General features: G+C 49.2%; 1 protein-coding gene across 3 annotated transcripts; it reads left to right on the top strand.

The window, feature by feature from the left end:
- The first annotated feature begins 30475 nt into the window (after positions 1-30475).
- Positions 30476-65234, top strand: LOC138799473 (pulmonary surfactant-associated protein D-like). Of its 3 annotated transcripts, XM_069980703.1 has the most exons (9): positions 30477-30678; positions 31848-31884; positions 45741-45930; positions 47990-48106; positions 50400-50561; positions 59112-59264; positions 59355-59507; positions 61454-61534; positions 64741-65234. In XM_069980703.1, exons 2-9 carry the CDS (start codon positions 31870-31872, stop codon positions 65115-65117), a joined length of 1248 nt encoding a protein of 415 aa, XP_069836804.1. In that variant the 5' UTR covers positions 30477-30678; positions 31848-31869; the 3' UTR covers positions 65118-65234. The 3 variants fall into 3 exon arrangements, with proteins under 3 accessions (XP_069836805.1, XP_069836804.1, XP_069836803.1); XM_069980702.1 differs by lacking the exon at positions 31848-31884; XM_069980704.1 differs by lacking the exons at positions 31848-31884; positions 61454-61534 and having other exon boundaries at positions 30476-30678.
- Positions 65235-70409: the final 5175 nt, after the last annotated feature.

Here is a 70409-nt window from a genome sequence, read left to right as displayed (position 1 = left end):
AGCCCGAACCCGGAAGCAGAGTTCCGGGTTCAGGCTGGTGGATCTATGGCAGGGGTGGGGAACTCTGTTCCGCGAGCCGCATCAGGCCCCCAACATCTCCTGATGCGGCCCCGTGCACATCGCTCTCCTGTATCTAGCGGCCACTAGACACAGGAGAGTGCTGTGCCTGAAAGCTCCTCTCTGGCGGGTCGCGCGATGATGTCATTTCATCGCACGACGCCTGGCGGAGAAGACTTGCACTGCAGGAGATAACAGAGGACCGGCCAGCTTTGTAGCGAGGAAAGGTGAGTGAGGAACAGGAGAGGGGGGTTAACTAGAGCTACCAGGACACCACTGGGGGGGGGAGAGAACTACAGCTACCAACACACCAATGGGGGTTGACTACAATGCTAGGGGCATTGGGGGCACAGTACTTTTCCTTGCCCCAGTTGCTGCTAAACCACACATAGCACTTTTGCACACAGTATAACATTAAGTGTGGGCACAGCAGAAGACATTATTACTATATGGGGGCAGAGCAGGAGACATTATTACTATATGGGGCACAGCAGGAGACATTATTACTATATCAAGGCACAGCAGGGGGACATTATTTTTATATGGAGGGCACAGAAGGGGGCATTATAACTATACGGGGGCACAGCAGGGGACATTATTACTATATAGAGGGCACAGCAGGAGGCATTATTACTATATGGAGGCATAGCAGGGGACAGTATTACTATATGAAGGGCACAGCAGCAGGGAACATTATTACTATATGGGGGCACAGCAGGGGGCATTATTACTATATGGAGGCACAGCAGGGGGCAGTATTACTATATGGAGGGGACAGAAGCAGGGGACTTTCTAACTATTTGGGGACACAGCAGGGAATCCTACATAGAGGGGCAACCCACATTCCTATTCACTTTACTTTACTATTCACACCCAAAAGTGGAATTACTACTGTTTGGGACCTTATGGGTTGGAATAAGGGAAGGAAGTTGCTGGAAAAGTGCAGAGTCTGTTTGTCTGGCAGGTTCTAAAGAGATGAATTGTAGCTGAAAGAAATCATCATGGTGATCTGGACCGGATAGAGAGTAAAAGGGAAAGTGACGCCTCAGATCAAAGAAGACGTCACCTGTGAGTCACTGAATGAGGTTTCTTTTGTATTTTTTAGAACATTATTCAGTAGGGGTGCCCTGGGGTAAAATAAAAGGTTAGCCATAATACTCACACTGCTTCTCCCTAGTAAAATCCCCCACATTAACTGATCAATGTCTTTTTACATGTTCAAAAATCATTGGCCACTGGCCATGCATCGCTGCGTTTAATAGTGATGTGCGACCGATGGCTGATCAAGCCTTATAATAGGCTCTGTTAACGAGCACCTATCTAGCAGAACGGCGCTGCTTACCCAGGATATCAGACTATGTAATATGGCCCTAACACAGTAGGTAAGAACACAGAGAAAGTGCTAAGTTCTCACATTACGTTATTAACACAAACACAATGTGAGAACACTGAGCCCTCCCCTCTCCTGTCTCTAGGGCCTGGCATCTTCCTCTGCACTGCAGCCTCTTGTGACCATCACATGCACAACAGAGGAGGCTGCTGAGCCACACAGCCAGGAATGAGGAGGGGTCTGTGCTAAGTCGCCTACAGTAAGCGGGCATCTGTATAGATCACAGTATAGCGTGTTTTTTCTGTGTTTTTTTTTTGGGGGGGGGGGGGGGATGGTGCCCCCCCCCCACCTACAGATGTGTGTGTGGGGCCATTATGTCACATGATTCATCTTAATATAACAATTTTAAGGATCCAACACTCTCCACATGATGGAATAATATGGTCAACTGTGCCCTTGTCCCCTCTAGTGTATTATATCCCTGTACCCTCTAGTGTACTGTGCCAGTTTCCTTCTCATGTACTGTGCCGCTGTCCTCTATAATTAATGTGCAGTGTCATTCTCTAATCAATGTTTCCCAATTTTGGTCTCCCCAGCTGTGCCAGAACTACAGTTCCTATTATGAACTGTCAGCAGGGCATGGATTGGGTTGTAGTTAAGCAGCCTGGAGAGACACAGGCTGTAAAACTGCAACCCCCATCATGAACTTCAGCAGTTCAGTAAAGCCAATGGCCTCATTTACATTTCCGAAAAAAGTATCCGCAATTTTTGGCAAAAATAGATCGCATTTAGTTTTTTTTTTTTATTCTAAATTTTTATTCCTTTTTCCAAAAAATAAAAACAGATAGTACAACAAGAACCTTGAAGGCGTGTAACATAGGTTGTCTAAAATAGTGTAACAGCAGAAGGGAACACAGAGGTACACGCTCATAAATGACAGAACAAAAACAATCCCCAGCTCCTCTGAACCTGATAATTAAGGTGCCAACCAAGGCAGGGAGTGAGCTAACGCTTAACCGGAAATCAAGAGGGGGTGGGGGGAGGGAAAAAAGGAAAACACAGAAAGAGAGGGAGAGAGAAAAAAGGGGGAGGGTGGGTTAAAGTGGTAACAAAATCCACTTACCAGGCTGCAAGGCATGGAGGGGCCGGTTGCTCTGGTGAAGAGCTCAATATGCAACTTGCCACGTAAAACAGTCAACTCTGCACCTGTAGCTAGAGGGAGGGTCCTTTTATGTTGCCTATCCAGGTCTGCGATATGTGAGACCAGTGATAATATCTTGGCAGAGCGCTCCTTCCTAAGAGATGCTAATTTAATGAGTGTGCCCCTAATATAGCAATGGAAAGTGGAAAAGTAACTGGACAGTTCTGCTTTGAGTTCGGGGAGTACTGTGAGATCTCTCAGTAAGGTTCGTTCAGGCGCCAGCACCAGGATCTAGGTTGCGGGGGAGCGAAGGTCAGGGAGAGGGAAATCGGGGCGTAGTCCAAAAAAGAAATAGGGTCTATGGACACAGCAACCACTTAATCCCGATGGGTATGAGAGAAGCATGTAATTGTAAAAAGTAAAGATTATGATGGTCAGGGCCGCTTTAACCTAGGTGCATATGCAGTGTCCCAGAACATGCAGACTACTACTCCTATTATGGCCATTTCTTTTGCTGTGTCAATGCCTGTTCTGGTAAGTGTTTGCACTGCAACTGCTGCTGGTTTTCCCCTAGTATTCTCTAGTAATGTGTATTCTCATGTATTCCTGTGTATTATTACAGTGTACAGTGGTATGCAAGGCTGTTGATCACGTGACCTGTAACCATGGTTCCTCCAATGGCCGACTAGCTCTGGCCAGGAGCAACCATGTGATCTCCCACTTCCTGCTGACAAGAGAGTTCAGCCCCTGCTTTCAAGCAAGGAGGATGTGTTGTTCTGTCCTCTCCCTCAGAAGAGTGACTGATTCTGCTGCTGTATTCAAGTCTTCGGCTGTATCTGCCTGCTCAAGTGACCGGATTCTTCTCTCTCATCTGGGTGTCATTCCATTATCTCTCCTCATCGCTGCAAGGATTCACAGCAAGTATTCTTCTCCAGTAAACTACCCAGCAACGCTATTTCTCTCCTACTCCCATCATCCGGCACGTATTCTCACAGCCTATGCAGCACCACTCCTGCTTTATTTGTCAAAGCCTGCTATATACCCGGTTGCATCCGGACAGAACTGTTGCTACTAGTTACCTCATCTATAATAAAACCGCTGTTACTGAACCCTGGCATTGGTGTCCACTAACTGGTGCCCTGACTAGGTGCAGCGAAGAATCGCATGCCCATCATCACCCGCAGATTCCACAGACCGGCCCTACAGCTGTGCCGCCCGCAGGCCTATACCGTGACAAGTATAACCCCTGCAGCTGCCCCGGTCATTGCCCGCTCATAACACCAGCACTGCGGAAGTGGCCCCCAGGGGCCAGGGCATCGCACATATGGTGCACGTGCACCGGGCCCCCTAGTTCAGATCACGTGACAGGGGCTCCCCGCTGAGGAGAGCAGTGAAGGGTAGGGAGCTGAAGACACAAGTGTCGGCGCTCTGTGACACCTGTGGCAGTGCGGGGCTGGTGGTGGTCGGGAAGGAGGAGGACTGTAGCTGTTTCCTGTGAGACAGAGTGACCGGATCTTACAGGAAGCAGCTACAGGCTGCACTCCATGCTCTGCTGGCCCTGTCTGCGGGGGAGCCCAGGAGGCAGTGCGACTTCACAAGCATCCAGCCTCTCCCCAGGCAGAGTGTGTGGAGGCTGGGGAGCAGTGGCGGATTAAATGTACCCTGGACCCCGGGCTGTCCACCCAACCTGCCCCCCCCCAGTCAATTCGCCCACATTATAATCTGCTACTGCCCCCCCCCCCCCACTGTCCCGAATAAACACTGCCTGCCTCCCCTCCCTGCTGGCCCCAATAAACATAATGTTTGGTCCCTTGCTGCTACCCCCAGTAAGCATTGCCCACCCCACCTCCACTGCCCCCAATTAACATATTGCCACCTCACCTGGTCCCCTGATGTTGCCCCAAGGTCAGAGCAGCACAGAGGATGTTAGGAGAGGAGGGTGCTGATCTTATAGGAGAGGTCACAGCAGCACAGAGGATGTCAGGAGAGGAGGGTGCTGATCCTATAGGAGAGGTCCGAGCAGCACAGAGGATGTCAGGAGAAGAGGGTGCTGATCTATAGGAGAGGTCCGAGCAGCACAGAGGATGTCAGGAGAGGAGGGTGCTGGTCTTATAGGGGAGGTCGCAGTGCCCAGCAGCACAGAGGATGTCAGGAGAGGAGGGTGCTGATCTATAGGGGAGGTCCCAGCAGCACAGAGGATGTCAGGAGAGGAGGGTGCTAATCCTATAGGAGATGTTCCCCCTTTATAGATGGTCTCCCTCTTTCCCCCTCTATAGATTGTCCCCCTCTTTCCCCCTCTATAGATTGTCCCCCTCTTTCCCCCCTTATAGATGGTCCCCCTCCTTCCCCCTTTATAAATGGACCCCTCTTTCCCCCTTTATACATGGTCCCCTTCTTTCCCCCTCTATAGATGGTCCCCCTCTTTTCCCCTCTATAGATGGTCCCCCTCTTTCCCCCTTTATAGATGGTCCCCCTCTTTCCCCCTCCATAGATGGTCCCCCTCTTCCCCCCTTATAGATGGTCCCCCTCTTTCCCCCTCCATAGATGGTCCCCATCTCCCCCTCCCTTATAGATGGTCCCCCTCTCCCCCCCTCCCTTATTGATGGTCCCCCTCTCTCCCCTCCCTTATAGATGGTCCCCCTCTCCCTCCTCCCTTTATAGACGATCCCCCTCTTCCCCCCCTTTATACATGATCCCCCTCCACCCCCTCCCTTTATTGATGGTCCCTCTCTCCCCCCCTCCCTTATAGATGGTCCCCCTCTCCCCCCTCCCTTATAGATGGTCCCCCTCCCCCCCTCCCTTTATACATGGTCCCCCTCTCCTCCCTCCATTTATAGATGGCCCCCCTCTCCCCCCCTTATAGGTGGCCCCCCTCTCCCCCCCTTATAGATGGCCCCCCTCTCCCCCCCTTATAGATGGTCCCTCTCTTCCCCCCCTTATAGATGGTCCCCCTCTCCCCCCTCCCTTATAGATGGTCCCCCTCTCCCCCCTCCCTTTATAGATGGTCCCCCCTCTCCCCCCTCCCTTATAGATGGTCCCCCTCTCCCTCCTCCCTTTATAGACGATCCCCCTCTTCCCCCCCTTTATACATGATCCCCCTCCACCCCCTCCCTTTATTGATGGTCCCTCTCTCCCCCCTCCCTTATAGATGGTCCCCCTCTCCCCCCCTCCCTTATAGATGGTCCCCCTCCCCCCCCTCCCTTTATACATGGTCCCCCTCTCCTCCCTCCATTTATAGATGGTCCCCCCTCTCCCCCCCTTATAGGTGGCCCCCCTCTCCCCCCCTTATAGATGGCCCCCCTCTCCCCCCCTTATAGATGGTCCCTCTCTTCCCCCCCCTTATAGATGGTCCCCCTCTCCCCCTCCCTTATAGATGGTCCCCCTCTCCCCCCTCCCTTTATAGATGGTCCCCCCTCTCCCCCCTCCCTTATAGATGGTCCCCCTCTCCCCCTCCCTTTATAGATGGTCTCCCTCTTTCCCCCCTTTATAGATGATGATCCTCCTCTCCCCCCTCCCTTATAGATGGTCCCCCTACCTTTATAGATGGTCCCCCTCTTTCCCCCCTTTATAGCTGGTCCCCCTCTCCCCCCTCCCTTATAGATGGTCCCCCTCCCTTTATAGATGGTCCCCCTCTTTCCCCCCTTTATAGATGGTCCCCCTCTTTCCCCCCTTTATAGATGGTCCCCCTCTCCCCCCTCCCTTATAGATGGTCCCCTCTTTCCCCCTCCATAGATGGTCCCCATCTCCCCCCTCCCTTATTGATGGTCCCCCTCTCTCCCCTCCCTTATAGATGGTCCCCCTCTCCCCCCTCCCTTTATAGATGATCCCCCTCTTTCCCCCCTTTATAGATGATCCCCCTCTACCCCCTCCCTTTATAGAGGGTCTCCCTCCCCCCCCTTATAGATGGTCCCCCTCTCCCCCCCTCCCTTCATAGATGGTCCCCCCTCTCCCCCCTCCCTTATAGATGGTCCCCCCTCTCCCCCCCTCCCTTATAGATGGTCCCCCTCTCCCCCCCTCCCTTATAGATGGTCCCCCTCTCCCCCCTCCCTTATAGATGGTCCCCCTCTCCCCCCTCCCTTTATAGATGGTCCCCCTCTTTCCCCCCTTTATAGATGATCCTCCTCTCCCCTCTCCCTTATAGATGTTCCCCCTCCCTTTATAGATGGTCCCCCTCTTTCCCCCCTTTATAGCTGGTCCCCCTCTCCCCCCCTCCCTTATAGAACGTCCTCCTCCCTTTATAGATGGTCCCCTTCTCCCCCCTCCCTTATAGATGGTCCCCCTTTTTCCCCCTCCATAGATGGTCCCCATCTCCCCCTCCCTTATAGATGGTCCCCCTCTCCCCCCTCCCTTATTGATGGTCCCCCTCTCCCCCCCTCCCTTATAGATGATCCCCCTCTTTCCCCCCTTTATAGATGATCCCCCTCTACCCCCTCCCTTTATAGATGGTCCCCCTCTCCCCCCCTCCCTTATAGATGGTCCCCCTCTCCCCCCTTTATAGATGGTCCCCCCCTCCCTTATAGATGGTCCCCCTCTCCCCCCGTCCCTTTATAGATGGTCCCCCCTCTCCCTCCTCCCTTATAGATGGCCCCCCTCTCCCCCCTCCCTTTATAGATGGTCCCCCTCTTTCCCCCCTTTATAGATGATCCTCCTCTCCCCCCTCCCTTATAGATGGTCCCCCTCTCCCCCCTTTATAGATGGTCCCCCTCTCCCCCCTCCCTTATAGATGGTCCCCCTCTCCCCCGTCCCTTTATAGATGGTCCCCCCTCTCCCCCCTCCCTTCTAGATGGTCCCCCTCTCCCCCCTCCCTTTATAGATGGTCCCCCTCTTTCCCCCCTTTATAGATGATCCTCCTCTCCCCCCTCCCTTATAGATGGTCCCCCTCTCCCCCCTTTATAGATGGTCCCCCTCTCCCCCCTCCCTTATAGATGGTCCCCCTCTCCCCCCTCCCTTTATAGATGGTCCCCCCTCTCCCTCCTCCCTTATAGATGGTCCCCCTCTCCCCCCTCCCTTTATAGATGGTCCCCCTCTTTCCCCCCTTTATAGATGATCCTCCTCTCCCCCCTCCCTTATAGATGGTCCCCCTCCCTTTATAGATGGTCCCCCTCTTTCCCCCCTTTATAGATGATCCTCCTCTCCCTCCTCCCTTATAGATGGTCCCCCTCCCTTTGTAGATGGTCCCCCTCCCTTTATAGATGGTCCCCCTCTTTCCCCCCTTTATAGATGGTCCCCCTCTCCCCCCTCCCTTATAGATGGTCCCCCTCTCCCCTCTCCCTTATAGATGGTCCCCCTCTCCCCCCTCCCCTTATAGATGGTCCCCCTCTCCCCCCCTCCCTTATAGATGGTCCCCCTCTCCCCCTCCCTTTATAGATGGTCCCCCCTCTCCCCCCCTCCCTTATAGATGGTTCCCCTCTCCCCCCTCCCTTATAGATGGTCCCCCTCTTTCCCCCCTTTATAGATGATCCTCCTCTCCCCCCTCCCTTATAGATGGTCCCCCTCTTTCCCCCCTTTATAGATGGTCCCCCTCTCCCCCCTCCCTTATAGATGGTCCCCCTCTTTCCCCCTCCATAGATGGTCCCCATCTCCCCCCTCCCTTATAGATGGTCCCCCTCTCCCCCCCTCCCCTACTGATGGTCCCCCTCTCTCCCCTCCCTTATAGATGGTCCCCCTCTCTCCCTTCCCTTATAGATGGTCCCCCTCTCCCCCCTCCCTTTATAGATGGTCCCCCTCTCCCCCCTCCCTTTATAGATGGTCCCCCTCTCCCCCCCTTATAGATGGTCCCCCTTCCACCCCCTTATAGATGGTCCCCCTCTCCCCCCCTTATAGATGGTCCCCCTCTCCCCCCCCCTTAAAAATGGTCGCCCTCTCCCCCCTCCCTTATAGATGGTCCCCGTCTCCCTCCTCCCTTTATAGATGGTCCCCCCTCTCCCCCTCCCTTTTAGATGGTCCCCCCCTCCCTTATAGATGGTCCCCCTCCCCCCCCCTCCCTTTATAGATGGTCCCCCTCTTTCCCCCCTTTATAGATGGTCCCCCTCTTTCCCCCCTTTATAGATGATCCTCCTCTCCCCCCTCCCTTATAGATGGTCCCCCTCCCTTTATAGATGGTCCCCCTCTTTCCCCCCTTTATAGCTGGTCCCCCTCTCCCCCCCTCCCTTATAGATGGTCCCCCTCCCTTTATAGATGGTCCCCCTCTTTCCCCCCTTTATAGATGATCCCCCTCTTTCCCCCCTTTATAGATGGTCCCCCTCTCCCCCCCTCCCTTATAGATGGTCCCCCTCCCTTTATAGATGGTCCCCCTCTTTCCCCCCTTTATAGATGGTCCCCCTCTCCCCCCCTCCCTTATAGATGGTCCCCCTCTCCCCCCTCCCTTATAGATGGTCCCCCTCCCTTTATAGATGGTCCCGCTCTTTCCCCCCTTTATAGATGCCCCCCCCACGTTAGCAAATAACACAAAAATAACAAAATACAACTCACCTACCCTGCGTTCCCCCGTCGATCCTCTCTCCTTCTGCAGTCTCCGGCTGATGCGCGGCTGCCGGGGGTGTCCCGTCCTCTCCCCGGCAGCGCGCGCATCACACAGCTCCTAGTGCCGCCTGGGGCCTGACTTCCGGTTTGTGCGCTCCCAGTACCGGAAGTCAGGGCACCGGGCGTACAGCGAGCTGTGTGATGCGCGTGCTGCCGGGGAGAGGACGAGACACCCCCGGCAGCCGCGCATCAGCCGGAGGCAGCCGGAGACTCTTGTGACCGCAATCGAAACAATGCTTGCGGTCACAAGAGTGCATTATAATGTGGGCGGCGTGGCATGGCCCCCCCCGGAGCCTCGGGCCCGGGCGGCCGCCCCAAACCGCCCACATTATAATCCGCCACTGCTGGGGAGCAGCACCTGCAACATGCATGTAAGTAGTAGCCAGATGGGGGGAGGGGGGGAATTGAAGCTGGGGGCCCACTGACAGAGGATTTGCCCACCGGACCTGTCCGGAGTATGTCCCGATAAGCCCCAACCCTTGGTCTCAAGCCCCGCCCCCGGCACAGACCGGCACTTACTGCCATTCAGAAGTCACCCAGCTTTCCTGCATCTTATATTGTTGTATGACTGAGGCCACCCAGCTTTCCCAGGATCTTAGTCTTAGTATGATTGAGGGGGGGGGGGGGGTCACAAGATCTTAGAGACTAGAAGGACTGAGTCGGTCCTCCTAGTCTGTAAGCTCCTGTGTCTCCCCAGTCCTCCTAGTCTGTAAGCTCCTGTGTCCCCCCAGTCCTCCTAGTCTGTAAGCTCCTGTGTCCCCCCCAGTCCTCCTAGTCTGTAAGCTCCTGTGTCCCCCCAGTCCTCCTCCAAGTCTGTAAGCTCCTGTGTCCCCCCCAGTCCTCCTCCTAGTCTGTAAGCTCCTGTGCCCCCCCAGTCCTCCTCCTAGCCTGTAAGATCCTGTGTCCCCCCAGTCCTCCTCCTAGTCTGTAAGCTCCTGTGTCCCCCCAGTCCTCCTCCCAGTCTGTAAGATCCTGTGTCCCCCCAGTCCTCCTCCTAGTCTGTAAGCTCCTGTGTCCCCCCAGTCCTCCTCCTAGTCTGTAAGATCCTGTGTCCCCCCAGTCCTCCTCCTAGTCTGTAAGATCCTGGGTTCCCCCAGTCCTCCTCCTAGTCTGTAAGCTCCTGTGTCCCCCCAGTCCTCCTCCTAGTCTGTAAGCTCCTGTGTCCCCCCAGTCCTCCTCCTAGTCTGTGCGCTCCTGTGTCCCCCCCAGTCCTCCTCCTAGTCTGTGCGCTCCTGTGTCCCTCCAGTCCTCCTAGTCTGTAAGCTCCTGTGTCCCCCAGTCCTCCTAGTCTGTAAGCTCCTGTGTCCCCCAGTCCTCCTAGTCTGTAAGCTCCTGTGTCCCCCCCGTCCTCCTCCTAGTCTGTAAGCTCCTGTGTCCTCCCAGTCTACCTCCTAGTCTGTAAGCTCCTGTGTCCCCCCCAGTCCTCCTAGTCTGTAAGCTCCTGTGTCCCCCCAGTCCTCCTAGTCTGTAAGCTCCTATGTCCCCCCAGTCCTCCTAGTCTGTAAGCTCCTGTGTCCCTCCAGTCCTCCTAGTCTGTAAGCTCCTGTGTCCCCCAGTCCTCCTAGTCTCTAAGCTCCTGTGTCCCCCTCCTAGTCTGTAAGCTCCTGTGCCCCCCCAGTCCTCCTCCTAGTCTGTAAACTCCTGTGTCCCCCCCCAGTCCTCCTCCTAGTCTGTAAGCTACTGTGTCCCCCCCAGTCCTCCTCTTAGTCTGTAAACTCCTGTGTCCCCCCCAGTCCACCTCCTAGTCTGTAAGCTCCTGTGCCCCACAGTCCTCCTAGTCTGTAAACTCCTGTGTCCCCCCAGTCCTCCTAGTCTGAAAGCTCCTGTGTCCCCCCAGTCCTCCTCCTAGTCTGTAAGCTCCTGTGTCCCCCCAGTTCTCCTCCTAGTCTGTAGACTGCTATGTCCCCCAGTCCTCCTAGTCTGTAAGCTCCTGTGCCCCCCCAGTCCTCCTCCTAGTCTGTAAGCTCCTGTGTCCCCCAGTCCTCCTAGTCTGTAAGCTCCTGTGTCCCCCAGTCCTCCTCCTAGTCTGTAAGCTCCTGTGTCCCCCCAGTCCTCCTCCTAGTCTGTAAGCTCCTGTGTCCCCCAGTCCTCCTAGTTTGTAAGCTCCTGTGTCCCCCAGTCCTCCAAGTTTGTAAGCTCCTGTGTCCCCCCAGTCCTCCTAGTCTGTAAGCTCCTGTGTCCCCCCAGTCCTCCTCCTAGTCTTTAAGCTCCTGTGTCCCCCCCAGTCCTCCTCCTAGTCAGTAAACTCCTGTGTCCCCCCAGTCCTCCTCCTAGTCTGTAAACTCCTGTGTCCCCCCAGTCCTCCTCCTAGTCTGTAAGCTCCTGTGTCCCCCCAGTCCTCCTCCTAGTCTTTAAGCTCCTGTGTCCCCCCCAGTCGTCCTCCTAGTCAGTAAACTCCTGTGTCCCCCCCAGTCCTCCTCCTAGTCTGTAAACTCCTGTGTCCCCCCAGTCCTCCTCCTAGTCTGTAAGCTCCTGTGTCCCCCCCAGTCCTCCTTTTAGTCTGTAAGCTCCTGTGTCCCCCCAGTCTACCTCCCAGTCTGTGCGCTCCTGTGTCCCTCCAGTCCTCCTAGTCTGTAAGCTCCTGTGTCCCCCAGTCCTCCTAGTCTGTAAGCTCCTGTGTCCCCCCCAGTCCTCCTCCTAGTCTGTAAGCTCCTGTGCCCCCCCAGTCTTCCTCCTAGTCTGTAAACTCCTGTGTCCCCCCCAGTCCTCCTCCTAGTCTGTAAGCTACTGTGTCCCCCCCAGTCCTCCTCTTAGTCTGTAAGCTCCTGTGTCCCCCCCAGTCCACCTCCTAGTCTTTAAGCTCCTGTGCCCCCCCCAGTCCTCCTAGTCTGAAAGCTCCTGTGTCCCCCCCAGTCCTCCTTTTAGTTTGTAAGCTCCTGTGTCCCCCCTCAGTCCTCCTCTTAGTCTGTAAGCTCCTGTGCCCCCCCAGTCCTCCTCCTAGTCTGTAAGCTACTGTGTCCCCCCAGTCCTCCTCTTAGTCTGTAAGCTCCTGTGCCCCCCCAGTCCTCCTATTCTGTAAGATCCTGTGTCCCCCCAGTCATCCTCATAGTCTGTAAGCTCCTGTGTCCCCCCAGTCCTCCTCCTAGTCTGTAAGCTCCTGTGTCCCCCCAGTCCTCCTCCTAGTCTGTGCGCTCCTGTGTCCCTCCAGTCCTCCTAGTCTGTAAGCTCCTGTGTCCCCCAGTCCGCCGAGTCTGTAAGCTCCTGTGTCCCCCCCCCCTTCCTCCTCCTAGTCTGTAAGCTCCTGTGTCCCCCCCAGTCCTCCTTCTAGTCCGTAAGCTCCTGTGTCCCCCCAGTCCTCCTCCTAGTCTGTAAGCTCCTGTGTCCCCCCCAGTCCTCCTCTTAGTCTGTAAGCTCCTGTGTCCCCCCCAGTCCTCCTCCTAGTCTGTAAGATCCTGGGTTCCCCCAGTCCTCCTCCTAGTCTGTAAGCTCCTGTGTCCCCCCAGTCCTCCTCCTAGTCTGTAAGCTCCTGTGTCCCCCCAGTCCTCCTCCTAGTCTGTGCGCTCCTGTGTCCCTCCAGTCCTCCTAGTCTGTAAGCTCCTGTGTCCCCCAGTCCTCCTAGTCTGTAAGCTCCTGTGTCCCCCCCGTCCTCCTCCTAGTCTGTGCGCTCCTGTGTCCCCCCCAGTCCTCCTCCTAGTCTGTGCGCTCCTGTGTCCCTCCAGTCCTCCTAGTCTGTAAGCTCCTGTGTCCCCCAGTCCTCCTAGTCTGTAAGCTCCTGTGTCCCCCAGTCCTCCTAGTCTGTAAGCTCCTGTGTCCCCCCCGTCCTCCTCCTAGTCTGTAAGCTCCTGTGTCCTCCCAGTCTACCTCCTAGTCTGTAAGCTCCTGTGTCCCCCCCAGTCCTCCTAGTCTGTAAGCTCCTGTGTCCCCCCAGTCCTCCTAGTCTGTAAGCTCCTATGTCCCCCCAGTCCTCCTAGTCTGTAAGCTCCTGTGTCCCTCCAGTCCTCCTAGTCTGTAAGCTCCTGTGTCCCCCAGTCCTCCTAGTCTCTAAGCTCCTGTGTCCCCCCCAGTCCCCCTCCTAGTCTGTAAGCTCCTGTGCCCCCCCCAGTCCTCCTCCTAGTCTGTAAACTCCTGTGTCCCCCCCAGTCCTCCTCCTAGTCTGTAAGCTACTGTGTCCCCCCCAGTCCTCCTCTTAGTCTGTAAACTCCTGTGTCCCCCCCCAGTCCACCTCCTAGTCTGTAAGCTCCTGTGCCCCACAGTCCTCCTAGTCTGTAAACTCCTGTGTCCCCCCAGTCCTCCTAGTCTGAAAGCTCCTGTGTCCCCCCAGTCCTCCTCCTAGTCTGTAAGCTCCTGTGTCCCTCCAGTTCTCCTCCTAGTCTGTAGACTGCTATGTCCCCCAGTCCTCCTAGTCTGTAAGCTCCTATACCCCCCCAGTCCTCCTCCTAGTCTGTAAGCTCCTGTGTCCCCCAGTCCTCCTAGTCTGTAAGCTCCTGTGTCCCCCAGTCCTCCTCCTAGTCTGTAAGCTCCTGTGTCCCCCCAGTCCTCCTCCTAGTCTGTAAGCTCCTGTGTTCCCCAGTCCTCCTAGTTTGTAAGCTCCTGTGTCCCCCAGTCCTCCAAGTTTGTAAGCTCCTGTGTCCCCCCAGTCCTCCTAGTCTGTAAGCTCCTGTGTCCCCCCAGTCCTCCTCCTAGTCTTTAAGCTCCTGTGTCCCCCCCAGTCCTCCTCCTAGTCAGTAAACTCCTGTGTCCCCCCAGTCCTCCTCCTAGTCTGTAAACTCCTGTGTCCCCCCAGTCCTCCTCCTAGTCTGTAAGCTCCTGTGTCCCCCCAGTCCTCCTCCTAGTCTTTAAGCTCCTGTGTCCCCCCCAGTCCTCCTCCTAGTCAGTAAACTCCTGTGTCCCCCCCCAGTCCTCCTCCTAGTCTGTAAACTCCTTTGTCCCCCCAGTCCTCCTCCTAGTCTGTAAGCTCCTGTGTCCCCCCCAGTCCTCCTTTTAGTCTGTAAGCTCCTGTGTCCCCCCAGTCTACCTCCCAGTCTGTGCGCTCCTGTGTCCCTCCAGTCCTCCTAGTCTGTAAGCTCCTGTGTCCCCCAGTCCTCCTAGTCTGTAAGCTCCTGTGTCCCCCCCAGTCCTCCTCCTAGTCTGTAAGCTCCTGTGCCCCCCCCAGTCTTCCTCCTAGTCTGTAAACTCCTGTGTCCCCCCAGTCCTCCTCCTAGTCTGTAAGCTACTGTGTCCCCCCCAGTCCTCCTCTTAGTCTGTAAGCTCCTGTGTCCCCCCCAGTCCACCTCCTAGTCTTTAAGCTCCTGTGCCCCCCCAGTCCTCCTAGTCTGAAAGCTCCTGTGTCCCCCCCAGTCCTCCTTTTAGTTTGTAAGCTCCTGTGTCCCCCCTCAGTCCTCCTCTTAGTCTGTAAGCTCCTGTGCCCCCCCAGTCCTCCTCCTAGTCTGTAAGCTACTGTGTCCCCCCAGTCCTCCTCTTAGTCTGTAAGCTCCTGTGCCCCCCCAGTCCTCCTATTCTGTAAGATCCTGTGTCCACCCAGTCATCCTCATAGTCTGTAAGCTCCTGTGTCCCCCCAGTCCTCCTCCTAGTCTGTAAGCTCCTGTGTCCCCCCAGTCCTCCTCCTAGTCTGTGTGCTCCTGTGTCCCTCCAGTCCTCCTAGTCTGTAAGCTCCTGTGTCCCCCAGTCCTCCTAGTCTGTAAGCTCCTGTGTCCCCCCCCCTTCCTCCTCCTAGTCTGTAAGCTCCTGTGTCCCCCCCAGTCCTCCTTCTAGTCCGTAAACTCCTGTGTCCCCCCAGTCCTCCTCCTAGTCTGTAAGCTCCTGTGTCCCCCCCAGTCCTCCTCTTAGTCTGTAAGCTCCTGTGTCCCCCCCAGTCCTCCTCCTAGTCTGTAAGATCCTGGGTTCCCCCAGTCCTCCTCCTAGTCTGTAAGCTCCTGTGTCCCCCCAGTCCTCCTCCTAGTCTGTAAGCTCCTGTGTCCCCCCAGTCCTCCTCCTAGTCTGTGCGCTCCTGTGTCCCTCCAGTCCTCCTAGTCTGTAAGCTCCTGTGTCCCCCAGTCCTCCTAGTCTGTAAGCTCCTGTGTCCCCCCCGTCCTCCTCCTAGTCTGTGAGCTCCTGTGTCCCCCCCAGTCCTCCTCCTAGTCTGTAAGCTCCTGTGTCCCTCCAGTCCTCCTAGTCTGTAAGCTCCTGTGTCCCCCAGTCCTCCTAGTCTGTAAGCTCCTGTGTCCCCCAGTCCTCCTAGTCTGTAAGCTCCTGTGTCCCCCCCGTCCTCCTCCTAGTCTGTAAGCTCCTGTGTCCCCCCAGTCCTCCTCCTAGTCTGTAAGCTCCTGTGTCCCCCCCAGTCCTCCTAGTCTGTAAGCTCCTGTGTCCCCCCAGTCCTCCTAGTCTGTAAGCTCCTATGTCCCCCCAGTCCTCCTAGTCTGTAAGCTCCTGTGTCCCTCCAGTCCTCCTAGTCTGTAAGCTCCTGTGTCCCCCAGTCCTCCTAGTCTCTAAGCTCCTGTGTCCCCCCCAGTCCCCCTCCTAGTCTGTAAGCTCCTGTGCCCCCCCCAGTCCTCCTCCTAGTCTGTAAACTCCTGTGTCCCCCCCAGTCCTCCTCCTAGTCTGTAAGCTACTGTGTCCCCCCCAGTCCTCCTCTTAGTCTGTAAACTCCTGTGTCCCCCCCCCAGTCCACCTCCTAGTCTGTAAGCTCCTGTGCCCCACAGTCCTCCTAGTCTGTAAACTCCTGTGTCCCCCCAGTCCTCCTAGTCTGAAAGCTCCTGTGTCCCCCCAGTCCTCCTCCTAGTCTGTAAGCTCCTGTGTCCCCCCAGTTCTCCTCCTAGTCTGTAGACTGCTATGTCCCCCAGTCCTCCTAGTCTGTAAGCTCCTATACCCCCCCAGTCCTCCTCCTAGTCTGTAAGCTCCTGTGTCCCCCAGTCCTCCTAGTCTGTAAGCTCCTGTGTCCCCCAGTCCTCCTCCTAGTCTGTAAGCTCCTGTGTCCCCCCAGTCCTCCTCCTAGTCTGTAAGCTCCTGTGTCCCCCAGTCCTCCTAGTTTGTAAGCTCCTGTGTCCCCCAGTCCTCCTAGTCTGTAAGCTCCTGTGTCCCCCCAGTCCTCCTAGTCTGTAAGCTCCTGTGTCCCCCCAGTCCTCCTCCTAGTCTTTAAGCTCCTGTGTCCCCCCCAGTCCTCCTCCTAGTCAGTAAACTCCTGTGTCCCCCCAGTCCTCCTCCTAGTCTGTAAACTCCTGTGTCCCCCCCAGTCCTCCTCCTAGTCTGTAAGCTCCTGTGTCCCCCCAGTCCTCCTCCTAGTCTTTAAGCTCCTGTGTCCCCCCCAGTCCTCCTCCTAGTCAGTAAACTCCTGTGTCCCCCCCAGTCCTCCTCCTAGTCTGTAAACTCCTGTGTCCCCCCAGTCCTCCTCCTAGTCTGTAAGCTCCTGTGTCCCCCCCAGTCCTCCTTTTAGTCTGTAAGCTCCTGTGTCCCCCCAGTCTACCTCCCAGTCTGTGCGCTCCTGTGTCCCTCCAGTCCTCCTAGTCTGTAAGCTCCTGTGTCCCCCAGTCCTCCTAGTCTGTAAGCTCCTGTGTCCCCCCCAGTCCTCCTCCTAGTCTGTAAGCTCCTGTGCCCCCCCAGTCTTCCTCCTAGTCTGTAAACTCCTGTGTCCCCCCAGTCCTCCTCCTAGTCTGTAAGCTACTGTGTCCCCCCCAGTCCTCCTCCTAGTCTGTAAGCTCCTGTGTCCCCCCCAGTCCACCTCCTTGTCTTTAAGCTCCTGTGCCCCCCCAGTCCTCCTAGTCTGTAAGCTCCTGTGTCCCCCCCAGTCCTCCTTTTAGTTTGTAAGCTCCTGTGTCCCCCCTCAGTCCTCCTCTTAGTCTGTAAGCTCCTGTGCCCCCCCAGTCCTCCTCCTAGTCTGTAAGCTACTGTGTCCCCCCAGTCCTCCTCTTAGTCTGTAAGCTCCTGTGCCCCCCCCAGTCCTCCTATTCTGTAAGATCCTGTGTCCACCCAGTCATCCTCATAGTCTGTAAGCTCCTGTGTCCCCCCAGTCCTCCTCCTAGTCTGTAAGCTCCTGTGTCCCCCCAGTCCTCCTCCTAGTCTGTGTGCTCCTGTGTCCCTCCAGTCCTCCTAGTCTGTAAGCTCCTGTGTCCCCCAGTCCTCCTAGTCTGTAAGCTCCTGTGTCCCCCCCCCCTTCCTCCTCCTAGTCTGTAAGCTCCTGTGTCCCCCCCAGTCCTCCTTCTAGTCCGTAACTCCTGTGTCCCCCCAGTCCTCCTCCTAGTCTGTAAGCTCCTGTGTCCCCCCCCAGTCCTCCTCTTAGTCTGTAAGCTCCTGTGTCCCCCCAGTCCTCCTCCTAGTCTGTAAGCTCCTGTGTCCCCCCCAGTCCTCCTCTTAGTCTGTAAGCTCCTGTGTCCCCCCCAGTTCTCCTAGTCTGTAAACTCCTATGTCCCCCCAGTCGTCCTCCTAGTCTGAAAGGTCCAGTGTCCCCGCCAGTCCTCCTAGTCTGTAAGCTCCTGTGTCCCCCGAGTCGTCCTCCTAGTCTGTAAGCTCCTTTGTCCCCCAGTCCTCCTCCTTGTCTGTAAGATCCTGTGTCCCCCCAGTCCTCCTCCTAGTCTGTACGCTCCTGTGTCCCCCCAGTCCTCCTCCTAGTCTGTAAGCTCCTGTGTCCCCCCCAGTCCTCCTCCTAGTCTGTAAGCTCCTGTGTCCCCCCCAGTCCTCCTCCTGGTCTGTAAGCTCCTGTGTCCCCCCCAGTCCTCCTCCTAGTCTGTAAACTCCTGTGTCTTCACAGTACTCCTCCTAGTCTGTAGGCTCCTGTGTCCCCCCAGTCCTCCTCCTAGTCTGTAAACTCCTGTGTCCCCCCCAGTCCTCCTCCTAGTCTGTAAGCTCCTGTGTCCCCCCCCAGTCCTCCTCCTAGTCTTTAAGCTCCTGTGTCCCCCCCAGTCCTCCTCCTAGTCAGTAAACTCCTGTGTCCCCCCAGTCCTCCTCCTAGTCTGTAAACTCCTGTGTCCCCCCAGTCCTCCTCCTAGTCTGTAAGCTCCTGTGTCCCCCCAGTCCTCCTCCTAGTCTTTAAGCTCCTGTGTCCCCCCCAGTCCTCCTCCTAGTCAGTAAACTCCTGTGTCCCCCCCAGTCCTCCTCCTAGTCTGTAAACTCCTGTGTCCCCCCAGTCCTCCTCCTAGTCTGTAAGCTCCTGTGTCCCCCCCAGTCCTCCTTTTAGTCTGTGCGCTCCTGTGTCCCCCCAGTCTACCTCCCAGTCTGTGCGCTCCTGTGTCCCTCCAGTCCTCCTAGTCTGTAAGCTCCTGTGTCCCCCAGTCCTCCTAGTCTGTAAGCTCCTGTGTCCCCCCCAGTCCTCCTCCTAGTCTGTAAGCTCCTGTGCCCCCCCAGTCTTCCTCCTAGTCTGTAAACTCCTGTGTCCCCCCAGTCCTCCTCCTAGTCTGTAAGCTACTGTGTCCCCCCCAGTCCTCCTCTTAGTCTGTAAGCTCCTGTGTTCCCCCCAGTCCACCTCCTAGTCTTTAAGCTCCTGTGCCCCCCCAGTCCTCCTAGTCTGAAAGCTCCTGTGTCCCCCCCAGTCCTCCTTTTAGTTTGTAAGCTTCTGTGTCCCCCCTCAGTCCTCCTCTTAGTCTGTAAGCTCCTGTGTCCCCCCCAGTCCTCCTCCTAGTCTGTAAGCTACTGTGTCCCCCCAGTCCTCCTCTTAGTCTGTAAGCTCCTGTGCCCCCCCAGTCCTCCTATTCTGTAAGATCCTGTGTCCCCCCAGTCCTCCTCCTAGTCTGTACGCTCCTGTGTCCCCCCAGTCCTCCTCCTAGTCTGTAAGCTCCTGTGCCCCCCCAGTCCTCCTATTCTGTAAGATCCTGTGTCCCCCCAGTCATCCTCATAGTCTGTAAGCTCCTGTGTCCCCCCAGTCCTCCTCCTAGTCTGTAAGCTCCTGTGTCCCCCCAGTCCTCCTCCTAGTCTGTGCGCTCCTGTGTCCCTCCAGTCCTCCTAGTCTGTAAGCTCCTGTGTCCCCCAGTCCTCCTAGTCTGTAAACTCCTGTGTCCCCCCCCCCCTTCCTCCTCCTAGTCTGTAAGCTCCTGTGTCCCCCCCAGTCCTCCTTCTAGTCCGTAAGCTCCTGTGTCCCCCCAGTCCTCCTCCTAGTCTGTAAGCTCCTGTGTCCCCCCCCAGTCCTCCTCTTAGTCTGTAAGCTCCTGTGTCCCCCCCAGTCCTCCTCCTAGTCTGTAAGCTACTGTGTCCCCCCCAGTCCTCCTCTTAGTCTGTAAGCTCCTGTGTCCCCCCCAGTTCTCCTAGTCTGTAAACTCCTATGTCCCCCCAGTCGTCCTCCTAGTCTGAAAGGTCCAGTGTCCCCGCCAGTCCTCCTAGTCTGTAAGCTCCTGTGTCCCCCGAGTCGTCCTCCTAGTCTGTAAGCTCCTTTGTCCCCCAGTCCTCCTCCTTGTCTGTAAGATCCTGTGTCCCCCCAGTCCTCCTCCTAGTCTGTACGCTCCTGTGTCCCCCCCAGTCCTCCTCCTAGTCTGTAAGCTCCTGTGTCCCCCCCAGTCCTCCTCCTAGTCTGTAAGCTCCTGTGTCCCCCCAGTCCTCCTCCTAGTCTGTAAGCTCCTGTGTCCCCCCCAGTCCTCCTCCTAGTCTGTAAGCTCCTGTGTCCCCACAGTACTCCTCCTAGTCTGTAGGCTCCTGTGTCCCCCCAGTCCTCCTCCTAGTCTGTAAACTCCTGTGTCCCCCCCAGTCCTCCTCCTAGTCTGTAAGCTCCTGTGTCCCCCCCAGTCCTCCTCCTAATCTGTAAGCTCCTGTGTTTCCCCCAGTCCTCCTCCTAGTCTGTAAGATCCTGTGTCCCCCCCAGTCTACCTCCTAGTCTGTAAGTTCCTGTGTCCCCCCAGTCCTCCTCCTAGTCTGTAGGCTCCTGTGTCCCCCCCAGTCCTCCTCCTAGTCTGTAAGCTCCTGTGTCCCCCCAGTCCACCTCCTAGTCTGCAAGCTCCTGTGCCCCCCAGTCCTCCTAGTCTGTAAGCTCCTGTGTCCCCCCAGTCCTCCTCCTAGTCTGTAAGCTCCTGTGTCCCCCAGTCCTCCTAGTCTGTAAGCTCCTGTGTCCCCCCAGTCCTCCTCCTAGTCTGTAAGCTCCTGTGTCCCCCCCAGTCTTCCTCTTAGTCTGTAAGCTCCTGTGCCCCAACAGTCCTCCTAGTCTGTGCGCTCCTGTGTCCCTCCAGTCCTCCTAGTCTGTAAACTCCTGTGTCCCCCAGTCCTCCTAGTCTGTAAGCTCCTGTGTCCCCCCCAGTCCTCCTCCTAGTCTGTAAGCTCCTGTGTCCCCCCCAGTCCTCCTCCTAGTCTGTAAGCTCCTGTGTCCCCCCCCCCCCAGTCCTCCTCCTAGTCTGTAAGCTCCTGTGTCCCCCCAGTCCTCCTCCTACTCTGTAAGCTACTGTGTCCCCCCCAGTCCTCCTCTTAGTCTGTAAGCTCCTGTGTCCCCCCAGTCCTCCTCCTAGTCTGTAAGCTCCTGTGTCCCCCCAGTCCTCCTAGTCTGTAAGCTCCTATGTCCCCCAGTCCTCCTCCTAGTCTGTAAGCTCCTATGTTCCCCAGTCCTCCTAGTCTGTAAGCTCCTATGTCCCCCCAGTCCTCCTAGTCTGTAAGCTCCTGTGTCCCCCCAGTCCTCCTAGTCTTTAAGCTCCTGTGTCCCCCAGTCCTCCTAGTCTGTAAGCTCCTGTGTCCCCCCCAGTCCTCATCCTAGTCTGTAAGATCCTGTGTCCTCCCCTAGTTTTCCTTCTAGTCTGTAGGCCTTCTGTGTCCCCCCAGTCCTCCTCCTAGTCTGTAAGCTCCTGTGCCCCCCCCAGTCCACCTCCTAGTCTGTAAACTCCTATACCCCCCCAGTCCTCCTCCTAGTCTGTAAGCTCCTGTGTCTTCCAGTCCTCCTAGTCTGTAAGCTCCTGTGTCCCCCCAGTCCTCCTCCTAGTCTGTAAGCTCCAGTGTCCCCCCAATCCTCCTTTTAGTCTGTAAGCTCCTGTGTCCCCCCAGTCCTCCTCCTAGTCTGTAAGCTCCTGTGTCCCCCCAGTCCTCCTAGTCTGTAAGATCCTGTGTCCCCCCAGTCCTCCTAGTCTGTAAGCTCCTGTGTCCCCCCCCCCCAGTCCTCCTCCTAGTCTGTAAGCTGCTGTGTCCCCCCCAGTCCTCCTCCTAGTCTGTAAACTCCTGTGTCCCCCCCCCAGTCCTCCTCCTAGTCTGTAAGCTCCTGTGTCCCCCCCCCCCAGTCCTCCTCTTAGTTTGCAATCTCCTGTGTCCCCCCCAGTCCACCTCCTAGTCTGTAAGCTCCTGTGCCTCCCCCCAGTCCTCCTAGTCTGTAAGCTCCTGTGTCCCCCCAGTCCTCCTAGTCTGTAAGCTCCTATGTCTCCCCAGTCCTCCTAGTCTGTAAGCTCCTGTGTCCGCCCAGTCCTCCTAGTCTGTAAGCTCCTGTGTCCCCCAGTCCTCCTAGTCTGTAAGCTCCTGTGTCCCCCCTAGTCCTCCTCCTATTTTGTAAGCTCCTGTGTCCCCCCAGTCCTCCTCCTAGTCTGTAAACTTCTATGTCCCCAAGTCCTCCTGGTCTGTAAGCTCCTGTGTCCCCCAGTCCTCCTAGTCTGTAAGCTCCTTTGTCCCCCCAGTCCTCCTAGTCTGTAAGCTCCTGTGTCCCCCCCAGTCCTTCTAGTCTGTAAGCTCCTGTGTCCCCCCTGTCCTCCTAGTCTGTAAGCTCCTGTGTCCCTCAGTCCTCCTTCTAGTCTGTAAGCTCCTAAGTCCCTTAGTCCTCCTCCTAGTCTGTAAACTCCTATGTACCCCAGTCCTCCTCCTAATCTGTAAGCTCCTGTGTCCTTCAGTCCTCCTCCTAGTCTGTAAGCTCCTGTGTCCCCCAGTCCTCCTAGTCTGTAAGCTCCTTTGTCCCCCCAGTCCTCCTAGTCTGTAAACTTCTGTGTCCCCCGAGTCGTCCTCCTAGTCTGTAAGCTCCTGTGTCCCCCCAGTCCTCCTAGTCTGTAAGCTCCTGTTTCCCCCAGTCCTCCTTCTAGTCTGTAAGCTCCTATGTACCCCAGTCCTCCTCCTAATCTGTAAGCTCCTGTGTCCCCCAGTCCTCCTCCTAGTCTGTAAGCTCCTATGTACCCCAGTTCTCCTCCTAATCTGTAAGCTACTGTGTCCCCCAGTCCTCCTTCTAGTCTGTAAGCTCCTGTGTCCCCCAGTCCTCCTCCTAGTCTGTTAGCTCCTGTCTCCCCCCCCCAGTCCTCCTCCTAGTGTGTAAGCTCCTGTGTCCCCACAGTCCTCCTACTCAGGGCCGGATTAAAGGGAGGGCACCAGGGGCACGTGCCCCCGGGCCTCCACCACTAGGGGGCCTCCACCAGCCAGAGCCCGGAAGTGGTGACTGGGAGCCAGTCCTGTGCTAAAAGCATTTGAAAATGCCACCTGGACACAGCACTACATGCTGTCCAGGGAGGGAGGTGTAGGGTTAATCCTTTGTATACCTCTCCTGCCCAGCATGCTCAGAACCCCCAAACCCCCAAATTAAAATATAATGTTGGGGGTTGTAATTGATTTGTCATGTGAGCCCGAATGTTTGACCAGGCCAACTCCCCTGCTCTTGTGGTCCAGTATTACTTGGGACTAGTGTAGGTACAACTGCAACTGCATATGCTGCTGTGGTGGCTAACACTGGGCAAGAGCACTCAGAGAGTGCTAAAAGACTGTGTTCTTGCATTGCATTAAGTGGGAACACACCCCGATACTCACCCCTCCCCCATCCTGTCTCTAGGGCCTGGCATCCTCCTTCAAACTGCAGCCTCCAGTGACCATCACATGCAGAACAGAGGAGGATGCTGAGCCATACAGCCAGGAGTGAGGAGGGGTAAGTCCCCTACAGTAATCAGCCACCTATATAGATTACTGTATGGTTTATCTTTAGGGGAAAAAAATAGGGAGCCCCCAACAAAATTGTCGCCCAGGGCCTCCACCAACCTTAATCCGGCCCTGCTCCTACTAGTCTGTAAGCTCCTGTGTCCCCCTCAGTCCTCCTCTTAGTCTGTAAGCTCCTGTGTCCCCCCAGTCCACCTCCTAGTCTGTAAACTCCTGTGCCCCCCAGTCCTAGTCTGTAAGCTCCTGTGTCCCCCCAGTCCTCCTCCTAGTCTGAAAGCTCCTGTGTCCCCCCCCCTGTCCTCCTCCTAGTCTGTAAGCTCCTGTGTCCCCCCCCAGTCCTCCTCCTAGTCTGTAAGCTCCTGTGTCCCCCCCAGTCCTCCTCCTAGTGTGTAAGCTCCTGTGTCCCCACAGTCCTCCTCCTAGTCTGTAAGCTCCTGTGTCCCCCTCAGTCCTCCTCTTAGTCTGTAAGCTCCTGTGTCCCCCAGTCCACCTCCTAATCTGTGAACTCCTGTGCCCCCCAGTCCTCCTAGTCTGTAAGATCCTGTGTCCCCCCAGTCCTCCTAGTCTGTAAGCTCCTGTGTCCCCCCAGTCCTCCTCCTAGTCTGTAAGCTCCTGTGTCCCCCCAGTCCTCCTCCTAGTCTGTAAACTGCTATGTCCCCCAGTCCTCCTAGTCTGTAAACTCCTGTGTCCCCCCAGTCCTCCTCCTAGTCTGTAAACTGCTATGTCCCCAGTCCTCCTAGTCTGTAAGCTACTATACCCCCCAGTCCTCCTCCTAGTCTGTAAGCTCCTGTGTCCCCCAGTCCTCCTTGTCTGTAAGCTCCTGTGTCCCCTCAGTCCTCCTAGTCTGTAAGCTCCTGTGTCCCCCCAGTCCTCCTAGTCTGTAAGCTCCTATGTCCCCCCAGTCCTCCTCCTAGTCTGTAAACTCCTGTGTCCCCCCAGTCCTCCTAATCTGTAAGCTCCTGTGTCCCCCCAGTCCTCCTAGTCTGTAAGCTCCTGTGTCCCCCCTAGTCCTCCTAGTCTGTAAGCTCCTGTGTCCCCCCTAGTCCTCCTCCTATTTTGTAAGCTCCTGTGTCCCCCCAGTCCTCCTTCTAGTCTGTAAGTTCCTGTGTCCCCCAGTCCTCCTAGTCTGTAAGATCCTGTGTCCCCCAGTCCTCCTGTTAGGACGGGGACTGGGAAGACAAATAGACAGTGCAGTCCCTGCCGATGACACCCGCCCCAGCTGTCTCTACCTGATTGCCACACTCTGCCCTAGGCGGCAGCGGACAACTTGGCGGCGTTCCCTCACCTGCGGTAAAGTGAGGCACACAAAACAAGACAAGACTAATACACACAATAAAGGGGTAGTCAGTAGTCCAAGTCAGCAACGTTCTGTATACTCAGGTACAAAATCAGAGTCCAAAAGAATAGTCGAGGTCCGAAAGCCAGAGGTCAGGAAAACAGGATAAACAGGTCAGAGGAATGCTAGATCAAGATACACTAGTGTTACTAGGCTCTTTCACAGGCAAGGAACTTGTGGCAAGTGATTGTAGTTATAGGACAAGAAGTCCCAGCCTGCCCAGATACTGACATCTGACTGGAAGAGTCAGCGGTCAGTTAAATCACTGAGATCACAAACACCTAGTGCTGATCTGCAGAGGGAGTGCAGCACTGGACACTCCTACATCAAGGAATAGCAGAGAAGAGAAAAAAAAATCAAAAGCAGCCTGACTGCTATGGACGCCGTGCTGAACGCACAGCTCGAGTCCTAACACCTCCTCCTAGTCTGTAAACTCCTCTGTCCCCCAGTCCTCCTGGTCTGTAAGCGCCTGTGTCCCCCAGTCCTCCTAGTCTGTAAGCTCCTGTGTCCCCCCAGTCCTCCTAGTCTGTAAGCTCCTGTGTCCCCCAGTCCTCCTTCTAGTCTGTAAGCTCCTATGTCCCTTAGTCCTCCTCCTAGTCTGTAAGCTCCTATGTACCCCAGTCCTCCTCCTAGTCTGTAAGTTCCTGTGTCCCCCAGTCCTCCTCCTAGTCTGTAAGCTCCTGTGTCCCCCAGTCCTCCTAGTCTGTAAGCTCCTTTGTTCCCCCAGTCCTCCTAGTCTGTAAGATCCTGTGTCCCCCGAGTCGTCCTCCTAGTCTGTAAGCTCCTGTGTCCCCCCAGTCCTCCTAGTCTGTAAGCTCCTGTGTCCCCCAGTCCTCCTTCTAGTCTGTAAGCTCCTATGTCCCCCAGTCCTCCTCCTAGTCTGTAAGCTCCTATGTACCCCAGTCCTCCTCCTAATCTGTTAGCTCCTGTGTCCCCCAGTCCTCCTCCTAGTCTGTAAGCTCCTATGTACCCCAGTTCTCCTCCTAATCTGTAAGCTCCTGTGTCCCCCAGTCCTCCTCCTAGTCTGTTAGCTCCTGTCTCCCCCCCAGTCCTCCTCCTAGTGTGTAAGATCCTGTGTCCCCCTAGTCCTCCTCCTAGTCTGTAAACTCCTGTGTCCCCCTCAGTCCTCCTCTTAGTCTGTAAGCTCCTGTGTCCTCCCAGTCCACCTCCTAGTCTGTAAGCTCCTGTGCCCCCCCAGTCCTAGTCTGTAAGCTCCTGTGTCCCCCCAGTCCTCCTCCTAGTCTGAAAGCTCCTGTGTCCCCCCCTGTCCTCCTCCTAGTCTGTAAGCTCCTTTGTCCCCCCCCAGTCCTCCTCCTAGTCTGTAAGCTCCTGTGTCCCCCCCAGTCCTCCTAGTCTGTAAGCTCCTATGTCCCCTAGTCCTCCTCCTAGTCTGTAAGCTCCTATGTCCCCCCAGTCCTCCTAGTCTGTAAGCTCCTGTGTCCCCCCAGTCCTTCTAGTCTGCAAACTCCTGTGTCCCCCAGTCCTCCTAGTCTGTAAGCTCTTGTGTCCCCCCAGTCCTCCTCCTAGTCTTTAAGCTCCTGTGCCCCCCCTAGTCCTCCTCCTAGTCTGTAAGCTCCTGTGTCCCCCCAGTCCTCCTCCTAGTCTGTAAGCTCCTGTGCCCCCCCAGTCCTCCTCTTAGTCTGTAAGCTCCTGTGTCCCCCCCAGTCCACCTCCTAATCTGTAAACTCCTGTGCCCCCCAGTCCTCCTAGTCTGTAAGCTCCTGTGTCCCCCCAGTCCTCCTAGTCTGTAAGCTCCTGTGTCCCCCCAGTCCTCCTCCTAGTCTATAAACTGCTATGTCCCCAGTCCTCATAGTCTGTAAGCTCCTATACCCCCCAGTCCTCCTCCTAGTCTGTAAGCTCCTGTGTCCCCCAGTCCTCCTTGTCTGTAAGCTCCTGTGTCCCCCAGTCCTCCTAGTCTGTAAGCTCCTGTGTCCCCCCAAGTCCTCCTAGTCTGTAAGCTCCTGCGTCCCCCCAGTCGTCCTCTTACTCTGTAAGCTCCTGTGTCCCCCCAGTCCTCCTCCTAGTCTGTAAGCTCCTGTGTCCCCCACTCCTTCTCCTAGTCTGTAAACTCCTGTGTCCCCCCAGTCCTCCTAGTCTGTAAGCTCCTGTGTCCCCCCAGTCGTCCTCTTACTCTGTAAGCTCCTGTGTCCCCCCAGTCCTCCTCCTAGTCTGTAAGCTCCTGTGTCCCCCACTCCTCCTCCTAGTCTGTAAGCTCCTGTGTCCCCCCAGTCCTCCTAGTCTGTAAGCTCCTGTGTCCCCCCAGTCCTCCTAGTCTGTAAGCTCCTATGGCCCCCCAGTCCTCCTAGTCTGTAAGCTCCTGTGTCCCCCAGTCCTCCTATTTTGTAAGCTCCTGTGTCCCCCCAGTCCTCCTCCTAGTCTGTAAACTCCTTTGTCCCCCCAGTCCTCCTAGTCTGTAAGCTCCTGTGTCCCCCCCAGTCCTCCTAGTCTGTGCGCTCCTGTGTCCCTCCAGTCCTCCTAGTCTGTAAGCTCCTGTGTCCCCCCCAGTACTCCTAGTCTGTAAGCTCCTGTGTCCCCCCAGTCCTCCTAGTCTGTAAGCTCCTGTGTCCCCCCAGTCCTCCTAGTCTGTAAGCTCCTGTGTCCCCCCCAGTCCTCCTAGTCTGTAAGCTCCTGTGTCCCCCCAGTCCTCCTAGTCTGTAAGCTCCTGTGTCCCCCAGTCCTCCTCCTAGTCTGTAAGCTCCTATGTACCCCAGTCCTCCTCCTAATCTGTAAAATCCTGTGTCCCCCAGTCCTCCTCCTAGTCTGTAAGCTCCTGTGTCCCACCAGTCCTCCTAGTCTGTAAGCTCCTGTGTCCCCCAAGTCCTCCTAGTCTGTAAGTTCCTGTGTCCCCCCAGTCCTCCTCCTAGTCTGTAAGCTCCTATGTACCCCAGTCCTCCTCCTAATCTGTAAACTCCTGTGTCCCCCAGTCCTCCTCCTAGTCTGTAAGCTCCTATGTACCCCAGTCCTCCTCCTAATCTGTAAACTCCTGTGTCCCCCAGTCCTCCTCCTAGTCTGTAAGCTCCTGTGTCCCCCAGTCCTCCTAGTCTGTAAGCTCCTGTGTCCCCCCAGTCCTCCTAGTCTGTAAGCTCCTGTGTCCCCCAGTCCTCCTCCTAGTCTGTAAGCTCCTGTGTCCCCCAGTCCTCCTCCTAGTCTGTAAGCTCCTGTGTCCCCCAGTCCTCCTTCTAGTCTGTAAGCTCCTGTGTCCCCAGTCCTCCTTCTAGTCTGTAAGCTCCTGTGTCCCCAGTCCTCCTCCTACAGACTAGGAGGAGGACTGGGGGGACACAAGAGCTTACACACCCACACTCCCAGGGGGTGGGGGGGAGTGGTTCCCTATTAGTTCACCAATCCCTACAGTGGGAACCTGTTATAGCCAGAAACTGTTCCAGTGGTGATATTAGGTCTGTACGTGCCCCCACTAGCTTCACTCTCCATTATTTATAAAGATTTAGGGGTATTGTACCTGACATAGGAATGCTCCTCGACCAAACTCCCTTTTTATAACTTGTCATAAAACCTGATGCACTGAGTATAATGCACCAGTGATAATACCTGATAAATATAATTCAGTTAAGCTTCATAAGGAGAGGGGGCCCACTCTTGAGGTCTGTGCACTGGGCCCACCAGTGTATTAAAACGGCCCTGATGATAGTGGGAGAAGAAAGTATAGCCTTTGTCACGAGGATGAAGAAGTCGCCAGATGTCCATCAGTTAAAAGGAGTGGAAAGAGTGCTTTGTCCAGTGCAGACAAGAGAAAGAGAGCGAAGAATGACTAGAACAGGAGTCCAGCATGGAATCTAGAGCCATATTGAGATCTCCACCAAAAACAACCAAGCACTCAAGGCAGCCCTCAACCTCCAAAGGCAGGTCAGCCCACGTTAGGAAGATAGACAGTACAAAGCATACAAAGCGTGCCAGCCATCTTGCCTTTCACAAATCATATTGCTTTCAACGGGGCTATTCACACGTCCGCATTGTCTCTCTCCGCATTTGCTTTCAGCAAAAAAAAAGACATGTTGTAGTGTGGACTGCAATTGCAGCACGTTTCCCCATAGAAATCTTTTAGTGCCTCCATTATCCACAAACCATCTGCAAACTGTCCACAAAAAATGCTGAACACAACTAGTTCAAAACTCTTGTGAGTAGGCTCTCAAGAAGTAGATGTAATAATATGAATTGGGAAGTATATCAATAAATATATATAAACATACAGGTGTACTGTATGTTACGTATATAAAGTGGTGCCTTGGAATACGAGCATAATTCGTTCCAGGACCGTGCCTGTAATTCAAATCCACCCTTAACCCTTTGAGGACCAGGCCCAAAATGACCCAGTGGACCGCGCAAATTTTGATCTTAGTGCTTTCGTTTTTCCCTCCTCCCCTTCTAAGAGCTCTAGCACTCTCAGTTTTCTATCTACAAGCCATGTAAGTGCTTGTTTTTTACAGGAATAGTTGTACTTTGTAATGGCGTCTTTCATTTTACCATAACATGTATGATGGAATCCCAAATATATTATTTATGAAGATATAAATAGGTGAAATCGTAAGAAAGAATGCAATATGGTAACGTTTGGGGGGTTCCTGTGTCTACGTAATGCACTATATGGTAAAAGCGACATGATACAATTATTCTATAGGTCAGTACGAACACAACCGTATGCAGGTTACACAGATTCTCTAATGTTATATATATATTTTTTTATGAAATCCTTTTTTTTGGCAATTAAATATTAATAAAAGGGCCTACTGTGACGCTTATAACGGTTTTATTTTTTCACCTACGGGGCTGTATGGGGTGTCATTTTTTCCGCCATGATCTCTAGTTTTTATTAATACCATATTTGTGAAGATCGGATGTTTTGATCACTTTTTATTGATTTTTTTAAATATATAATGTAACATAAAATCGGTAATCCGCACACCTTTTCCCCTCTTTTCGTGTACGCCGTTTACCGGTCGCAATGACGCTTGTTATATTTTAATAGATCGGACAATTACGCACGCTACGGTGTATTATATGTTTATCTATTTATTCATTTTTTTATGTTTTATTTATATAATGGGAAAGGGGGGTGATTTAGACTTTTATTGGGGGAGGGGTTTTGGGGTTGTGTAATAGTGTTTTGAACTTGCATACATTAGTTTGATTTCTACACTGATGAATGCTAGGCCATAGGCATAGCATTGATCAGTGTTATCGGCGCTCTGCTCATTGAGCCTGCCTGTGCAGCCTTAGTGCAGCAGATCACCGATCGGACCGCACAGAGGCAGGTGAGAGACCTCCGGCAGTCCGTTTCAACGATCGGGACCCCCGCAGTCACACTGCGGGGGTCCCGATCGGTAAGTGACAGGGGACTCCCCCTGTCACTTACACTTAAACGCCGCGATCGCGGCGTTTAAGGGGTTAATGACACGTGGCAGCGCGATCGCTGCAGCGTGTCATTACCGGTGAGGTCCCAGCTGCTCACTGCTGCCGGCCCCCACCTGCTATGAAGCGCGCTCCGCTCCGGAGCGTGCTTCATAGCGGGAAAAACACCCAGGACGTAAGGTTACGTCATGGGTCGTCTGGGGACAGATTTCCATGACGTAACCCTACGTCCAGGGTCGTCTAAGGGTTAAACCAAAGCAAATTTTCCCATAAGAAATTATTAAAATGCAGAAAATTGGTTCCACACCCCCAAAATGATGATTTTTTAAAATTCTGTATACCATGTAAAACAAATGAAACAAACATTCAGAAACAACTAAATATGTTATAAGTTACTGTACAGAATAGCAATCAGCATGTGATGTATAATGTATAGTAGGTGCATAAACCTGATAACACAGCAGCAGTTTGTAGATACAGGATGGAACCCGAAGTTTGGTCTAGTCATACTTATTGGTAGGGTGCAGCAAACTTATACATACTCTCTTTAGTGTTTAAAACACTGTAACATTTCTGGGTATCAGCAAAAAAAAACACGGATGCTACAGATGTGCACTATGGATGGTTTTTAGCAGATTGCATATGCCAAAATGCGGACCCAAATTTCAGTCAGCAAAAGTAAAAGTATTTGTGAATGAGGCCTTAATCTAATGAATATGCAGGTTTTTAAAAACCTTCTATGTAAATAATAGTCTAGGTCACAGGCAGATACAGTTTTAGCACATACAGTACACATCCCAATGTTTATTCATAGCATCATGTAACAGTTTCATGTCAGTAGGCCATTACTCGCCGTTGACCTATGACAAAATCCATTGTTGCAACTTCCCGGTAAATTCCTTTATTGAAAAAAAAAACTATTCTGTCAATTCAGCATAAAAATATTATTGCTATATGTTACTTGGTAAACATTTGGTTGATTCGTTTGTTATGTGAGGAACGATTGCAACATTTGAGAAAGTCCAGTATTTGCTGACCGGATAATCCTGAGGATGTTTTGCAACTAAACTTAAGGCAAGAACTTTATGAAGGTATTTTTGCATCCTAATGTCTGAAGATATAAAAAGGGGTCTACCATAGGCTTCAGGGCACAGTTTGCCATACTGAAAACACAGGAGACCAACAGTAAATCGGATGCACCCAGTAAACTGTATTCCCACTGAGGTAAGATATTTTCTCTGTCAGTCTAGGCATGTATATGGAAAGGAGACTATTCTATTATGCAAAAAAAAATGTTGAAATGCTGTGATCCCAAGAATAACATAGTATGGGGATGGTCTAGCTCCACTTTTATATAATTTGTTCTTATTAGTTTACATAATGATGTTGCATTATAATGAATTATATAAATATATCTTGTGTTGTGTTTTATTGGTGCTTAGTATGAGGTTGGAAACACACACACACACACACAGCTTTTTTGGGGGAGGAAAACTGCTACTGCAGGTTTTGTGCCAAAACCAGAAATGGATCCAACAAGTCCTTCTTTTATATTTTCCATACCATTTGAATCTACTTCTGGTTTTGGCACAAAAACTGCAGTGGCAGTTTTATGGTGCGTTCACACCTACAGGATCTGCAGCTGATTTTCTGCAGCAGATTTCATTTAAATAACTGAACACAGCATCAAATCTGCTGCAGATCTGCTGCAGATCCTGTAGGTGTGAACGCACCCTTAAAAAACAAACAAACAAAACTGCTATGTGTGTTTCCAGCCTTAAAGGGTTTGTTCACCATTACATCTAAGGCTATTTTCACACAATGTCAAAAATAGAGAATAGGCGCCAGATTTTGATATTTAAAAAAAGTCAGTTTTTGCTGCGATTTAACTGACTGCAATGGCAATGCATTGCAGTCAATGGGAAGACAGACATCCAATGCGCAGAATGCACTGAATAAAAAATGTTTTTTACCACGGACGTAAAAAAAATGAACATGATCATTATTTTCGGACGTCTTTTGCAAACAGCGGATGTTTTTTATTAGTTGTTCAAACACAGTTTTTCTTTTTCCTCCGTTCTTTCTCCATTTTTACTATTAAATTCAATGGACTTTTCAATTAAGACACGCGTAAAGTCCAATTAGTAACCCTAAACTAAAATAATGCACCAACAGCTGTCATTGTACTAAGGGGAGGCTAGGCAAGTAAATGACGTCCGCTATTTTAGACTCAAAATAACAGACGTCATTTTAAATGGAGCTCAAAAGACGTTGTGTGAACATAGCCTGTACCCCATTGACTATATAAAAAAAAAATATTAAAATGTATGTATGTTTTTACGTACACAAAAGTGTGGTTGACTGTACTGTTTTCCTGTACGTCAAAATTACAGGTACTGAAATGGAAGCAGTAAAATGGTCAAAAAAATGGTAAAAAAAAAGCCTAACACAAAAGTAAACTGCAAGTAATCTAGGATCATATACTGTATACTATCTGTAGCTGCAATACAGACCTATGTGTCCTATTGGTAATATTAATAATTGCAAGCTTTCTGTACTTTGATCCTGCAATAACACAGATAATTTAATACTTGAAGGCTCCTCTAAGGAGATTTAGGGTGGGTTCACACTACAGAATCCTCTTCTACAGTTCTGTCGCATTCTGTCGCTTGTACCCACTCGCCCGTGCCATAGACACCCTTCTATGGCCAGGCTGATTCCGCCATCTGCTGAAAGAATTTACATGTCTATTCTTTCAGCGGATGGCGGAATTCGACCGCCCATAGAATGGTTTCTATGGAGTTGGCGGAGATGCGTACACGCGTCAGAATCCGCGGCAGGTCCTAAGTGGAATCCAGAAAGACTCCACTATGTTTTAATCTGAAATGCTCCAATGATTTAGAGAAAATATAGTTTAAAACCAATATGAGACACTGGGTGACATGTCTGGCAGTCTCCCTTGCTTCTCCATGCCAGGCTAAGTTAGATTGATAGGTCTTTCCCTGAAATACAGGTAGGCAGTGCAGTGGGACAGGGCTGGGCTGGGACTTTTTTCTGTACTATGTCACAGGCTCAGCACTATCTATTCCATCCACCAGTACAGTTACTGAATAAAAACAATGTAGAGTCCAACATTACTCCCATATAGTGATTGAAAATGCAGTTACATCCCGCATTGACTCACAGATAGAGATGAGTGAACCTCGAGCATGCTCGAGTCCATCTGAACCCAAACTTTCGGCATTTGATTAGCGGTGGCTGCTGAAGTTGGATAAAGCCCTAAGGCTATGTGGAAAACATGGATATAGTCATTGGCTTTATCCATGTTTTCCAGACAACCTTACAACCTTAGAGCTTTATCCAAGTTCAGCAGCCCCGGCTAATCAAATGCCGATCGTTTGGGTTCGGATGGACTTGAACCCAAACCCTGTTCGCTCATCTCTACTCACAGGTGATGTCTTCTCTCATCAGAGTTGCTCAATTTTCTGGGCCATCATGAAGACTTCTGTTAGCCATGACTTGTCCCCGCAGCATCTATTGGACAAACATTTTAGGTTCCACACTTTTCCAGCAGTCTATACACCTGTCACCTCTATCCAATACCCCATTCATAGAGATGAGCGAATAGTGAAATATTCGAGTCGGTTGGATTCAATTCGAATAGCTCCTGATATTCCACTATTCGATCGAATATCGAATCACATTATAGTCTATGGGAGGAAAAATTCCTTGGGACCCAGAAATCAAGATTCAATGAATCGGAGGTCACCAAGTCCAAGACATCTTTAGAAAGTGATGTGGGAAAGTAGGGAAGCAGTATTTTACAGGGCACTGATTCCTGTAATAGTTAAAGGGGTAGTGCACCCAAAAAATTTTTCTTTCAAATCAACTGCTGCCATGAAGTGCCAGAGATTTGTAATTTACTTCTATTAAAAAATCTCAAGCCTTCCAGTACTTATCAGCTGCTGTATGCCCAACAGGAAGTGGTATTATTTCCAGTCTGGAGAGCAGAAGAGGTTTTCTATGGGGATTTACTCCTTCTCTGGACAGTTCCTGACATGGACAGAGGAGGCAACAGAGAGCACTGTGTCAGACAGGAAAGAAAACACCACTTCCTGCTGGACACACAGCAGCTGATAAGTACTGGAAGGCTTGAGATTTTTTAATAGAAGTAAATTACAAATCTCTGGCACTTCATGGCAGCAATTGATTTGAAAGAAAAAAATTTTTGGTGCACTACCCCTTTAATATTTAATTAATAAAACAAAGTTTCGTTCTAAAAAAGTTATTTTCGATGTTCAATAGCTTAAAGCGACTCTGTACCCACAATCTGACCCCCCCTAAACCACTTGTACCTTGAGATAGCTGCTTTTAATCCAAGATCTGTCCTGGGGTCCGTTCGGCAGGTGATGCAGCTATTGTCATAAAAACAATTTTTAATCCTACAGCGCTGTGTCTAACGGCCGGGGCTTACATTTGTACATGCATTAGGCTGGCATAACCTCTCCTTCCCTCCTCCCCGCCCTCCTCAGCATTAGGAATGATCCAGGAACATTGACTGTTTGAGCTTTGCACAGGTGTATTAACGATCCAGCCCATGTTTATTATACACACAGAAGGGGAATAGGAAGCAATCTGCCTGGAGCATTCCTAATCATGAGGAGGGTGGGGAGGCAGGACGGAGAGGTGGTGCAAGCCTAATGCATACACTAATGTAAGCCCCGACCGTTAGACACAGCGCTGCTGGATTAAAAGTAGTTTTTAACACACTAACTACATCACCTGCCGAACGGACCCCAGGACAGATCTTGGATTAAAAGCAGCTATCTGAAGGTACAAGTGGTTTGGAGGGGACAGATTGTGGGTGCAGAGTCACTTTAATTAAAACGAATCCATCCTTTTGCAATGAAATATACTGTTAATAAATAAATATATAAATAAATATGTATATTTATTTATTTACAATATATTTAATTGCAAAAGTATGTATTTGTTTTAATTAAGCTATTGAACAACAAAAATAACTTTATTAACTACTACAGGAAGCTGTATTATTGCCGGCAACGCCTATTGCCGGTAATACAGCTCAATGTACTAATTAATACTTTACTTTAATTAAATCAGCAACTGTTTCTTCTAATGATGCTATTTTTTTTTATCACAATAGCAACATTAGAAGAAACATTTTGATTTATATGTCCGCTCAGCTGATTGGCTGAGCGGACATATAAAGAGCCGGTCCTGTCACACTGAACTCAGTGTGCCGGGGACTGGCGAAGAGAGAAGAGAGAAGATAGAACACATCTCCCCCCCCCTGCACTACACACATCCAAGCAAGGAAGGGGGGTAACCTAACCCCTTCCTTGCTGGTATGGGTGCAGTCTGACATCAGTCTGGCCCACAAGGGGTTAAGTAGGGACCCTTACTTAACCCCCTGGGACCAGATTGTTCATTATGGCACCCAAAGGGTTAAGGGGGATGCAATGCATCCTCCCTTAACCCCTTGGGTGCCACACTGTAAGCAGCAATCTGTAAAGATGCTGCATACTGTAAGGTGCACAACACCGCTCACAATGATGGGTGTTGTGTTCCTGTTTGTTTTTGATTTTTAAATATTGGTATCCTGTGGATTACGTCAGATTCTATGGACTATGTCGATGACCAGCGGTTGTTGGGATTTATTTTTTTTAATAAAATGGTCAACAAGGGGTTTTGGGGTATTTTTATTTGAATAAAAAATATTTTTCACTTGTGTTGTGTCTTTATTTCTTTACTATATAGACTTAGTAGTGGAAGCTGTCTAATAGACGGAATCCATTACCCGTCTGGTTATGAAAATAGGGGGAACCCTATGCTTATTTTAAAATTATTTGTTTATTTTAAAAAACGAAAACGTGTAGGGTTTCCCCTATTTTCATAACCAGCCGGGTTAAAAACCAAGCAACAGCAGCGTGGTAACACCAGGGTGGGAGGGGCCATTGTTTTTGGCCCTCCCCACCCTTAATATTACCAGCCTGCTGCTGCCCAGTCCAGGAGCACCAATTTTGACGCTCCAGGACCACTGGCACCCGACTCTTCCCAGTACCCCTGATGGCATTGGGTACTGGGGTAATAATGGGGGGGGGGTTAGTGTTAGCCATTTTATACCAGCTAACACTAAGCCCTGACTTAGTAATGGATTCCGTCTATAAGACGGCTTCCACTACTAAGTCTATATAGTAAAGAAATAAAGACACGACACAAGTTAAAATATTTTTTATTCAAATAACCCCCCCACACACACACACACACACACACCCCTTGTTGACCATTTTATTTTAAAAAAAATTCTAACAACCACTGGTCATCAACGTAGTTCATCAAATCCGCTGTAATCCACAGGATACCGATATCTGAAAAACAACACAAAAAAAACACGCAAAAAACACACAAACAGGAGCACAACACCCATCACTGTGAGCGGTATTGTGCACCTTACAGTATGCAGCATCTTTACAGATTACTGCTTACAGTGTGGCACCCAAGGGATTAAGGGAGGATGCATTGCATCCCCCTTAACCCTTTGGGTGCCATACTGAACAATCTGGCCCCCAGGGGGTTAAGTAAGGGTCCCAGACTGATGTAAATATACATTTCTTTATATATTAAATTTTTTTAAACAGTATATTTAATTGCAAAAGCATGGATTCGTTTTAATTAAGCTATTGAACAACGAAAATAACTTTTTTAGAACAAAACTTTGTTTTATTAATTAAATATTAACTGCCAATTAATTGCCAATTGCCGGTAATACCGTGCTCTTTAAAATACTGCTTCCCTGCTTTCCCAGGGAGTATAAACTTTATTAACCCCTTAGCAACCCATGACGTATCTGATACGTCATGGTGCCGCGGGGGGTGTTCAGAGCGGCGCTGATCCCGGCTGACATGTACAGCCGGGCAGTGCCTCTATTAGCCGGCGCGGGTCCCGTTGCCGCGCCGGCTAATTAAGCCTCTAAGTGCAGCTGTCAAACCTGACAGCTGCACTTAGAGGCTTCAGACCTCACGTCCCTGGTGTCTAGTGGGACGGATCTCCCCCCCACGATGTGATCGCGGGGGGGAGATCTGTTCTTCTGCCCGTGCCGGGCCTCAGCGTCGGAATGACGCTGATCCCGGCTCGGCAATAGATTGCTGTGGCCTGCAGCAGGCCATAGCAATCTATGACCAATCTCATCGATCTTTGCTGTGTATATACACAGCATTGATCTCTATGAGAGATCATTGCTGTTTATATACAAGTCCCCCAGGGGGACTTCAAGTTACAGTAAAAAAAAAAAAGGAAAAATGTTTTTTTATTAATAAAAAATCCCCTCCCCTATTAAAAGTCCAAATCACTCCCCTTTTCCCATTTTATAAATATAAATAAATAAACAAATAAACAAACATGTTTGGTATCGCCGCGCGCGTAATCGCCCGAACTATTAATTAATCACATTACTGATATCGCACGGTAAATGGCGTAAGCGCAAAAAAATTCCAAAAAAAAGTGCAAAATTGCGCATTTTTGGTCGCATCAAATCCAGAAAAAATGTAATAAAAAGTGATCAAAAAGTCGTATATACGCAATCAAGGTACCGATAGAAAGAATGCATCATGGCGCAAAAAATGACACCTCAAACAACCCCATAGACCAAAGGGTAAAAGCGCTGTAAGCATGGGAAAAGAGCGATTTTAAGGAACATATATTTGTTAACAATGGTTTTGTCACGGCCGCGGCGGCGTCCCGTGCTCCGGGCCGCCGCCGCGACCCCCCTCCTTCTCATGCAGCTGCCGGGGTCCCTGTGCAGGGACCCGGCGCTGCTACACGTTCGGCCCCGGGGGGCGCCTCACCTCTCCACGCTCCTGTCTCTCGCTGTGCCGGCCGGCGCGCGCGTCCCCGCCTCCTAGGGCGTGCGCGCGCCGGCTGTCTCAGATTTAAAGGGGCAGTGCGCTCCTAATTGGTAGTTGCACCCAATCACTCCCCTATAAATCCCAGCATGCCCTGTCCCCTGTGTTGGAGCCTCTACATGCTTCCCATAGCGTTTGGCCCAGCTCCCTGTTGTTCCTGATACCTGTCCGCTACCTGGTCCCTAGTCCTTGTTCCTGTTTCCTGCCCGCTACCCAGTCCTTACTCCTAGTCCCTGGTTTCTGCTTCCCGTCTCACTGCTGTTCCTGTGTTCAGCCTGTCACCTGCGGTACGCCTACACGCCTCTGTCAGTACCTACTCCTGCCACGCCTCGCCTGCCGTCACCAGCAACCAAGCCAGGGGTAGCGACCTGGGGGTCGCCTGCCGCAGCAAGTCCATCCCGCCTTGCGGCGGGCTCTGGTGAAAACCAGCGGCCCCTTAGACTCCGCTCCCTGGTGAGGTTTGTGCCATCGCTGGTGCCGGTCCAGTGGATCCACTACTCCAGGCGTTACAGTAGGCTCCAACCATGGATCCCGGCGAGGTGCCTGATATCCGTGAGGTAGCCCGAGTGGTCGACCTACAGGCTCAACAGATCCAGCAACAGTCACAGCTGATCCAACAACTGACTGCAGCCGTACAGCAGCATACCACAGCTCAGCAGTCATCTCCCCCGGCAACCTCTTCAAAACTACGACTGGCTCTCCCAAGTAAATATGGAGGTGACCCCAAGTTGTGCAGAGGATTCCTGACCCAGTGCACTATGTATATCGAACTTTTAAGCAGTCAGTTTGCCACCGAGCGCTCTAAAGTGGCTTTCATTATCAGCCTATTGGAAGGTCGAGCTCTGGCCTGGGCCACACCACTATGGGACCGTAATGATCCGGTTGCTGCCAATTTCCGAATCTTCTTGGACGAGTTCCGCTCTGTCTTTGAGGAACCTGCCCGTGCGTCTTCAGCTGAGACTGCTCTTCTCAATCTATCCCAAGGTACTTCCTCCGTTGGTGATTACGCCATCCAGTTCCGCACCCTGGCTGCGGAACTAGACTGGAATGAGGCCGCTCTGATTGCCACCTTTAAAAAGGGCCTGTCCAGTCAAGTGAAGGATGTGCTCGCTGCCCGGGACCTGCCTACCTCCCTGAACGAACTTATCCTACTGGCTACCAGAGTCTACACCAGGTTCGCCGAGAGAGAGGAGGAGGTCCGGCAAGGACGGCGTCTGAGTCTGCCCCGTCGCCATCCCCGGCTGGCACCGGTGTTCCAGAATCCCGTGGCTCCCATGTCCCAGTCGCCTCCAGAAGTTCCTATGCAGGTGGAACGTGCTCGCCTGACGACTGATGAGAGGAACCGTCGACTGGCCCAAAATCTCTGCCTCTATTGCGGTGGCGAGGATCACTATCGGCAGAGATGTCCCCAACGCCCTCAGCGTCCGGGAAACGCTCGCACCTAGGTCCGGTGGGAGAGGCCTCCCTAGGTGTGAATGCCACCTCTCCAAGGTTGACTATGCCCGTCTCCATCCAGACACCCTCAGGGCAAGTTTTCCAGTCTACTGCCCTCATCGACTCTGGCTCTGCTGGCAGTTTCATCTCTGCTTCGTTGGTCCAAAGATGGCGGCTACCCGTTATCCAGCTTGCCCAACCCCGGTCTATCTCTTCGGTTACGGGGGAGATTCTTTCCGAAGCTGTGTACAGCCAGACGGCACCCCTAGTCCTCCAGGTGGGCGCCTTACATCAGGAGAAGATCTCCTTCTATGTCTTGCGCCATTCCTCTTCCAACCTCCTGCTGGGTCTTCCTTGGCTGCAATTCCATACCCCTAAGCTGGACTGGAGAACTGAGGAGGTTCTCAGCTGGGGTCAGGACTGTCATAACCGGTGTCTGAGATCTCCTCAACCCAAGTGCTCTACAAGGTCACCTGCTTATGTCAAGCCTCTATCCGGGCTACCGGAGGACTACCAAGACTTTGTCGATGTTTTCTCGGCCAAGGAGGCGGACTCACTACCACCTCATCGGGCCTATGATTGCCCTATAGACCTCCTTCCAGGGGCTTCTCCTCCACGTGGTCGAGTATACCCTCTCTCTGTGCCCGAGACTGAAGCCATGTCCTCCTACATCCAGGAGAACTTACAAAAGGGCTTCATCCGTAAATCCACGTCTCCAGCTGGCGCCGGATTTTTCTTTGTTCAGAAGAAGGACGGTTCCCTCCGCCCATGCATAGACTATCGGGGCTTAAATAAGGTGACTGTTAAGAACCGCTATCCTCTTCCGCTTATTCCGGAACTATTCGACCGTCTTCGTGGAGCAAAGCTCTTCTCCAAGCTGGATCTCAGGGGAGCGTATAACTTGGTCCGAATTCGTAAAGGAGACGAATGGAAGACTGCTTTCAACACCAGGGATGGGCACTACGAATATCTGGTCATGCCATTCGGCCTATGCAATGCCCCAGCGGTCTTCCAGGAATTCGTGAACGATATCTTCCGAGACCTCCTCTATGTCTGCGTCATTGTCTATTTGGACGACATTTTGGTCTTCTCCCCGGACCAGCAGACTCATGTGGCACAAGTGCGTCAGGTTCTACGAAGACTACGGGCCAATCATCTATACGCCAAGCTTGAGAAGTGTGTTTTCCATCAGCGCAGTCTTCCATTTCTTGGCTATATCGTCTCCGATCAGGGCCTACAAATGGATCCAGCCAAGCTCGCAGCTGTCCTTCAATGGCCACGCCCTGTGGGACTTAGAGCTATCCAACGTTTCCTGGGCTTCGCCAACTATTACCGGCAATTCATCCCTCACTTCTCTACCCTGGTCGCACCCATTGTGGCTCTCACTAAAAAGAAGGCGGACCCCAGACGTTGGCCTCCAGAGGCCGAACAAGCCTTCAATAGCCTCAAGTCTGCCTTTGCCTCTGCTCCTGCTCTAGTCCGCCCGGATGTCTCCAGGCCGTTTTCTCTCGAGGTCGATGCTTCTTCTGTGGGCGCAGGAGCCGTTCTCTCGCAAAGGGACACATCAGGCAAGACCAGAACCTGCGGGTTCTTTTCTAAGACTTTCTCCCCTGCCGAGAGGAACTATACCATTGGGGACCGCGAACTCCTGGCCATTAAGTTGGCACTGGAGGAGTGGCGTCATCTACTAGAGGGGGCTAAACACCCTGTTAACATTTACACGGACCACAAGAACCTCCTCTACCTCCAATCGGCTCAACGCCTCAATCCCAGGCAGGCTCGGTGGTCCCTCTTCTTTTCTCGGTTCAACTATACCATCCACTTCCGTCCAGCCGAGAAGAATCTAAAGGCCGATGCATTATCCCGAGCATCCGATGTCATGGGGCAAGAGGAATCTCCTCGTCACATAATACCTCCCGACCGCCTAGTACCAGTGGCCACTTCTGCTCTGCAGAGACTGCCTCCCGGGAAGACTTATGTGCGCCCCGCACTCCGTAAACGCATCTTGAGGTGGGGGCATTCCTCCTTGGTAGCCGGGCATCCAGGAACCCAAAAGACCGGGCAATTGATCTCCCGTCACTACTGGTGGCCCAATCTCCTCCAGGATGTCAAGGATTTTGTGGCTTCCTGTGCAGTTTGTGCCAGGAATAAGTCTCCCCGTCAAAGACCTGCCGGCCTACTTTTGCCCTTGCCAGTCCCGGACCATCCCTGGCACCACATTGGGATGGATTTTATCACAGACCTACCTCCATCTGCGGGCAATACAGTCATTTGGGTGGTGACGGACCGCTTCTCCAAAATGGCTCACTTCGTGGCCCTTCCTGGTCTGCCCTCTGCTCCTCGTCTGGCTCAGTTGTTCTTCCGACACATCTTCCGCCTGCATGGACTTCCTCTTCACATTGTGTCCGACCGAGGCTCTCAATTTGTCTCTAAGTTTTGGCGTGCCCTCTGCTCGCAACTCCAAGTGAAGCTGGACTTCTCATCGGCCTATCATCCTCAGACTAACGGGCAAGTGGAGAGAGTCAATCAGATTCTGGGTAACTACCTACGCCATTTTGTTTCCAGCCGCCAAGACAACTGGTCCGATCTACTCCCATGGGCAGAATTCTCATATAACCATCTGGACTCGACTTCCACAGGCAAGTCTCCTTTCTATGTGGTCTACGGGCATCATCCTCGTCCTCCTCTGCCTCTCTCTCCATCCTCCGAAGTCCCAGCCGTGGAGGAGTTGTTATCTGACCTGCAATCGATCTGGGAACAAACTCGACAGTCATTACTCAAAGCCTCTAAACGCATGAAGGATCAGGCTGATAAGAAGAGGAGACCTGCCACAAATTTTCTCCCAGGTGACAAAGTCTGGCTCTCGGCCAAATATGTCCGACTCAAGATTCCCAGCTACAAGTTGGGTCCTCGATTCCTCGGTCCTTTCTCGGTGCTAAGACGCATCAACCCTGTCACCTACAAGCTCCGCCTACCCCCCACTATGCGGATTCCGAACTCCTTCCATGTTTCCCTCTTAAAACCAGTGGTTCTGAACCGGTTCTCAGATAAGTCTTCGTTCTCTGCTCCTCAAGCCGTCTCTGACGACGTCTACGCTGTTAAAGACATTCTGGCCATGAAGACTGTCAGAGGGAGAAGGTTCTTCCTGGTGGACTGGAAAGGATTTGGTCCTGAGGAGAGGTCCTGGGAACCCGAGGCTAACATCCTGGACCAAGATCTCATCAAGAGGTTCCTGCAGGTTAGAAAGAGGGGGAGGCCAAAGGGGGGGGGTACTGTCACGGCCGCGGCGGCGTCCCGTGCTCCGGGCCGCCGCCGCGACCCCCCTCCTTCTCATGCAGCTGCCGGGGTCCCTGTGCAGGGACCCGGCGCTGCTACACGTTCGGCCCCGGGGGGCGCCTCACCTCTCCACGCTCCTGTCTCTCGCTGTGCCGGCCGGCGCGCGCGTCCCCACCTCCTAGGGCGCGCGCGCGCCGGCTGTCTCAGATTTAAAGGGGCAGTGCGCTCCTAATTGGTAGTTGCACCCAATCACTCCCCTATAAATCCCAGCATGCCCTGTCCCCTGTGTTGGAGCCTCTACATGCTTCCCATAGCGTTTGGCCCAGCTCCCTGTTGTTCCTGATACCTGTCCACTACCTGGTCCCTAGTCCTTGTTCCTGTTTCCTGCCCGCTACCCAGTCCTTACTCCTAGTCCCTGGTTTCTGCTTCCCGTCTCACTGCTGTTCCTGTGTTCAGCCTGTCACCTGCGGTACGCCTACACGCCTCTGTCAGTACCTACTCCTGCCACGCCTCGCCTGCCGTCACCAGCAACCAAGCCAGGGGTAGCGACCTGGGGGTCGCCTGCCGCAGCAAGTCCATCCCGCCTTGCGGCGGGCTCTGGTGAAAACCAGCGGCCCCTTAGACTCCGCTCCCTGGTGAGGTTTGTGCCATCGCTGGTGCCGGTCCAGTGGATCCACTACTCCAGGCGTTACAGGTTTGAATTTTTTACAAGCCATCAGATAATATAAAAGTTATACATGTTATATATCGTTGTAATCGTAACAACTTGAGGAACATGCATAACCAGTCAGTTTTACCATAGGGCGAACGGCCTTAAAGCAAAACTCCACGAAATCAAAACAAATTCCTTTTTTTTTTCAATTTGACAGCGCCAATGATTTTTTTCCGGTTTCGCAGCATATTTTATGGAAAAATAATGCCTGTCATTGCAAAGTACAATTGGTTTCGCAAAAAATAAGCGCTCATATACATCTCTAGGTGAAAAAATGCAAGCGCTAAGGCCTTTTAAATATAAAGTGAAAAAAGCAAAAGTGCAAAAACTAAAATTGGCTTTGACCTTAAGGGGTTAAAACAGCTAAAAAATTATTTAGCTGTTTTATTAAAGTTAATTTAGATCGGAATATTCGATCACATATTCGAACTAACTCGATCCTTTCAAATAGGGCAGTATTTGATTGAATAGCTATTCGATCAAATACTTTTCGCTCATCTCTAGCAATTACTGTATTACTATATCGGTGTTTACGTAATAAACACCGAGTCCTGTTACCATAAATAAACTTTTCTTTACTTTAGGAATACTTGATACAGCATAAGGCTATGTTCACACTACGTAAATTAACGGCCGAACGTGTGCGCCTGAAACTATGGCCGTAGAAATATGGCCATACGGTCTAGTCGTGAAACTACGGCCGTTGTATAATTTTGCTTCCTAGCTTGTTTCTAAACGGGATGAAACAAGTCATTTATTTGGAATACTGCGCCCAGCCCAATAAACCACACAGAAATTTTTTTATTTCAAAATCAAGTTTAATTTTGCATAAATAAATATTCCGTGGGCGGCCGCATTGAAATCCACGGCCGTAGTTGGAACATTACCGGCCGGAAAAAAATGACATGTTTATTTTTCACGGAGCAGTGAAAACAACGGCCGTTGTCTGATAGTAGTGTGCATTGTACGACCGTAGTTCGTATATATTGCAGCCAAGGCATAAACCTCAAAACTGTTTTACATAGTGTGAACATAACCTTATACAGTAGACCTGTGACTTGACAATATACTTTGGACTTGACTGACAAGACTTGTGCTGAGAGCTTGAGAAGTAGTATAGCCGTGCTGGCTTGATTGCGTGCTGAGAAGTAGAGTAAGTTCTGAGAAGTAGAGAGGAGGTGTTATAGATGCACATTAAGAGTGCTGTCATATTGACTGTCTGCTCCAAATTACAAGTTATAAGTTTATAGTGCGCACTGAGAATCAAACTCCCTGAAACATTGATGGTTAAGGTGGATCTTCTTTATTCAAAGATGGCAGCTAGTTTATATACCCTGGGGGCGTGTGTTCTTCTACTAAGACTCGTGTCAGTACTTCATTGGCTGAGGTACAAAAGGAGTTAGTTACGCAGCACTAATATTAACTAACTGTTTGCAGTAACCTGGATAGTGGTCTGATTTGGGATGACTCCCGTTATGCGAAGTCCAGCACTTTATAACTCTGTCTGTTTACTCTCCGGCCACCCTGATATAGATGTAGCCTGTCCACCTCTAGAAACATGTGCCAAATGGCTGCACACAGCCAGGCCGTGTCCTGCTGGTCTTCTTCATTTGTAAATACCTGACAACGAATTGAAGCAGTCGTGTATAAGAATCGGTATCCCTAAAATAACCTCACACAAACACAATGGTTATATCAGATGCTTGGCACCAGGTCATGCGTGGAAGAAAGTTCCACCAGCTTCCCATTCATATAAGATGGTTGGTCAGGAACCAGACTAAGTGTGTGACTACAGTTCCTCTCACCATGTGACAACTTCCTACAGGGTATGTTATGCTTGCTGTGAGTGGGTGAGAAAAGAGTGCAAAAGAAGAAAGAGAACAGAGATAGGTGGAGAAGAGAAAAGAGCTCTTATTGGTGCACAAATCACAAAGAACAATAGCCCCTTGATTTCTACAGCTGTGCAATACTTAGATACAAGACATACATACTAGCGACATTACCATTACCACTTTTACTTAGTGTACAGGCTTTTGCGAAAGGGTGTATAAACTAGTAACACCTGTGGTGGGACTCCACAGTGGCCACCTCTAATCTTCCTCCCATGCCCCTCCTAAGTAGTGTTAGCCTCCTCTAATCTTCCTCCCATGCACCACCCCCAAGTAGTGGTAGCCTCTAATCTTCCTCCAGTGCCCCCCCCCAAGTACCAGTAGCCCCATCTAATCTTCCTCCTGTGCTCTTCCTCCCAATAAGTGGTAGCCTCCTCTCATGTCCTTATATAATTAATTACAAAAATAAAAAGTTACTTACTTCTCCAGTCATTCCCACAGTTTCTTCTGTGCCTTACCAAATGCTGCACGCTGATGTCAGGGAGCAACCTGTCAGTCATCACTGTTGTTCCAGATCACTACTAGATCGCAGGCCTAATGCAACGTCCACTTTAGAAGTGAAAGTCACAGAGAAGAGAGCTGATAGCTCCCTGCTCTGTGCCTCTTGTCAGCACCAAAGACCACCAACAGTACATACACATAGTAGTTTATACTCACTGACTGAATGACTTGCTGACATGCAACCTCTTCAGTCCTCCAGGCCAGTCCTCAGCAGCTGATCGACAGCACGGCGGCAGGAGGCCGTGGCGCTGCCTGTTACTTTTAAATTACGACACTGTCATGCCCTATAACAGTAAGTTCTGCCAGCGGCCAGATAGCCGCTGTACTACCCATCATGAAAGCCCAGGCTATAGATGGGGAAAGCTAGGCCCCCTCTGCCACATGATAAGATGCCAGTATTACAAATAGGGGACGGTAGGACATGGGGCTCGGTCATAGATTTTGCACTGGGCTAGTAAGGTTAAAAGTAATGTTAGTTGGCAGCTATATATATTGAGTTGAAATGCCAGGTATACCCTGCTGAGATGTAACTTAAATATGCTTTCACAGAAGTGTGAACTTGGGCACCATAAGAATATGTCATTCTCCATAAAAATTACCATTGTCATGCTGACATCATTGCTCATGGTGTCATGTGAAGTTCCAGAAAAACCAGTGGTATGTTCCGTTATCCAAGGATTCCAAGGTCTTAATGGCAGAGATGGGAGAGATGGTCTTCCTGGTACCAAAGGTGAACCAGGTAAATTCACAGAATTTTAATGTTTTTTTTTCTGTGTTTCACTTATGTTTTTATTGTAATCTGGCATTTAGAAAGGCTGTGGTAGGATACATAAAAAAAGTGTTGATCCCTTAACTCATAGCTCCGTTGGCTTATTTTAGGAGACACCCAAGAATGTAAGAACCGTTAGTGCACAGCATGCAAAAAATTTCTCCTATATCCCTATTTATATAAGCTTTTAGTGCTGCGGACCCAGGCCAGATTAAAGGGGTTATCCAGTGCTACAAAAGCATGGCCACTTTCTTCCAGAGACAACACAACTTTTGACTCCAGTTCAGGTGCAGTTTGCAATTAAGCTCCGTTCACTTTATTGGAACTGAGCAGCAAAATGCCTCCCAAGTTGGAAACAAGAGTGGGGCTGTCTCTGGAAGAAAGTGGCCATGTTTTTGTAGCACTGGATAACCCCATTAAAGGTGTCTAGGGTATGGATTTGTTAATCAGAGCACTTCAACTAACACATGCTCTAGACTAATTGACATATGCAAAAGTACTGCGGAGACACCATCACATGTTTCTCAACATCAGTGAGCTAGCCAGACCTTCCAGGGGGAAGGAACAACCAAGCCAAAGGCGTTCTCCAGTCAAGGAAACCACCTCAGCAAGGTATCTATCCACAGACAGCTGTTTCGGGGTATTTGCCCCTCATCAGTGTGGAGTAGGAATCTGGCTAGTGGAAGCAAAGCCTAGTAAGTGCATTCAAGAGAATGATGGTTGACCTGAGGGAGATCAACCAAAACACCGCAGAGACACCATCACGTGTTTCTCAACATCAAGTGAATCTAGGAACATTGCCCCCTGGGATGTTCCTAGATTCACTTGATGTTAAGAAACACGTGATGGTGTCTCTGCGGTGTTTTGGTTGATCTCCCTCAGGTTAACCATCATTCTCTTGTCTAGACTACACAGTCACCTATGCCTACTGAGCTGCATCCTGTATTATTTGTATCAGATATTCCCTTCATGACAAAGCCAATTTTAATTTTTGCCCTTTCTTTGTTAAATCCTCATGTTTAACCCCTTAACAACGGATGACATAAATGTATGCCATACATGCCTGTCATTTAATGATGGATGGCACACATTTACCCCATTGTCTGCAAGAACCTGAGCTCTCTTCATAGAGGGAAAGTACCAGCTGCTATAAGCAGCCAGTTCCTCACCATTAATGACAAGACGCAGCAATCGCATGGCCGCCCACCATTAACACTTTAAAAGCTGTGATCGTGCTGTGATTGCAGGGTTTAAGTGTAAGGGTCCTATTGAGACAAATCGATTTTTAACTATTAAGGATAAACGATCGCAAAGGAGATTGTTTATCGTTACCCTAAAATCGTTCACCATATTACAAAGAAAGATAGCCATTAGTGACAATTGTTACAACAATCGTTACTACGATCGTTTATTCCATCTGATCTAATCGTATAGTGTAATAGCACATCGTTCATTCTTTTGCTGGGATCAGATAAATAAACGGTCGTAGTGGCAGCCGAGTTTTAAAAAACAGATATTTGTTTTTTTGCTGTTTCTGTAGGTCCCATAGAAAACAATTTGCACTAACTATTTCTATAGGGCTGGGGTTACACTGTGTTTTTACAGTCCATTTAACATTTTATCATACACAAAAACATGGTCAACCACATTTTCGAAGCTCCACTTAACACCTAAAGAAAGTATGGTCATGGAATAAAACAGCCTGCTCAGCTATTTTTTGGAAACCCAACCACCTCCAGCTGCTGCCCCTAAGCCAGGCACAGTCAGACGCAGACCAGACACAGGGGCTGTCGTTCTAGACATAGGTGTGGGTCCCAGTGGTGGATTTCCTGTGGATATGCCATATATTTGTAGGATAGGAATTCCCCTTTAAATGTTATGCAATGTTTTTGGCGACTAAGATGCAGACCTTTGGCTGGGTTTTATTTCCTCCTGTCCTACAAATGCAATTATGCAAAAATTATATTTAGGTAGAGCGTTGGTTATAAATATAATATATTGTTGTTGTCATATGATTTTTCTTTTTTAGGGTTGCCTGGAAAAACAGGAAGCCCAGGTTTAAAAGGTAATCCAGGTATTGCAGGAAAAGCAGGCCCCCAAGGTCTGCAAGGAGAACAGGGTGTCAAAGGGATGAATGGGGCACCAGGTAACAGAAGTCATAGAGTATTTCTCCTGCAGTATGTGAAAAATGTACAGTACAGTAAATATACAGTACAGTAAATGTCATAGAGGCATGTCAAAAATTTTAATCGATCTAGTTCTGAGTGTTCAGACCCCTACTGATCGGGAGAACGAGCAGGGAGAAAATCGCGACTGTGTGGCTCTCTGCTCTGAGTTAGAAAAAAAGAGTCAGACTTATAATGGGTTCCTATAGAGCACATGGAACGTGCTTATGCATCGAGCAGAGGTGCTTGTGGAAGAGAGTGAGGGGAATGAGGAGTGGATGATGGTGGTAGTAGTCTTTGACTGTTAGGTGGTTTGGCCTCTCCTGAGTGTAGTGCTGGGCTCCTAAGTGAGGGGATGCACTGAGGGCTGCAGAGTGAGAGTGTGCTGTACCTGCAGGATGGCTGGGTCTTGTGGTGCACCGCAGCCTTGGGCTCTGACCTGTCATGGTCACAGGTGGGCACGAGGGCTTCCACAGGTACAGGGGACTCTGGCGCTTCCCTGAATTCTCTCTCTCTTCTGTGGGCTACTGCAGAGGTTCCTGTAGGGGGGCTGCACCTGTGTGTAAGGTGGTCAGTGGTGTGGACCTGTAGTTCCCCCCGGGCCAGCCCCAAATACTGCTGTCCGGTAGTATGGCCCTTGATGGTGGTGTGGTGCAGGTAGACCAGGACAACAGGAAGACAAGGAGAGAGGCAGTATAACAATAACTCCTTTACTGATGGACTTGTAGGTGTTTTACAGTCCTGTGGCATGCAGCTGTTAATACTGGCGGCCTTGACTGGGTTACTGTGCCTGTAGAGAGTCTGGTGGTGTGTGGAGAGAGGATCTGCCTCAGATCCTGGTCTGTCAGTACGCTGGTGGGCACTGTGGACCTCTCCCTCAATGATGCTTGAGTCTGTTCCCCCTCCCTGTCAGCTAGAGAGCTTCCTGCTTTGGTTACTGGGCCGGGCCTTAAGCCACAACTTTCGGGTCCTAGAGGTGTCCAGGGGTCCTAATAAATCTTACCCCCCGAATTCAGAAAGGGTGCAGAGACCTAAGTTAACTCTGCTCCCTTAACAGCCAAGTCCATCCACTTGGGTTCCTGATCTGAGGATTCCCTCTGACTGTATATGTGCTGGTCCTTTCCTGAGGGTGCACCTGACAAACTTTCCCTCAAAGTCTCTCTCTTGTTGTCTCACCTCCAGCTGCTCTGTTTATGATCTCTCTTTGTTCCCCTCAGCAGCTTTGCTCTTTGGTGATCTCCTGAGGTGATGTTGTTCCCTCAACAGCTACTCACTTGTTTCTGCTAAACTCTACAACTGCAAACCTTTTATGGGGGGGCCTATTTGCATACCCCGCCCACTTTCTATCAACTTCTAGGCTTACAACACTGGCTAAAGCAGTTGCCACTAAGGACAGTAGGTGTCACTGTTTTTTGCGGTGTTCAGTGTAAAGCATGTAACCCATTCTCTGCCTGCCAGTTACACTGGTACAGAGAAATACATATAACAGTTTAATATAAGGCATATTAACTCCTAGAATATATAATAAAACACTTGTGGACAGGTGCCATCCTCAGCCCAGCCGCAGGAATTATGCTCTGGTATACTACACACATCTCTTTCTTTTAACTCAGAGTAGGGGGGGGGGGGGACGTGCTGCAGTGTGGTCCTCTCCCTGTTGTTTCTCTCGATCAGGAACTATGACATGTCAAAAGTTTTTAAAACAACATCTACACTTTAAGTGATGATGTACTGAAGATAAATTACTTATTTTGATTGGCTAACAATAACTGTGGGTGCTACTAGACTTAGCATTTGTTTCGTTTGCCACCTTCTGTCTTCTACCCAATTAAACATTTCCAGACAAAATAAAACTTATAGTCATTAATACTATCCATTTGCTAGGTTTTCTATCCACATAGAAACTGTATAATAAATCCTTTAGAATTACAAAAACATACTACAAACAAATGGCTGGAAAGCTGGTAAAAGGTCTTCCGTCTTACACTATAGATTCTCAGTTAGGATATTATTAGTATATTATATAGTATTAAATGTCCTGAGAGTTTATAAAAATAGGTGTCTAGGAATTCAAAGGTTATGGGGGAGATTTATCAAAGGGTGTGAAAATTTAGACTGGTGCAAACTGCCCACAGCAACCAATCACAGCTCAGCTTTCAGCTCTGGTAAAATAAAAGAGGAGCTCTCATTGGTTGCTGGGGGCAGTTTGCACCAGTCCAAATTTTACATCCTTTGATAAATCTCCCCCTATGTGTTTAATATTTCTGGTTCTAGGTCCACAGGGTCTTAAAGGAGAAAAGGGCTCGATGGGGCCGTCAGGTGCATCTGGTGCTGCTGGAGCTCCTGGTATTAAAGGTGCTACGGGTGCAGCTGGAGCCCCTGGGACTCCTGGCATTAAAGGAGCTGCTGGTGTAAAAGGAGATAAAGGAGACCTAGGTAATTCACGGCATAAATATATTATCCTCATGATATGATAAATTGAGCCAATTTTTGCTATACAGTGGTACCTTGGTTTAAGAGTAACTTGGATTGAGAGCATTTTGCACATAATATCACATATTCAGCTGCTTCTAAATCTTTGTTTCATTTGTTTTACATGATTATTTTTGTAGCGTGGAACCAATAGTCTGCATTTCAACGATTTTATATGGGAAAATTTGCTTTAGTTTAAGAATGATTTGGATTACAAGAGCGGTCCTTGAACGAGTTATGCTTGTAATCCAAGGCACCACTGTATATCCATCAATTTGTATCAATTCAAGTACCTGTCATGACATATAAAAATAACAAACCCCAGCAAATATACAGATAATGGTACAGTTAATGCTCATTTTATGTATGCCGTCAGGTTTTTTTTAATGTTGTGTCTTCAGCATGTCCCATTGCGCTGCCTAAGCTTCTGAACCATTGGGCGGTTTTATTTTTAATTTTTTATAAATGACATATGCTTTAGGCAAAAAGATCTTTCAGTTTACTCAGCTGCAGAAGGGCACAGGGGTGTGTACAGGGGCGTGTTCGGCCACTGGCCAATCAGCAGTCATTTTCACTGGGCTAGTCTGTGCACAGTAGAGAGACAATTGACATCACTTCCTGCATTTGGTCTTTTTTTTTGCTGTTAATAAAGACCAAATGGCCTTAGTGTTGCAGACTTGACAGCAGTTTTCTTGTTTGAGGCCAAAATTATAGCATAGCATTTTTACAAAAATGCTGTTGTATGGAAATAATGGCAGTTATTTACCGTTATATGGCGGCCAAATACTGACTAAAATACAGTGTGTGAACATAACCTAAATGTGTTATTAGGGTATAAACCCACACATCCCTTAATCTTAAAATGTATGTAGTATTTATCACAGTTCTCTGAGCTATGAAGAAGTAAATATTGAGTCACAGGTGATAGCTCTATGACATCTGCCAGAGTAGTCCTACAGAAAAAATTGAAATTTGTGTGCTTGTGTACACATACCTTAAAGTGATATTGTCACCCCCTTACTCTATGTGCAGTTCTTAGCACTGTCCACAAGTGTAGAGGCTGCAAATTTGATGAATACTTGTATAAAACTCTAAAATTGTTGACAGTGTGAACTGCCATGGAGCCTCGCCTAGGTGACACTGCCCACCAATTAAATCACACTGTCCCTTGATAAAATAAAGCGATGTTAGAGGATAAAAAAGACACAGAGAAGTTATAAAGGTATATATGGTATCAAAGCTTGGGGATGGTGCGGAGAAATGCACAGATAGTAAGAAGGTGACAGTATCACTTTAAAGTGCACCTGTCATTACGAGTCTTCACCTGGTCAACATGCAGTCACTTCTGCTGCCGGAAGATCAGGTACCTTAGGTTATCACCAAACTGGGTGAGTTCTGCTCACAAGCCCTATTAAATCAGAATAGGACTCATGCATGGAACAACTGCACGATCGGGTAAAGATTCTTAATGACAGAAAACCTGTTAAAAGGGTTGTCCAACCATTTTTTCATTGGAATATCCTATTATTTATAATGCCTCCCTTTCCTTAGTTATTTCTTTCAACCTTTTTTTTTGCCTCTGTTCCACCAGGCACCCTCTGTTTCTGCCTCTCTGATGTGTGCTTGTTTATTTACATAGAGAACTTCCTGTTGCTGTTGTATCAGGGTTGCAAGGGTGAATCTTAGACCATCTTGTGTGCATAGGAAGTCAGTTTCTCTATTCATTCCTGTGAGGTGCACATCAAGCGAATGCATACCTCTGCAAAAACTGCACTTTTAATTATGGAATATTGTTAAAAAAAAGGCTGGATTAAAAAAAAGCATATGTTTCAATCCGTTTACGTTTTGTTTTTATAATGTGAGTAAATGAGAAACATATTGGGCAGCAGGGGCGTTGCTAGGGTCCTTAACCCCTTGCCTCTAAAGCCTGTTTTGGCCTTAATGATCAAGCTAATTTTTTAAAATCTGACCTGTCTCACTTTATGCTCTTATAGCTCAGTGATGCTTTAACGTATGCTAGCGATTCTGAGATTGTTTTTTCGTCACATATGGCACTTTATGTTAGTGGCAAAATTTGGTCACTACTTTGTGTTTTTTTTGTGAAAAACATCAAAATATCATGAAAAATTTGCATTTTATGAACTTTGAAATGCTCTGCTTCTTAAAAAAGGAAGTCATAGCACATAAATTAGTTACTAAATCACATTATCAATATGTCTTCTTTATTCTGGCATAATTTGGTAAACATATTTTACTTTTTTAAGGTGTTACGGGACTTCGAAATTTATTAGCAATATATCAAATTTTCATGAAATTTCCAAAATGGATTTTTTTTAGGGACCAGTTCTTTTTTTAAATGGATTTAGGAAGCTTGTATACTGGAAACCCCCATAAGTGACCCCATTTTGGAAACTAGACACCTTAAAGAATTAATCTAGGGGTATTATGAGCATTTTAACCCTACAGGGACTGGTGGAAAGTGTTCACCATCAGGCCGTAAAAAAATTGAAAATTTAAATTTTCCAATAATATATACGTTTAGATTAAAGTTTCTAATTTTCAAAAGGAACATGAGTAAAAAAAGCTCCCCAAAATTTGTAACGCAGGTTCTCCTGAATACAACGGTACCCCAGATGTGGGCGTAAACCACTGTATGGGCACGCAGCGGGGCTCAGAAGGAAGGGAGCGCCAATTAGCTTTTTTAATCCAGATTTTGCTGAAGAAGTTTCCGAGCGCCAGGTGTGTTTGCAGTGCCCCTGTAGTGTCAGCAGAGAGAAACCCCCCCATAAGTCACCCCATTTTCGAAAGTATACCCCTCAAAGTGTATTTTAGTGTGTGGTGACCATTTTCACCCCACAGGTATTAGAGGAAAGTATTCATAATTAGACAGTTAAAATGAAAAACCTGAATTTTTCCAATAATATGTTAGTTTAGTTTGAAATTTTTCAATTTCACAAGGAACAGGAGAAAAAAAGTACCCCAAAATCTGTAACGCAGGTTCTCCTGAGTAGAACGGTACCCCATACATGGGCATAAGTCACTGCATGGGCACACAGCCGGGCTCAGAAGGGAAGGAGCGCCAATTAGCATTTTCAGTGCAGATTTTGCTGAAGAAGTTTCCGAGCGCCAGGTGTGTTTGCAGTGCCCCTGTAGTGTCAGCAGAGAGAACCCCCCCCATAAGTCACCCCATTTTTGAAAGTATACCCCTCAAAGTGTATTTTAGTGTGTGGTGACCATTTTCACCCCACAGGTATTAGAGGAAAGTATTCATAATTAGACAGTTAAAATGAAAAACCTGAATTTTTCCAATAATATGTTAGTTTAGTTTGAAATTTCTCAATTTCACAAGGAACAGGAGAAAAAAAGTACCCCAAAATCTGTAACGCAGGTTCTCCTGAGTAGAACGGTACCCCATACATGGGCATAAGTCACTGCATGGGCACACAGCCGGGCTCAGAAGGGAAGGAGCGCCAATTAGCATTTTCAGTGCAGATTTTGCTGAAGAAGTTTCTGAGCGCCAGGTGTGTTTGCAGAGCCCCTGTAGTGCCAGCGGAGTAAAATCTCCCCATAAGTCACCCCATTTTGGAAAGTACACCCCTCAAAGAATTCATTTTGGGGTGTGGTGAGCATTTTGACCTCACAGGTATTAGAGGAAAGTATTAAAAAGTAGAGAGTAAAAATGAAAAACTCGAATTTTTCCAATAATATGTTTGCTTAGTTAGAAATTTCTAAATTTCACGAGGAAGAGGAGAGAACATTCACCCCACAATCTGTAAAGCAGGTTCTCCTGAGTACAACAGTACCCCATATGTGGGCATAAACCACTGTATGGGCACACAGCTGGGCTCAGAAGGAAAGGAGCGCCAATTAGCATTTTCAGTGCAGATTTTTCTGAAGAAGTTTCTGAGCGCCAGGTGCGTTTGCAGTGCCCCTGTAGTGCCAGCGGAGTAAAATCTCACCATAAGTCACCCCATTTTGGAAAGTGCAACCCTCAGAGAATTCATCTTGGGGTGTGGTGACCATTTTGACCCCACAGGTATTAGAGGAAAGTATTCAAAAGTAGACAGTAAAAATGAAAAACTCGAATTTTTCCAATAATATGTTCCTTTAGTTTGAAATTTCTCAATTTCACGAGGAACAGGGGAGAAAATTCACCCCAAAATCTGTAAAGCAGGTTCTCCTGAGTAGAACAGTACCCCATATGTGGGCATAATCCACTCTATGGGCACACAGCGGGGCTCAGAAGGAAGGGAGCGCCAATTAGCATTTTCAGTGCAGATTTTGCTGAAGAAGTTTCTGAGCGCCAGGTGCATTTGCAGAGCCTCTATAGTGCCAGCAGAGAAAAAAAAAAACATAAGTCACCCCATTTTAGAAAGTGCACCCTTCAGAGAATTCATCTTGGGGTGTGGTGAGCATTTTGACCCCACAGGTATTAGAGGAAAGTATTCAAAATTGGCCATTAAAAATGAAAAACTCGAATTTTTCCAATAATATGTTGGTTTAGTTTAAAATTTCTAAATTTCACGAGAAATAAGAGAAAAAATTCACCCCAAAATCTGTAACGCAGGTTCTCCTGAGTAGAACAGTACCCCATATATGGGCATAAACCACTGTATGGGCACACAGCAGGGCTCAGAAGGAAGGGAGCGCCAATTTGCTGGAGCAAAACCTCAGCTAGTAATGGTGATTAGAACAGCGCAGTTACTAAAATACAATAAAAAAATGAGATTACAGGTAATGTGGGGTGGTTTACGGGTAATCTGGGGTGGTGATGGGCAACCTGCTGTGGTTACGGGTAATCTTGAGATGATTACAGGCAACCTGCTGTGGTTACGGCCAACGTGAGGTGGTTATGGACAATTTGGGTTGGTTACGGATAAACTAAAGTGCTTATATGTAATTTGGGTTGGTTACAGCAATCTAGCGTGCGGTGGTCAGAGGCAGCGTGCGGTGGTCAGAGGCAGCGTGCGGTGGTCAGAGGCAGCGTGCGGTGGTCAGAGGCAGCGTGCGGTGGTCAGAGGCAACGTGCGGTGGTCAGAGGCAACGTGCGGTGGTCAGAGGCAGTGTGCGGTGGTTAGAGGCGACGTGCGGTGGTTAGAGGCGACGTGGGGTGGTTAGAGGCGACGTACGGTGGTTAGAGGCGACGTGGGGTGGTTAGAGGCAGTGTGCGGTGGTTACGGTCAACGTGTGGTGGTTACGGGCAACGTGTGGTGGTTACGGGCAACGTGCGGTGGTTGCGTGCAATCTGGGGCGGTTATGTGCAATCTGGCGTGATTACGGACAACCTGGGGTGGTTACGGGTAATCTGGGGGGTTAGGAATAATCTGGGAGTAAACTGCAGTTATTACTATAATAAAAAAAGTGTGTGTTTTTTTTTTTTTTTGTGTGTTTGTCACTTTTTGTACTTTTACACATTTGTTTCACTGTATTACTATGATTACAGTAATCATAGTTCAGTGACAGAGACCAAATTGGTCTCTGTCACTTTAAATTTTCAGAGTTGGCTGGTTGTGGCATGCGCACTTCATAACCAGCCAGGACGTCGAGGAGGAAGGAGCTCCGTGGATCCGGTGAGTATATGGGGAAGGGGGGGGTGACTGGGGGACGGGGGGTGACAGGGGGGGGGTGGGGGGCGACTTGGGGGGCGACACTGTAACACTTTTTATCCCCTGTCACCAATGATTTATGGTGACAGGGGATAAAAAGTGCCGGCAGCACTGGGAACAGGCGATCGGCGGTATATAGTATATACCGCCGATCGCCTGCTCCGGGACCACACGGGGGGGGTCCCCGATCACTGCCCCATGCTCTCCGCTACCTCCGGTGGCGGAGAGCATAGGGCTTTGATCATTATTTTATTTCCATCCCTGCGAACAAACATCGCAGGGATGGGGGCGGCCATCTTGGATCTCATGGCCGCCCGGGTACGGTGATCTGGGGTCTGATCGGGGGGCTGATCTGGGGTCTGAGGGGACATTTTTCATCTCCCCCCACCGTGGATTCACGGTGGGGGGAGATGAAAGCTCTCGGCGGCGCCGGTAATTCCCGGTACCGGAGATCACCGCTATAACGGTAATAGCGGTGATCTCCGGTACCGGGGGACAAGGGGAGGGGGCCGGGGGACATACTAGTTGTGGCGGTGGGGGGAGGCAACGTGCTGCAGCTTCCCCCCGCCGCCCAATCGTCCGATCTCCCCATAGACGCTGCGGTCGCATTGACCGCGGCGTTTATGGGGTTAACTGCCCGGGGGGAGCGCGGCTCCCCTTCGGGCAGAGGCAGCAGGGGGATGCTGTGTGACATAGCATCCTCCTGCTGCCCGATCTTCTATAGGGACAGCGGGGGGAGGCAGGGAAGCCATGACGTTCCTGGAACGTCATGTTGCGGGAACTACCTGCTTTACATGACGTTCCAGGAACGTCATTTTGCGGCAAGGGGTTAAACATCTGGGGCATGTTCGACACAGAACAGTATGTTTAAATGACGCATTTTAAAGCAACTCTGTACCCACAATCTGACCCCCCAAGCCACTTGTACCTGCTTTTAATCCAAGATCTGTTCTGAGGTCCGTTCGGCAGATGATGCTGTTATTGTCCTAAAAAGCAATTTTTTAACTTGCAGCCCTGTGTTTAATTGGCGTGGCCTGGAGTGTCTATGTCCTAGGCATGCACCACCCCTCTGTCCCTCCTCTCTGCCCTCTTCACCATTAGGAATGCTCGAGGGCAGCATTTCTCCTATTCATCACCTATCTGAACACTGGGAAAAATCCTGCCAATAGGAAAAATCCTGCCAGGGGCATACCTTATGATGAGGAGAGCGGGGAGGAGAGATGAAAGGGGGTGCAAGCCTAAGGTACACACACTCTAGGCCATGGCAATTTGACACAGGGCTGCAAGTTTAAAAGTAGTTTTTAGGACAATAACTGCATCACCTGCCAAACAGGGTCCAGGACACATCTTGAATCTTTTTTTTTTTTTTTAGGCGGGGGTGGGGGGGGGGTGGATTGTGGGTACAGAGTCGCTTTAAACTTGCAGCCCTGGGTCAAATTGGCATGGCCTAGAGTGTCTATGCCCTAGGCTTGCACTGCCTCTCCGTCCTTGCTCCCTGCCCTCTTCACCATTAAGAATGCCCCAGGCAGGATTTCTACTAATCATCACCTGTCTGAACACTGTACATGTGCTGGATAGTTAAAGGGGAAGTCTCGGCAAAATAATTTTAAGACATGTTATTGCCCAACAAAAGTTAAGAAAATTACTAATAGACACTTATTATGGGAAACGCACCAATAGTGCATTTTTCCCGCCCTTACTACAGCATGGCCTGTTCAGGTCTCTGTAAAGTTGGTGACAGCATGTCACATAAACTGCTGAGACCTGCTGCAGCGGTGGGACAGACTGGAGCAGCAGGAGTCGGCAGTTTATGTGACGTGACATCACCTACTTTGTAGAGACATGCTGTAGTAAGTACAGGGAAAATGCACTATAGGTGCGTTTTCCATAATAAGTCTCATATACACATTTCAGGACAGGTTTTGAGTTGTTACCACAGTTATCAGCTTATTTGCGGGGGGGGGGGGGGGGGGGGTGACAGCAGGGAGGCCCCACATAGTACAGGAACAGGGAGTTCAGCATCAGACTGGAGTCCCTGCTTCCTGCGGCGCAGTCTAAAAACTTACAGGGCTACCATTAATTCCTTCGGGGCCTGGGCCCCAGACAGTTAAGAATAGCAATGCCCCTGTCCTGCAGTATGGTATTTAGCATCATCTGTTTCCTGTTTTGAGGTGTGTGTGCTTCTTTATGTAGCTATTTTTTCACTTGGAGTCTGCAAACAATGTTATTTACTCTAAATGTATAAAGCAATAAAGTGAATTTTACTGTATTTTAAATATTTTTATTCAATAGCTCCAAATGGACACCACCTGTTATCACCTGCAGTAACTAGTCCATACAATCATTAGTCCATCATACACCGTAATAATGCCATTTTGGTAAACATTTATACCCAAAAACCACCTAAGGCATATTATGACAATAAAACCAGTAGTTTATTAATTAATTTAAAAAAACATACAAGGTGCGGCAGATTCCAAATATACAAGACGCCAGGTCAGGCAATATTAAGTGTCAATAGTATTATAAACATACAGTGCATGTAAATAAAACACTACTTCATAGCCATATTAAAAAACTCTATCCCACATATAGTTGATACAGTCCGCACTAATCAGGGCATTAACCAAACATTCAAGAAATAGGTGTGCTATGATGGATCACAATGGTCCTATTGCACTTACCCATTTGGCCTGACTGGTACCCATACCCCCAACTCATGATTTGCGATAATCTCACTTCCTGAGGAGGGCGAGAAGATTGTCATAATATGCCTTAGGTGTTCTTTTGGTATAAATGTATTATAAATATGAACATATGACGATAGGATAATATTATTGACAAAATACCATTAAACACCTTGCTTACAAAAATGTTACTAATTATATATGCATATTGTTTTAATAAGGTTCACAAGGAGCAAAGGGAGAAAGGGGACTACCAGGCGCTACTGGGACACCAGGCATTGCAGGCACAAAGGGCTCAGTTGGTGCAACAGGAGCTCCTGGTGTTCAAGGTTTAAAGGGAAGTCCAGGCGCCAAAGGAGATAATGGAAGTCCAGGTATGTTAAAAAATGAGTACAGTTATCAAACAACTGAGTATATGTTATTCTAAATACTAATTACAATTCATATGTAATTTACATTTATAGGTGTTCAAGGAGTAAAGGGAGAGAGAGGCCTGCCAGGCCCTGTAGGGGCAATTGGTGCTCCTGGTATACTAGGTGCTAGAGGAGCAACAGGAACTCCAGGTCCTTCAGGAGCCAAAGGAGCAACTGGTGCTAAAGGAGACAAAGGAGACTCTGGTATATTGCATTTCATTCTAAATAATATTGCTGGTTACTTTGACAATCCTAAACCCTGGGTTGTCAGTACGTGGTAAATGTACCCTAGTGGTTTTATGCCATGCCTGTGGGGGTTATTTGCACTGTGCTTATGCTGTGCTGATGCTTACATGCTGCAACACAAAAAGGGATTAAAGAGCATTAGACAAGAAGATCTCTGCTTCACTGCTTGTGCACTGATGACCCCTGACATCCGGGCTGCCGCCAGTAAAAAAAATGTGAAGGGCTCCATGCAGAGGTCGGGGGTTATCAGTGCACGGGCAGAGATTTTCTTGTATTTTGCTGTTTTTTGCGTTCCAGCATGTAAATGAAGTTTGGGTCAATTACACAATGCAGTACAAAAGGGGATAAGCAGAAGGTAGCCTGTTCCTGCACCTATGTATTTAACCATAAGAGCTCTTAATGGGCCCTTTGTCAGTATGTGCAGTAACCTGGTGTGAACTGGGCCTGTTTTTACTTCTATGTCCCACACCGGCTTGCTTCTCAGCTATCTGGCAATACGGGAGTTAAACTGATTTACTGGGAGACTTGATTTTTCCAGCTGAGTAGGTCTTTAGACTGACTGGTTTCTCTGCCTATCTGGAACCTGGAAGATCTGAGCACCAATGGGGATTTGGACCGGGCTCTGGTTCAGCATTAAAGAAAGCTAAGGCAGTGTCCCAGCGCTGGCTATTAGATTAACACCCTGATTCCAGATCCCCCCTGTCTATTCCTGCACTCTCCGTCCTAACTCCCTCTGCTTGCTTGACTTTGTTACCTGACCTCTGGCATGACTTTTTGACTATTCGATTGTAACTTGATTTTGTACTATGCTGCCCGTTCGGTTCTGACCTTGCTTGTTTGATTATCTGCTATTCTGTTTGTTTGTCTGTCTTGTTCTGTGTGCACGTATCTAGTACAGGCAACATCTTTGTGGTTGTCCACGGCCGCCTAGGGCCGTTTGAGGCAAGTAGGTAGGGACAGTTGGTGGGTTCAGCATGAGGGCTCACTGTCGTGTCTTGTCCCTACCTCCCCTGTCCTGACACCCTTATAATTAAATACAGTGGACTGACAGAGCAAGCATCCATTGGCTCTCTACTCTGCCAGTAGATTACCTTGTATCTGCAGGTGGATGCATTGTATTGTAGTTTCAGACCCTACACTTACATATGAAGCAATTGCTCAATGTACTGTATATCAGCCTTCAGCTGGCAGGACATAATGAGAGTTGTAGTTCTGCTACAGCTGAGGAGCCATAGGTTGTTTACTAATAACAGCAGCGGATCCCATTCCCCTAAATGTTCTCAGCATTTTGTGTTGTGCGTGGAGAAGGGGGGGCCCTGTACAGTTTTTTGCTATGGGGCCTCATGGATCCCAGCTACGCCTCTGATTGCAACAATTTTAGAACCACTTGGTGAGCAAGAGCTGGTGAGCTCACCGATAAGGCTTTGATGTGAAACAATTTTAGGGTACATATAGCATATTGGGGGTAGCAAGAATAGAAATTTTGCTGCAGTTTTTTTTGTGGATATTTAGCTATAGGGCCCTATAACACTGGATTATAGGTCAATTATCACCATGTGTTATACTGACTTCTTCAGAATATTGAAGTGGCGTGCTGCAGAGACATCACTCTGGTGCTCAACAGACAAATTTCATGGGCAGGGGAAAGGGAGGGGCCGATTGGTGCACTGAAGGCGTTAGTCCCGCCTCCAGTGCACTAAACCACCTATTTTACATATAAATTTAACTGAATATTTAATCATTGTTTAGGATAAAGAAAATGAATTTCCTTCAGTGCTAGCATCTCCTGCGCTATGGAAACATAACAGTAGGTTAGAGTCTTCTAACCTGCTCTTAGTTTCCCTTTACAATAAATAAATGCATCTCTTTACTCATTGCAAATTTTGTGACTTTTTGCATTTTAGATTCTACTCTCTTAACAAGAATTATAAACTTAGAAAACAAAATAGCTGCTCTAGAGAAAAACCTTCTATCTCTAAAAAAAGGTAATTTTCTTCTAAATTCATTACTGCAAAGTTTGTGTTAGTACACATATAACTAACTGATCATAAGCACTCCAGTAAATTTTAATTTTTTTAGGCCCAAAATACCATACCTGTAGTGTAGTAAATCCATTGCATTTTTTCTACATTAGTTTGTCTTCCTACTGTGAAATTAGGAATGTCGCTAGTGATAGCCATCTTGGAACCACACTCACCCTAGCGTCTAGATACCGTAAATCACAGGAGTCAAACTCATGGCCCCATAGATGTTGCAAAACTACAACTCCCATTATTCCTGGATAGCCAAAGCTAAAGCTTTGGCTGTCCATCCATAATGGTAATTGTAGATTTGACATTGTTTGTAGGCTACTCCAGTGTTTCTTAACTCCAGTTATCAAGTACTCCTAACCTCATAATAATGATGTCCTGTTTTTTTGTCCCAATGTGGTAATAGTATGTCTCTTGAGCACTTCACAAACAACAATGTAGGCCCTCTAAAGTAATAATCCCTTCTGTGTCCTCCACAAAGTTATAATATTGTCGTCCCCCCCAAAAAAAATATATGGTATATTAATACGACGGTCTATGCACCTAAGGCATTAAAGGAACTGTCCAAGTAAATATTTTTATAGCTCAAAGTGCACAGGGTGAAAAGAAAAAAATACAGTGAAACGTGCTACCCTACAAGAAATGCCCACTCAGCCAATCACTGGCTACGACAAATCATCTGGCTGAACTGGCATTTCCTGCATGTCTGAAAGGAGAACAGGAAACTCTTATCAGCACTGTGTTCTATTTTGTCTCCCAGCCCGAAAAATCTTTTTTTTATAATTGAATTGAATTGATTTGAAAATACGGATGCAAATAGATGCACACAAATGCATCTGTTTTTGCATCAATTTTTTTCATCCATTTTTACATTAAAGTGTCACTGTCGTTATAACTTTTAAAGTCTAAATCAACAGTAGATGTGATATAAAGCAAGTTTGCAATTTACATTTATTATTTTTTTGCTGTTATCATGCTGTAAAACAAAGCTGAACTTCAGAAATCCAGAAATCCAGGTCCAGTCTCCTAAAGGCAGATTTTCTGACTTGTGCTTGTTGAAAAAAGCAGACTAAACACAGGAATTCCGGCCAGTACAGAGGGTCACGGCTCAATGTGTCCATTAATCACATGACTACCTTCTCTCTGTGAGCGCTCAGATGGCCTGGGATACACTGGACTTCCTGTTTTCTGTTTTTTTAGAAGTCAGAAAACAGGAAGTGCTGTGTTTTACATAATAACTAAAAAATAAATAATTAATGTCAATTGCAAACTTGCTCTATATCATATCTACTGCTGATTTATATTTTGGAAGTTACAACGACAGTGACACTTTAAAGGGAGTCCAATGATACAGGTATCCCACAACACAACGTGACCTTCTATAGTGAGTGTGCGATATAAGAAAAAGTACACTCACATTTCAGTAGTCTTCATCTTGACTCTTTTATTGAGTGCAGTAGTAGAACTTCGGCTGTGTGTTCTCAGAGCACTGGAGGTAGCTCGAGGTTAGGCGTCCTCTCCCTGCCGTGCGACGTTTCGGAAGGCGGGGCTTCCTTACTCATGCGCCTGAAGCCCCGCCTTCCGAAACGTCGCGCGGCAGGGTGAGGACGCCTAACCTCGAGCTACCTCCAGTGCTCTGAGAACACACAGCCGAAGTTCTACTACTGCACTCAATAAAAGAGTCAAGATGAAGACTACTGAAATGTGAGTGTACTTTTTCTTATATCGCACACTCACTATAGAAGGTCACGTTGTGTTGTGGGATACCTGTATCATTGGACCGTTACATGCCAAAGAAGTGGGAGTTGGCTGTATCCACGTTTATTGCTCACGATTGAGCTTACTTGTGGTCCGAGGCCAGACATTGCGCTTTGTTGAAGTTACACTTTAAAGGGAACCTGTCACCCCTGGACAGCCCCCCAAACCTGGTCCTGCTCCCGATGCTGGTTCTGCCTCAGAGATATGTCTGCCCCTGTATGGGCCCCCACTCCCCTACACACACACACACACACACACACACACATATATATATATATATATATATATATATATATATACTCAGTAATGTGGCTAAAAAAAATTCTCTTGTGGCCAGAGGCAGAATCCTATGGTTATATACTGTACATAGGTGCAGGAACAGACTACCTTTTTTCTTAACCCTTTATTTACTGCAGTGTGTAAGTGACCCAGTGTTCTCTTACATGCTGCAACACAAAAAAGGGTTAATACAGAAGACAATTAGCTCTCTCCTTTGCTACTCCTGCACTGACAACCCCAGACCTCTGCAGGAACTCAGAGAACAGAGGTCAGAGATTATCAGAGTAGTCAGGCAGAGAGCTAATACACTGCTTACACACTGCAGTAAATAAGGGGTTAAGCAAAAGGACACAGGAGGCTCTTATCTTCCCTGGGCCCCCTCCCTCCATGGGCCCCATAGCAACCGCCTTCCCTGCCTCTATGGTAGCTACACCACTGGTCTTCAGTACTAAAGTGATATAGTGAATGATGGGACAGGGACATGTCAGTTTAATGTGTTTGGCATCCAGGACTTTGGGACAGTGATGTCTGGTGCTGGCATCGCGACTGCCCTCTGCTCAATATAATATATCATTCTGGTGTCCAGACTGTTCACAGAGTGTTTACTATACTGGATATAACTGTATCCATTTCTCAGCTGAGAGTTTATTTCAGAACATTTTTTTTTACGTTACTAGTAACGTAATTTTAATTTATGGCAGCATTTAGTGTTTTTTTAGTTTTTAGTGCCCGGCACATTTAAACTTGACAATCTTTGCCCACTCTTTCTTGCAAAAGCACTCCAAATCTGTCAGATGTAGGCATGTCCTGTGTACAGCGCCCTCTTCAGGTATTGGCTGGGTGGGTTGTCGCCCCCCCAGACGAGTCCGTACCGGAGACCAATAAGAGGACTCCGGGGGGATGTGGAGAGGTAATGATAGCTTACTTATTGTTTTATATGCATTTGCAATGATATAGAGAATGTTTTCCCTATCCAGATAACCCCTTTAAGCATTTATTAAATTTACTTGCTAGATATAGTTGTTAATACATACTAAATATGACATTCTTTGGCTTTGCTTATTGTTCTTAAACCAAATATTACAAAACATGTACAGGAAACATTAACTTCCTTTCTTTGACAGTGTGCTATTTCCAAAGTGGAGTTGTGACATTTGGGAACAAAATATATGTTGCAAATGGAATGGAAGGTAATTACGATACAGCAAAAGCTACCTGCCAAGGAGCCCAGGGCACGCTACCCTCCCCGATCAATAGTGCTGAAAATGCTGCCATTTTAGAGGTTGTGAAGGCTAGAGGCAAAAGAACATTTCTTGGCATTAATGACCAAAAAGAGGAAGGAAAATATGTGTATCCTAATGGAAACCAAATAGGTTTCAAGAACTGGAACGTAAATGAGCCTAATGGGGTCCGAAAGGAAAATTGTGTAGAAATAATTGAACAAGGAAAATGGATTGACAGGTCTTGTGATCAGAGAAATATGATTGTGTGTGAATTTTAAGATTTGCTTAAAAAAATAGGTGATTATGAATGGTTTGGATGAGACTGGAAGAAATGCACATTTTCTTTAGCCTACTGTCACTGAATGCAAAGGGACAATAAAAATGTGAGTAAATAAGGTTAGGGTCACACCATGTTTTTGCATTCACAAAACAACACAGGCTTTCTTTTTCTATCTAAAGCTTTGCTTCCCATCCCTGGCCCTGCTCTAGGCGTGGCCTCTTCATCAGATCAGTATCAGCATATTGCTACTGGGAGCGGGTTTTTAGGTGAGTTGTTTTTTTATTTTTATCTGCGTTGAACTGGGGGGGGGGGAGAGAAGAGTGAGGAGGACATCTATAAAGGAGGGGGAGAAGAGTGAGGGGGCCATCTATAAGGGAGGGGGGAGAAGAGAGTAGGCCATCTATAAGGGAGGAGGGGGAGAAGAGAGAGGGGGCCATCTATACGGGAGGGGGGAGAAGAGAGAGGGGGCCATCTATAAGGGAGGGGGGGGGAAGAGAGAGGGGGCCATCTATAAGAGAGGGGGGAGAAGAGAGGGGGGCCATCTATAAGGGAGAGGGGGAGAGAGAGGGGACCATCTATAAGGGGGGGAGAGAGAGGGGGCCATTTATAAGGGAGGGGGGAGAAGAGAGAGGGCCATCTATAACGGAGGGGGGGAAAGAGGGGGGCCATCTATAAGGGAGGGGGGATAGAGAGAGGGCCATCTATAGGGGGGAGAGAGAGGGGGCCATCTATAAGGGGGGGGAGGGGGCCATCTATAAGGGGGGGGAGAGAGGGGGGGCATCTATAGGGGAGAGAGAGGGGGGCCATTTATAAGGGAGGGGGGGAGAGAGAGGGGGCCATCAATAAGGGAGGATGGGAGAGAGGGGGGGGCATTTATAAGGAGGGGGAGAGAAGGAGCCATCTATAAGGGGGGGGGGGAGAAGGGGCCATCTATAAGGGGGGAGAGAAGGGACCATCTATAAGAGTGAGGAGAAGGGGCCCTCTATAAGTGGGGGGACAACATAGGGGGAGAGGGAGCCATCTACAGATGTAGCCAGGGTTAACATGATCCCTGACTCAACAATTGTATCAGGGAGCTATGCTATGTCAATTAGAGTGTCGAGTTAAATGTGTCATTGTGATCAAGTTAACCTTGGCTACATCTATATAAGTAGGCTAGAGGGATGCATATACTATAAGGGGATCACATAGAGTCAGCCTACCTAGTAAACGAGGGTGTCAAGGGGCCAATACAGATGTGCAGTTTGTAGAGAGATGAGGATGGTGCCAGAGTGAGGAGCCTAATATGTCTGTCTGGCAGATTCTGTGGATTCGTGGCTCAGAGAAGTTCTAATGGCCCAGGGCAGATGGAGAAAAAAATGAAAAGCGAAGAACTCTGATCAGAAAAGACGTCCCCTGTGAGTCACCTGATGTAACTGCACTGTAATGTATATGGTGTACAGAACCTGTGTGGAGCTGCATCCACCTCTATATGACTGTATGAGGTGATAGTGATCTGTGTACAGTGGATGTTATTCAGTAGCAGCGGTGGTGTTAGTCAGTATGTGGCGGTATTAGTCAGTATGTGGTGACAGTCAGTATGCGGTGGTATTAGTCACTATGCAGTGATATTAGTCAGTATGCCGTGATATTAGTCAGTATGCAGTGGTATTAGTCAGTAGCAGTGGTGACATTATTCAGTATGTGGTGGTATTAGTCAGTATGTGATGGTATTAGTCAGTATGTGATGGAGTTAGTATGTGGTGGTGTTAGTCAGTATGCGGTGGTGTTAGTCAGCCATGATGATACAACATGTAGCCATGCTGCAAACACAATATTGTCTCCTAACTTTTTACAGCGCGGCGAGAGGGCCTGTGTGCTCTGAAATGCCAGGGCCGATTTTAAGTCCCAGTCCGGCCCTGCTTCTGAGACTTGCAGAGGGCAGAAGTGACAACCCCTAAATTAAAGGGTAGAGTTGGACAATCCTTTTTTCTTAGCAGGATCTCCTGGCAAGGTGATAATCATAGAGTATTTTGTTGCCAAGACCCCCAGCAATTAATAGTAATCTGTGGGTAAATTCAATAGTATTGGATTTCCTTTCAAAACCACTGTGTGAGAATTGAGGCATTACACAACTTGCAGGATGTCTGAGTAATTTATATGATAGGACCACCACAATGAGAAACAGAGAATTTTAGATGATGGGGGACAGACAATGAGCACTGATCTGGGCGTTCGGCACTCATTTGTTGAGCCTCCACAAGATTGAATGAATTAAGTGGTTGGGCCACATGAATGATCGCTGGCCTTATAAATAACCGTACATCATGTTACAAAGGACAATGTGTGGACAAAAACAACTATTTAAATGGTTGCTCTAAAAAAGAAATCAGTCGACAAGGGTTTGCTTTTTTGGGAATGCTCATTTGCCTGGTACCTGGCTTGTGTAAAAGGGCCTCTATCACAGCCACCTTCTGCTGTAGCTAACAGATAATGATCCTGAGCAAGGGACCCCTCCATCTATTATATTGAATTATGATGCAGCTTTCTCAAAGAAGTAAAAATGTAAAAAAAAAATTATGTTTTAGGCTATGTTCACACTAAGTGTGAAGAAAAAAAAAAAAAAAAAAGGATAAAGGCGTCCTTTTTTTGGTTAAAAAAAAAGTCCATTATCGTATCTTTTTAGTTGACTTCAATAAATTGTATTAATGTCTACGGAATAACAGACGTCATTTTCATAAAGTGTAATAAATGTAGTATGTCAAATAATGTTTTTGACAATTTATTTAGTATGTCTTTTGCAAACATGGGACATTATTTTTTAGTTGCTCGCACAGTTCTTTTTTCACTGTCCTTTCACTGTCTTTACCATGAAATTCAATGGACTTTTCAATTAAAGACACATCCAAAGGCCAATTAATCCACCTAAACTAGAATAATGTACTGTACCAACAGCCATTATTTCACTGAGCGGCAAACCACAAAATAACAGACCTTATTTTGGACTAAAAATGACAGACATTTTCAAAAATAATACATGGACAAGAAAAAATGTTGTGGGAACTTAGTCTTAGGTTACAAACACACTTGGCGGGTCTGCAGCGAGTCTCCATGCTGCGTTTTTGCAGCGAGACTCGCTGCAGATCCCGGCCCTATACTTTTAATGGCATACAAACACGCAGCAGGGATGTACATCCCTGCTGCGAGTTTGTCTGCAGCCCACCCCATTAACCCCCCGGCCGCCAGAGCTGATACTTCACCTGATCCCGGCTCCGGCGGTTCCCGATGTCTTCAGCAAGCCGGAGCGGGGACCAGGTGAAGTATATGCTCCAGCCAGCCGCCCGCAGCCCCGGCCGCCCGATCGCCCCCCCGCAGCCACGGCCGCCCGATCGCTCCCCCCCCCCGCAGCACCGATCGCACGCCCCCCCGCAGCACCGATCGCACGCCCCCCCGATCGAGCGGCTGGGGCTGCAGGGGGGCGTTTAAGCGATCGGTGCTGCGGGGGGGGGCGTGCGATCGTTGCTGCGGGGGGCGTGCGATCGTTGCTGCGGTGGGGCGATCGGGCGGCCGGGGCTGCGGGGGGGGCGATCGGGCGGCCGTGGCTCCGGGGGGGGGGGGGGGCGATCGGGCGGCCGGGGCTGCGGGCGGCTGGCTGGAGCATATACTTCACCTGGTCCCCGCTCCGGCTTGCTGAAGACATCGGGAACCGGGGCGGCCGGGGGGGTTAATGGGGTGGGCTGCAGACAAACGCGCAGCAGGGATGTACATTAAAAGTACAACGATTAAAAGTATAGGGCCGGGATCTGCAGCGAGTCTCGCTGCAAAAACGCAGCATGGAGACTCGCTGCAGACCCGCCAAGTGTGTTTGTAACCTTACGATGTAATGTAAAAAAGACAAAGTTCAATGCATTTTGTGTAATTACTGCTTATTTGTACTTCATACAAATATGATATACATACAAATAAAGTTTTGTCCTTTTTAAATAAATATAGTGTGTGATTGTGAACAATGATTTGGTATTTAGTACAGTGATATCTCGGTTTAAGAGCGTTTTGCAAGAAGAGCTAACAATTTTTCAAAATTGTAACTTGGTTTAAGAGCATTGCTTTGGTTTAAGAGCTTCCTGTACTGGGTAGATTGGGGGAGGGGCTTGGCCTGCACATGGTGGTCTACAGCACTGTGCTCTGACCCAGGAAGTCTCCCTCAGCTTCCAAATTATGACAGATTTGTCAGCCCTTGTGTCTCCCATCCTCTCCATGCCTATGTGCCTGCACTTACACTAAGCTACGTATACACACTGCTGCTATAATGTGCCTGCACTTACACTCAGCCATTCACACTGCTGTATATAAAGTTTCTGTCACTGTCCTCTTGCACAGCTCTGTGATTCTCACTTTCTGGTTGGTCCATGCTGAACACACCCCCTTCCCCATTGCTGTCATGTGACCACACAAACCTCTGACAGCAGCCCTGCTTCTCTATTTTGCCTGTTGAACTACAATACTGCATTATGGTGATCTGCATCTCCATTTTGTATCTACAAACTGCTGCTGTTTTTTCAGGTTTATGCACTTACTATACATTATACTTCACATGTTGACTGCTATACTGTACAGTAACCTATACTATGACTTATGCAGCTGTTTCTAAATGTCTGTTTAATCTGTTCTACATGTTATTCAGAATAAAAAATAATTATTTTTGGGGCGTGGAACCAATTGTCTGCATATCAGTGATTTCTTTTGGGAAAATATGCTTTGGTTTAAGAGTGGATTTGGATTTCAAGCACAGTCCTGGAACGAACTATGCTCGTAATCCAATCCTTCTGGACATGTTTCACAATGAACGCACCAAACTGTGGGTAAGCATTGCTCAGGACCTCTCCTCTAAAGCCTTGTCCATCCTCCCATGAACTTGGACTCCCTCCTTGTCTGATTCTACATACATGTCATTTTCCACTACATACACTGGCAAGCATTCATAATGCCAGCCCTAGGGGCTCCTTAGTAGAGATGAGCGAATACGATTCGATCGAGTAGGTAGTCGATCGAATATTGCGGTATTCCAAAGATTCAAATACAATCAAGTAGTGTGTTGAATACGCGGCAAACATTTGAAAGCCCTCCCATCGCACTTGGTGCTTTTTTTAATCCAATCATCAATCAGGGAGGCCGTGAGGGATCCTGGGAGTACGCACGCAGCGTGAAAACGGCGTCTACCCTCATTGGTTGGCTGAACCACATGACCTTGAGTATTGAAGACTTGACTTCCACCTCTCGACCGCAGATGCACTTTCAGCCTAGTCAGGGA

This window comes from Dendropsophus ebraccatus, chromosome 8 (genome assembly GCF_027789765.1).
Source record: "Dendropsophus ebraccatus isolate aDenEbr1 chromosome 8, aDenEbr1.pat, whole genome shotgun sequence".
NCBI classification, from domain to species: domain Eukaryota; kingdom Metazoa; phylum Chordata; class Amphibia; order Anura; family Hylidae; genus Dendropsophus; species Dendropsophus ebraccatus.
This window is presented reverse-complemented; position numbering and strand designations above follow the sequence as displayed.

Bases quoted from the DNA above. Each gene is read 5' to 3' on its own strand.
- LOC138799473 (XM_069980702.1), top strand. From the start codon at position 30,649: ATGCACCCAGTAAACTGTATTCCCACTGAG. The intron at 30,679-45,740 runs GTAAGATATTTT...ATGCTTTCACAG, and splicing joins TAAACTGTATTCCCACTGAG to AAGTGTGAACTTGGGCACCA. The intron at 48,107-50,399 runs GTAACAGAAGTC...TTCTGGTTCTAG, and splicing joins AGGGATGAATGGGGCACCAG to GTCCACAGGGTCTTAAAGGA.